Source organism: Quercus lobata, chromosome 4, assembly GCF_001633185.2.
Source record: "Quercus lobata isolate SW786 chromosome 4, ValleyOak3.0 Primary Assembly, whole genome shotgun sequence".
NCBI classification, from domain to species: domain Eukaryota; kingdom Viridiplantae; phylum Streptophyta; class Magnoliopsida; order Fagales; family Fagaceae; genus Quercus; species Quercus lobata.
Window position 1 is genome coordinate 40,355,052 of NC_044907.1, and position 60,948 is coordinate 40,415,999.

Here is a 60,948-nt window from a genome sequence, read left to right on the forward strand (position 1 = left end):
TTTTCTTTTTTTTAAGTTTAGTCTTAATTAGGAAATCTAATATGCAATTTAAAATAACTATATCTAAAACATTGTCTCTCAAAATTATATAAATTATTTCAACCAGATGGATCGGTGAACAAATGGGCTGTGATTTTTTTTTTTTTTAAATAAAAAAATTAGGATTTTTGGTCAACTGGCCAGTTTGAGAAAATTACAACAATCTGATTGAACAAAAATAGAAAAAATATATAATTTTTATGTAACATGGCGACAATTGGTTGTATGTAGCATGAATTAGAATTACACCACCTCCAATTTTATCTAATTCATTTCTCTCTTTGGTCTCTCCGATGAAGTTTCCATCATTGCTCAACCTTATTTGCGTCAAAGCCGACTATGCATTTCAACCACCTTCAATGGCGACAACGAGGGATTTTGTTGGAGTAAGTGAAGAATTAGGAGCAACTAGGGGGAGTGGAAATTGGGGGTTTGGAAGAAGACATTTTGCATTCGAGTTCTTTCTTCTAGGATCACGACTTTTACCACAATTTCGATTTAGTATACTTTGATTGACGACCTGCAGTCAGGCACATCAAAATTGTGGTAAAAATTGTGTCTACAAATTTTCTGTAGGGTTTTGAAAATTGATGTGTGATGTTGCTATTAATGTTAAACCAAAATTTCCTAATTTATTAAAGATATGACACGTAGCACAACAGGAAATTACATATATAAAGACGTCAAAATGTGGAAAATAACTTCAGGAACGGATATGGTAGTTCTTATAACAGTTATTGATCCATGTTCAGGTGCATGCAATTGGGAACAAGTGAAATCGAAGCAATTTTAAGAAGTTATAAACAACTTCTTACACCATAACAAATGTCATTTAAGCCCAAGGGAAAAAAAGACACACGAAATGAATAATTGTTGGTAATCTTCGGAAAGCTCTAAATATAAATAGAGGAGTCAATCTCTAGAAAAAGACATCACTCTCGGCTGACAAACATGCTTATATAGAGATCATTAAGATCTTAGTTCCTTAGGAGATTATCTTCCAGTTCATAGGGCTTTTTTAGAAGGTGTTCAAGCTTGTAAGTGTTTCGATAGTTCTTTGTAATCTTATTACATAGTTTAATATTCTTGTTTATACAATAAGTTTATTTTAATTTGAGTCAAGTTCCTAGTTGTTGGTCATGTTTGATCCATAATGCATAATCTTTATATGATTTGAGTTCAGTTGCTTTCTATAGTTCATTGCTATTTTCATTTCCTCCTTCGAGCACAAAAAGTCTCCTAATTGAGGCAATACCGAACTACATTCCCTTAAACACAAAGTCAAATAGCCCATCTCAAAATTTAATCAATCAATTCAAAGCTTGGTAAAAGGCATCGAACCATCTGTCATTAATTACTTTGAACGAGTAAAAATTAAAGTACTCTCAAATAGTTTCAATGAACATAAACTAATAAATAATATGAATTTTCATAAATAAATAAAAAAAAACTATATTTTAAATAATGAAATTTCATAAAAAGATAATTGTATTTCACCTAAAAATAGGAGGAAAAAAAAGAAGAAGAGATATTGCCTCATTAGTTTCTCGAAAGTCGAATGTTACTAGATGAAATAGTATTTGTTACTTTTAATTCCATAAGATTGAGGTTGATCAAGTTAAGGTGTGACCATGTTGCGCTCTTAAGACGATATGAGCTATCTGCGAGATATTTTATCAATCGATAAAGCAAAAATTTTTAGACACATGCTGGGATACAATGGCCACCATGAGAAAGTGAAACCCCAACTTTGGGTTATGATCCCATTCCCAGGTGAATAGGTTAGGCCGTGTATAATGCTCATCAAAATGATAACTCAATTGACAATATTGTACCTACTAGATCAAATGTTTCATATTTGGAGTTTGCCACTTATTTTTTTAAGGCATAAAAACAATAAATCCTGAAATAATGAAATACCTCTTTATTTTATTGAAATGTTTTAGTTTACATTGTATTATAACATAAAATAGAATTTAAAGGCCTTACTTCCTAGTTTCTATTTAAGAAAAATAAATGGTTTTGATTTTTAGTTACATTTTGAAATATGCAAAATTACATTGAAAATAGACTAATTTAGAACCAATTTAAAATTTTGACGGTTACATTGCGGAAATCAAAAGGTATTAGACATGCATTTGGCATGAGCTAATTGCGTTTTCAATGACTTAATGGTCATGAATTCATGTCATGAAAAACACATGAGCAAAATATAGCATTCCAAATACGTCTTTAACAAAAAAATTGTATAGGTGATAATAGGGAATTAAAGTAAATTTAGCATGTTAGGGTTTACAAAAATCATATCTCATTTTCATAATCCAAATTATCTTTAGAGTATATTTGAAACTCTAATCTAAAGTTTGCGTTCATATTGCATTCATCCTATATCATCAAAGAAAATCATGATTGTAGAAAATTAAAAAGCAATTCCTAAAATTTAAGTGCACAATATGTTAGGTTTTAGACCCTTGTAAACTAGATTGTTTAACCTAATTAATTAACCAAGTGAATACTTAGGTTTATTATTCAAATCTAGGTTAAAACAAAACAAATATATCATGCAAAGCAGTGGAAAAGTAAATAACACAACGATATGATGACCTAAGAAAACCAAATTGGTAAAAAACATGGGGAGAATTTAACCTAGCTATCATTAAGATAAAAAGAAAATCCACTAGAAAGAATCGAAGTTTACAATAAGACTTAGACTACTAATATCCTATTGCTACTACACGTAAAACTTACTACCACGATCCCATGATAGCTCCAAGTCCATGAACTACTTCTTTCTATGGCCTTTGCAACACAAGCACCCACACTTGTGATAAAAAACACAAACTCTTCTGTTTGTGATTCCAAGACCACCCTTGAAAGTTTAGATCATCAACACCTTTGATGACTAGAGAAGGCAGCAATTTCTACAATGCCAGATCTTGAGATTCTTTAAGGAATAACATTGGTGGAAGACATGAGAGAGCTTTTTGGGTACAAACCCTAGATCTATAAAAGAAGCACACTCTTCTTGCTCTGAAAAGTCTTATAAAAATGTGCTTAGAGTTTTCTTTATATACTAGAAGAAGTAGATTTGAAACCTTAATCCTTAATGGGCTTGAACTGCTGTTTAGGCTTAATTAAAATTATGCAAATACGACTCTCGATCGATCGAGCCTGTCTCTCAATCGGTCGAAGTAGGCAAATTTTGAAATCTTCTTTTTGCAGCATACTTGTTCTTGAATCTTGACTTGAATCATCTTGAATATTGTTTAATAATACTTATAAACTCTAAGATCTATGTCTAGACAAATTTGTGTTCACGATTTGTCAGTTATTTTAAACTTTTAGAACCTAACACAATAAATTAAATCGGTTTGGGGTGTTCTCCAGCGGTGGCACAAAACACCTAAAAAGAGATTTGAGATATTCATGCCTCAAGTAAATCATACAACTTTCTAAGAAAAAAAGAGTGTAAATCATACAACAATGACGTCTAATTTTCTATATCTTTCGAATGCTTTAGATGATAAGTGAAATATTCATATTATATGTTGTGAATTTGGTAAATTATTGTGAATTATTGAACTATTTTATTATATATTGTTATCCCGCCTAGCACACACTTTTATATAAAAATTTATGTACCATGAAAATATATAAACTTTTTTTTTTAAAGAGTTTCAACCTATGGTGTCTGCTTTTAATTATAGCTTTTTACCTATCATTAGACCAAGATACCAATTGGTTTTTTGGTGTAAGTGAGGATTAAACCCCGTATCTTATATTTAATAAAAAAAGATTTTACCAGTTGAGCTAACTAAAAACCCGCCTACATTCAAAAGCTCATCTTATTTTTACCTTTATTTTATGTTTGCAGGTCTAACGAAAGCCCTTTTGCTTTATCCTTTAGACACAGATGAAAAAAATATATATTCAACAATCTTATTTGGTAAAGTACTTAGTTGTGCAACCTAAAAAAAACTTATGTCAATATAATTTTATCTTGGGTTTGGCTTATCTCTAGATTTCATTACTTTTTTAAAAGGATTCTCTTTTTGTTTTAACGAGAGATTGCCACATCATCCACTAACTAAATAAAATGTGAAGATTAAAATTCACTACAATTTGCCATTATATATTTAAAACAAAAAGACATATCCGGTTAAAAAAGTACTGAAACTAAGCCAAATCCTTTTATTTTAAAGAAACCATACAAAGATCCATCTCCTCAAGTCATGCAGGATTTGTTGTGGTACAACCTTGGACCTCGGTGACTAGCTTTTATTTTAAAGAAACCATACAAAGATCCATCTCCTCAAGTCATGCTGGATTTGTTGTGGTACAACCTTGGACCTCGGTGACTAGCTTTTATTTTAAAGAAACCATACAAAGATCCATCTCCTCAAGTCATGCTGGATTTGTTGTGGTACAACCTTGGACCTCGGTCACTAGCTAATATGTATTTTTTTTCTTTGTTCTAAATATAAAATGTATTAAAAAAATAAAGATTAGTTTACAACACATGCATTAGACCTTAGTGGCTAATATGATCTGAGATAGGACAAAAGTGATGAAATGGACATAATATTCATGACATGCCTGATATGTCTTGCACTATAGCCAAATCACAGATGTCGAGTTCACCAAAAAAATGTGTGTTTTGTGTGTGTGTGTGTGTGTTTTTTTTACTAGGTCCTCAAATGTTCACCCAAAAATGTTATCATTTCATTAATAAGTTAGAAAAATAAATAATCGCAAAGAAAATTTTTGAATTAAAAAAAGACAGTATTTAGCTACAAAATTGATTGTAAGACTACAACTTTTTTTTTTTTTAAAAAAAAAAAAATTAACATTTACTATATATTTTGAAAATCTAACTGTTGGATGACATGTTTTTTACGCTCTTAATATACATATCAAAGTTTGTGCTAATCGGATATTATTTACTATATGATCTATAAATTTATATTTTATGCGTATTTTTAAACTACAAAGACTTGCAATTTAAACAATTTATTGATGACATAATTATTGATCTTTAATTTTCTAGAAATTTTGCAAGTATAGAGAATATAAGAATAAAATAAAATCCAATGGTGGATTTGTCAAAATTCATTTTAAAATTAAAAAATATTGAGTAAGATTGTTTGGCACTGGTTCATAATTTAGGAACATAAATGGATAGATCTCCTAGTTGAAGCTGGTGATAAAAAATTTATTTTTTCCACTTTCTTCATGCTAGAGTTAAAAGATTTTATTTTAATTTAAATCTGGTACTTTAATAATCTTGGAGACCCACGTCATAACACAATAAGGGGAAAAAAATCATAGCAATACACTAGTAATTAGGAAATAAAAAGAAATTATTGTTAATATATTATTAATATTTTTTTTTTGGGAAGATGTTCAACATATATTGGTAGGGAAAATTTTTAGGAACTCTTGGAGTACAAAGAAATAATACTCCCCTACTCACATTCATAATGGACTCGATCATAAATTTAATGAGTAGACCTTTTTTTTTTTTTTTTGTTGAGAAAATGAATAAACCCTATTATAAATGTGAGAAAAATGAGCACTATTCTTCATATTTTGAGAATACCTAAAAATTATTATTATTATTTTTTTTTTTTGAGAAAGACCTAAAAATTACTTGGTAGGTAGAAGAGAACCTGTAATATACAAGTATACCACACATTTTCTAATTAAGTCGGCCTTCAATTGGTCAAAAAAGTTACTTTTTAACGTTCCTAAAGTCTTTCAAAGAAAGAAAAGTCTTTCACAGGCGCCAGCTTAATTAATGCTCACATTATATTGTGACTAACTAAAAATGGAAAGTGCTTATGTATCAAATAACCTCTTATCCTTAACAACTTACTCTTGTCTTTTCTTATGCATATGAAGAAATTAAAATTTCAAAAACAATGACATGATTTTTTTTTTTTATTGAAAATTGACGTACTTATTTATTTTATTTTATTTTTGTCTGAATATTAAGATCCTGAAGAGCGATCTATTTTTTATTTTTGCATTAAAAAATTTTTGATAAAAAAAAAATGAGAGACAGTTACAGCAGATAATGTTTGGAACCAATGACAGAACAAAAACAAAAAAAAAAGAAAAGAGAACAATAGGAACCTTCCAATAACTTATGCCCAAGAAGCCTGCAATTATTAATTAGTTTATAATAGAGGGATTATCATGTAGGTACCATTTTTATTGGAAAATATTAAATTACTTAAAAAAATATAGGTACAATTTTTTAAGTATTATACTTTTGATTCTCTAATTAAATTCAATATTTTTACATTGGCCAAAGAAGTATTATTTTTATAATAACATGAATATCTGGTTAAATTTAATTGAGAAATATAAGATACATTACTTAGAGAATTATACTTAAGTCTTTTCTTAAAATATTAAAAAAAAGAAGATATCCCGTTATTTTTTTAAATAGCTATTACAACATGTATATCAATGAAGCAAAAAATATATTGTGGGGCCAGAGAATTTGTGGCCCAGGCCCACTCTACATTAGGGCCCAAGGCCTAAGCCGAGGAGAGCTATTGCCGAGGACGCATAATGAAAGTCCAAAAAAGGCACAAGGATATGGCTGAGGACGATCTTATGCTCAGCACCTCACAAAACGCCTGAGGAAAAGGACAAACTCAGTACAGAGGCAGGACAAGGGAGAAAGCTGCCAACATCGTAATACAGAATCCTGCATCTAACAGGCCCATACTCCAAACCATACTATTTAACTTTTCCAACCACCCTCAACCACTCTAGGTATGGATTGACAGGACAGGTCTGCACCCCAGAAAGTAAAACTTACACGTGGACACTAAAAAGGGAAATGAACACTAGTATAAAAGGGAAAGAAAGCGAAGGAGAAGGGGATCCCCCGGAAGGAGGGAAAAATCCTGCAGAAGGGAGAATGGGAAGGACACTGTGCTCCTCGGACGCAATCCGAGGACTTAAATCCTACAACCCATACCAATGGAATGCTTAGCTAGTCAAGCCAAGTCTTCCCATGTAAAAGCTTCCATAAAAACCATGATTAAACTGCTGACCAGTGACCAAGGTCCTGCATTTCAAGTCCACTCTCTACAAATTACATTGTTAGGGCCCTTTACCCACGAGCCCAATGTCATTCTTGGGTCGTTAAATAATCGTGTCCTAATTACATATATATAATAGTTTTTGGTAAAATGTACAAATTAAATAAGTAACAGTTAGTAGTGTGGGTAATTTATCATTTATAGAAAAATATTATATATAGTTTGTTTCATTAAAATGTGTGTGATTTTATAAAGTTTCATTATGTTAGGTGGTGGGACTAGGGAGTATTATGAGACAAGTGTGAAAGAAAATATAATTTGATTTCTAGCTAGGACAATTACGTGTAGATAATAAAATGACAAAGGATACATGCGTTTATCTATTCATTTCGCTATCTTTCTTTTTCTTTTCAATGGAGTTTTGGTATGGACAATTCCTTTCTTCTCTTGAGTGATTGCTTGGGTTAAGCCTTTTTGACTAATTTTGAGTTTATGATTCCTTTATCAATGATTCATGCTGTACACACAAATTAAAAGAAAAAATTATACAATTAATATCTCGATGTTAATGTTCCTTATCTTACATGAACAATGATCTCACCATAAATATAACTAACATGACCTACTTATATTATTTGAGAGGATGGAACATTATTCTCAAAATACTATATAATTTTTGTGGTTATATATATTTTCTTAATATATATATATATATATATATATAAAAGTATAATTCAGCTTTATTGTGGGTTTTAATTAGTTCAACTAAAAAGATTCTTGCTGTCAAATAAAAGATCTACAAAAAAAAAAAAACACTAATTAGTGTATTGGTATGATGGTAGAGAATAATTATCATGGAGCCAATGATAAAGATAGAAAGAGTAATTCTAGGACTATAACTTTTGCCACTGTGAATCTGTGATTGACACTAACTACTTATCACTTTTACTTAGACAGCTTGGCAGAGTGTTTGAACTTTGAATAGAAATTCCAAGTTAATAATCGACCAACTTGTTTTGTTATGGATTTTTTTTTTTTTAAATTAAAGTCATGCTTGTCCAGTCGTCCACTTTCAATTAAAAGTTGCAATACTGGTTCAGATTGGACTCCAAGTAATCATTAAGTCAATGCCATTTTGGAGGAGTGCCCCAACTCAAATTGAAGAATATATCCTTGTTATTTATCTCATAATTTTTTTTTATTTATCCCCATAGTACTCATCGACTTGTCAAACAACAAATCCTTCATGTTGTCTTAGGCCAACAACAACAACAACAACAACAACAACAACAACAACAAAAAAAAAAACCCTTCAATAATTTCAAAAAATAAAATAATAAAAATAATTTGCTGGTGATAGTTTCCTTTTTGAGTTTTGACAAAAAATAATTTCAAAACCTTTTTTTTTTTCCCTAAGTAGACGGATCTTGAATCCATGACCAAACATTTTTTTTTATAAGAAAAAGATGTTCTACTTTCATTTTTTTTACAAGAAATATAGGTGCTATTTGAGTTAAAACTCTATATTTATCCTTTTAATTTTATTTGCTTCTTTGTTAAGAAAAGAAAAATCAACTTCTAGATCCTCTAACCTGCATAAAGTTCTTTACAAATAAAAGCAATTTTTTTTTTTTTTTAATGTTTCGGTTTCAAATTAAAGCTTCTTTTTTTTTTTTTTTTTTTTTCCAGTGGTGAGGTTGGTCTCTTTCCAATACCACCCCCAAAAAGGCCCTTCCCCAAAAATCTAGAGTATACATGTATATGACTTTGTCGAAAGCCGACCCTTTCTATGGATTAATTAATATAAAGGACCATGTCCATTCTATCAAAAACAACGACCTTGGAGTTTAAGATTAAACAAACACTTGTCAATCTTTATTAACACATATTTACATTACAGTATTCATGAAACAAAGACAACCTATCCTATCAAACACCATCTCAATCAAAGCATGTATTGCGATCAAGTTGTGGAAAATATATATAATGGTGGCTCTAAGATTTTTAGGGGTATTTTGGTCATAATTTAGGTTTCAGGGGTTTTTATCGATCATTTTTTAAGGTTTTGGAGTTATTTCGGTCATTTTTTAGGTTTTGGAGTATTTTGATCATTTTTTAGGTTTCAAGGAATTTTTAGTAATTTTTTTAGGTTTCGGGGGCATTTCAATCATTTTTTAGGTTTCAGAGGTATTTCGGTCATTTTTTAGGATTATGGGATATTTTGGTAATTTTTTAAGTTTGGGTGCATTTTGGTAATTTTTAGGTTTCAGGGGTATTTCGGTCATTTTTTAGGTTTTTGGGATATTTTGGTCATTTTATAGGTTTTGGGGGTATTTTGGTCATTTTTTAGGTTTCAGGAGGTATTTTAGTCATTTTTTAGGTTTCAGGGTATTTCGGTCATTTTTTAAGTTTATGGGGTATATTGGTAATTTTTTAGGTTTAGGGTGTATTTTGGTAATTTTTACTTTTTGGGGGTATTTTGGTCATTTTGTAGGTTTATGGGGGTATTTTGGTCTTTTTTTAGGTTTTGATGGGTATTTTAGTCATTTTTTAGGTTTTTGGGTATTTTGGTCATTTTTTAAATTTAGGGGGCATTTTGGTAATTTTTACTTTTCGGAGGTATTTTGGTCATTTTGTAGGTTTTGAGAGTATTTTGGTCATTTTTTAGATTTCGAGGGATATTTTTGTAATGACCTAAAGAAAAACGCTAACCACATTTACGCTATATCTCAAAAGGATTAGTCACAATTGAGACTCCTTGCAGTTATTAATAAAACTCAATTCAACCCAATAAATACCCGATATGGGACTCATTACACACCCACACACATTACACAATCAATCAAATTGGGGCATCACAATCTCCCCCACTTAAATCCCTAACGTTCTCGTTTGGGCCCACTTTGTGGGGTAGTGTCTTTGATCCCACACAGGGTTATTGGGCCTGCTCTGATACCATATATAACAACCCAAGGAAAAGCGCTAGCCATATCTGCGCTATACCTCAAAAGGACTAATCACAATTAAAGCTCCTTGCAGTTGTTAATAAAGCCCAGTTCAACCCAGTAAATACCCGATGTGGGACTCATTACACAATCAATCAAATTGAGACATCACAATTATAGCGCAGATGTGGCTAACGATTTTCCTTAGGTCGTTACATATGGTATTAGAGCTAGCCCCATAACCCCATATGAGCTCGGAGACACTACCCCACAAAGTGGGCCCTAACGAGGATGTTAGAGATTTAAGTGAGGGAGATTGTGATGCCCCAATTTGATTGATTGTGTGATGTATGTGGGTGTGTGATGAGTCCCACATTGAGTATTTATTGGGTTAAACTGGGCTTTATTAACAACTGCAATGAGCTTCAATTGTGACTAGTTCTTTTGAGGTATAGTGCAGATGTAGCTAGCACTTTTCCTTGAGTCATTACAATTTTAGTCATTTTTTAGGTTTTAGGGTACTTTGGTCATTTTCTTTTTAAAGTTTAGGGGGTATTTTGGTAATTTTTTAGGTTTAGGGTGTATTTTGGTAATTTTTAGGTTTCAGAAATATTTCGATCATTTTTTTTAGGTTTTGAGGTTATTTTGGTCATTTTATAGGTTTTGGAGGTATTTTGGTCATTTTTTAGGTTTTAGGGTATTTTAATCATTTTTTAGGTTTTAGGATATTTTGGTAATTTTTTCAAGTTTCGGGGGTATTTTAGTCATTTTCTAAGTTTCGGAGCTATTTTTGTCATCTTTTAGGTGTCGAGGATATTTTTGGTAATTTTAAGGTTTCAGAGGTATTTCGGTCATTTTTTAGGTTTAGAGGGTATTTTGGTCATTTTCAAGGTTTTGGTGATATTTTGGACATTTTAGAGGTTTCATGGGTATTTTGCTCATTTTAGAGATTTTGGTTATTTTAGTGGTTTTTGAGCATATTTGGTAATTTTAGAGATATTGGGGGGTATTTTGGTTATTTGAGAGGTTTCATAGGCTATTTTGCTCATTTTAGAGATTTTGGTGATATTTTGCTCACTTTAGAGATTTTTGGGATAATTTTGAATGTCCAAGGGTATATTGGTAATTTTGGAAGTGAGGGGGTATTTGTGTCATTTTAGGTATTTAAGGGTATTTTGGTAATTTTGGAGGTTAAGAGGTTATTCAAGTAGTTTTAGAGGTATTTGGGTCATATTGGGTTAAATTGGTGGATTATTAATTAAATAGGTTGGGTTGGTAATGAATAATTAGTTTATATATAAACGTGTCATAAATGGATAAATGGATAATTACACACTCAATCTATTTATGACCCAACTCATTTATGACCCAACCCACTTATTTGCCACCTCTAACAAAGATCCATCTCCTAAGTCATGCAGGATTTGTTGTGGTACAACCTTGGACCTCGGTGACTAGCTTATGTATTTCTTTTTCTTTTTTCTAAATATACAATGTATTAAAAAAAATAAAGATTAGTTTACAACACATGCATTAGACCTTAGTGGCTAATATGATCTGAGATAGGACAAAAATGATGAAATGGACATAACATTCATGACATGCCTGATATGTCTTGCATATAGCCAAATCACAGATGTTGATAGTTCACCAAAAAAATGTGTTTTTTTTTTTTTTTTTTTTTCTCTTTCTTTCTGGGTCCTCAAATGTTCACCCAAAAATGTTATCATTTCATTAATAAGTTAGAAAAATAAATAATCGCAAAGAAAATTTTTGGATTAAAAAAAGATAGTTTAGCTACAAAATTGATTGTGGGACTACAACTTCTTTTTTAAAAATTAACATTACTACATATTTTAAAAATCTAATCATTAGATTACATGGCTTTTACGCTCTTAATACACATGTCAAAGTGTGTGCCAATCGGATATTATTTACTACATGATCTATAATTTTATATTTTATGCATAATTTTAAACTACAAAAACTTGCAATTTAAACAATTTATTGATAACATAGTTATTGATCTTTAATTTTCTAGAAATTTTGCAAGCATAGAGGATATAAGAAGAAAATGTAATCTAATAATGGATTTGTCAAAATTCACTTCAAACAAAAAAAATATATTGAGTAAGATTGTTTGGCATTGGTTCATAATTTAGGAACATAAATTGATAGATCTCCTAGTTGAAGCTGGTGATAAAAAAATTTATTTTTTCCCACTTTCTTCATGTTAGAGTTAAAAGATTTTATTTTAATTTAAATCTGGTACTTTAATAATCTTGGAGGCCCACGTCATAACACAATAAGGAAAAAAAAAATCATAACCTAGTTAAAAAGTTTCCTTTAACAAGATGATCCATACTAGGTTAATACCTAGTATGGTATTTTGATACGTTGATATAGCAATAATTTATTAATACCTAGTTTCCTTTAACAAGAAGATCCATACTAGGTTAATACCTAGTATGGTATTTTGTAGGTTGACAATAATTTATTAATATCAATTTAGTATGGATCTGAATTCACCCTAATAAGACACTTGGTTTTGGTAAGTGAACAAGACACAGAAGACAAACCTTGTTGTTTTCTAGATTACTCATTCATTAGTCTATTTCTTAATTATGAATTTTAGAACTCTCCCCAAGCACCACAACAAAGATTCAAATAATATAAAAAGCTGTCCACCAAAAAACAATTGGGTTTGAAAGGGTGAACCTAAAGTGCCACTTGCTTTATTATTATTATTATTATTATTATTATTATTATTATTTTAAATCCCACTAAAGATAAGAAGAGTGGTTAGGATTGCATTGAGACCCAAAAATAATACTCTTTGCAACTGGGACTAATATTTCCATTATTTGAAGCATGAAGAAGATTCTTAATTTGTATTGGTTATCTTAATTGAGGTGGCATTGAATCAAGTCAACATAGACTTTAAAATTTTGGCCTATTTTTTCTCTCTTTCTTTTGTGTGCCAATAAACAGAGTTGGAAGTGCTGGAAAAACCTTCACTAAATGGAACAGTCTAGTCCAATACACCCCTAGAGAAAGCAGTCCCCATTTGAACCCAATTGACACAATTTTCGAATCTTAGATGGGGGTTTCCCAATTTCCTCTCATCACTAAACAACCATTTTGCACTGCCTCCACGATCATAAGAAAAAAAAAATTACATACTACTTATTTTATTGTGTGAGAGGAAGCAAGGCTGGCTCAACAATTTCAGGGTTTTAGGCGAAAATTTTAAGTGGATCTTTTTTTTAACTTTAAAGTCTAAACTTGCACAAATAAAAATTAATTTATTATAGGTTTCAATAAATTAGTATCACTATAATACAAATGAATTGATGTAATCTACATCAAATTATTAATTGGTGTGATAATTTATAATAATTGATAATATAAGAGTTTGCATTAAAAAAAATGTGATAACTTATTAATTAGTGTAGGGCCTTGTGGGGGCCAGCTGTGAAGTTAGTAGTGTAAACTATGGGCTTAGTTCAAGGCCTTGTGGTGTGTTGTGGCTTGTGGATAAGACTGTACAGTGCACATTGCTTTGTGCAGTTTGTCCTATTAGGTTGTGTGCACTGTTATTGTGCGGTGTTCTACATTTTAAAATACAATGTAACTTTTTTAATGCATTTTATTGACCAATAAAAATACTTAATTTTTTTTTGTAATTAAAATATATAGATAAATATATTATATATATAATTTTTTTTTTCAAGTGGAGGCCTTTTTTTATTTGGAGGCCTTAAACAATTGCATCTCTTGTTTAACCGGCTTTGAGAGGAAGTAATCAACCATTTTGAGCAGGAGTAGCTGATAACTTCAATCCAAAGTGTAATCCACATTTGACTTTTAGTTTTTTTTTAATCCAAACAACATGTTTGGAAAGAGGGAAAGAGGTAAAAAGAATTGGATGAAAATCATCTTTTAAGAATATTCTTTTGATTCTGTAACTTGGGAATTTAAGTAAAAAGGAATCGAAATGTTATTACCTTATAGCAAAAGTTTGGATAAGAGGATATGTAAAAAATATTCTTAAAATTGGGAAGAATAAAAAGAAATGGAATGGAATAATGAAATTTTTTTTATCAAAATACTCATGATACCATATTATATTTTACAAGTTTCTTATTATTTATCCTACTTTAGCAGAATCATGTAGATGAATCTTGTTATTTTACATGAAATTAACTATACTTTTAAGTCATTAACATGATCAATTTGCTTTTAGTGTTTTTGTCTTTAATAGTACTAAATTACTAATAATAAAACAATAATTATCCCTTTATAAACTCCCAATAGAAGTAAGTAAAGAGGAGATTCAAACTGACGATCTCCACTTTATGAGACATGGTTTCTAACCGATTATGTTACTCCTTGCAATTTATAACATTTGATTATTATAGAAAGTTAGAAACACAATAAAGTTTTCAAGTTTTATTTTTAAAATTTTTAAATTTGGAGTTCCACTTTTATATATGTTGTTAAATGTTAAGGGAACTAGAATCTAGAACTACACATATCAGGGCTAAATTATCAACATGACCTATTAACTAGAAACCTAGAGAACTACACATATGATGGACAAATTGTTAACATGGCCTATTAAAAAGCTGAGGTACGTTTCAAATAAATTTAACACTGAGAAAGTTTATAGACATTACAAATTTGACGAGTATTAACGTGGAAGATTGTTAGTAGTAGGTAAATAAAACTTGTTTGAGAGAAAATACTCAAATTTTGACCAAATTTCGATGATAAAAAGTGTATTTTTCAAATTTGGACCAAAAACTCATGTGTGTATCTTATATCTATAATATATATAATTAAAATTGTTTGATTTTTGGTTGACTTATAATATTATGTCACATAAGTTTTGCGGTTTTTACAAATTTACGCATAATTATTTTAAAATTAAATTTTATTTTATTTTATATATAAACCATCCATTAAATCTTAGTAAATCATATTTTTTTAAAATAGTACTTATATAAGTTCATATACAAACTCAATTATAATAAATATTTAATAATAGAATATGTAGTTCCACAAGCGTAATAAATGTTCATTCAAGAGGGAAAAAACAATTATACTTTGAATTGAACGTTGTACTTCAAACTTTGAATTACTACGAAAACCCCTCTGGTTGCATACTGCAGCCACTGAATAAAATATGGAGAATTTTCAAAGTTTTTTTTTTAAAAAAAAAAAGGGGATAGAGATAAGTATGAATAATTTGAAGGGATGACTGCTGAGAATTGATAGAAATCTTTCAATACCTGAATAATGAATATTGGATAGCTACGTATGCTGTGGGACAAGAGGTACATGATTGATTCTGTACAAACTATGCCTAAAGTTGCATCTCTCTTTCTTCTTCATTTTTTCTTTTCTTTTCTTTAAAAATCTTTATCATGTTTTGTGATAAGATAATGAATTAGCCGATTCTAAAGCCGTTTTGGCAGCCATATAATTATAAAATCAGAAATGAAAAAAAAAAAAAAAAACTTATTCAAAACAAAACGAAAAAGAGACTTGCATGTATGTATATTTTGTTTGACTGTAATTTTTCATTATTCCGTGTTAATGTTTTGAATTTGGATTTCTTTAACAAAAACAGAGATTTTGTTAAATGATAATCCCTTATAATTTTTAGGGTAAATTACAAATTGCACCCCTAAAGTTTGGAGGTGATTGAATTTTACATTCTGAAATTTTAGAATTTAGATTTTACTTCCTGAAATTTGGAGTGTTTGGATTTTACACCTTGACGTTTCAGAATTTAGATTTTACCCCCTAAAATTTGTAAGTGTCTGGATTTTACACTCCAAAATTATGAAACTTTAGGATGTAAAATCCAAACACTCCCAAACTTTAGGGGGTAAAATCCAAACATCCCCAAAATATAGGATTTAAAATCCAAATTCTGAAACGTTAAGGTTTTAAATCCAAACACCCCCAAACATTAGAGGGTAAAATCCAAATTTTGAAACTTTAGGTTGTAAAATCCAATCACCCTCAAACTTTTGGGGGTGTAATTTGCAATTTACCCTAATTTTTATTGCTATTTCAAAAGAAAAATGTTATTTTCCATCTCAAATAGGGATGCGTCCATGTTGTGCGTTGACATTTTCTTTTGTGTTCTCCTTTTGTTTCAATGAAAAACTTTACATGAAAATAGTTTTTTACATTTTCCTGAGTTTGATAGTATTAGAAAAAATAAATAAATCAAATGAAAATTGATGATGCAAAGAAAATCAGTCCTGGACGACTCTTATGGACGAATTGGAGATAGTTCGATTTTAGTTCACCATCAAAAACTATTTTTAACTTCCCTTATTTAGATTGACATGAGATAAGGTTGTTTTCCGTTAAAATTTTCTAGAAAACAACTCTATCTCACATGAAATTAAATAAAAAAAGTTAAGAGAGTTTTTTAACTTATTTTATAGGAAAATAAAATAGTTTTTTGGAAAACATTTTTGAAGAAATAATTAATTTTTTAGAAAATTTTAATGTCAAAATAAATTTATTGTAACTTTGTCATATTACCAAAAAACAAAAATTTAAAGTTAAAGTTAAAAATAAATTAAAATTAAAAAAAGAACACTACAAAATTCTCCTATTTTTGTAGTACGGATTTCTAATTTTCTATAGCCCTCACCCTCCACTACCAACTTTCTCACCCCTTTCTCTCCTTCCACCACCCTAAGCCATAGAATGATTTTCCCTAGAGTACCCAACACACTCATGGACTTTTCTCATTGTTATTGATCTCCATGGTAAGAATAGTATGTACAGAAGTTTGGAGGGAGAGAAGGTAGAGAGTATGAGAGGAAAGTAGAGGAGGGAGGAGAAGAATAGTTATCTCTTACCCTTTTTTTTCCTCTCTCAAAAAAAAAAAAAAAATGAGGGGTTCCAAACCCCTTCAAACCTTTCCCCCATTCCTTTAAAAAACATCCAAATAAGGTTTAATTAAACCCCCACACATCCTCCCTCCTATCATACCCTCTCCTCCCCCTACACAATCCACCCAAACACACTCTTAATTCCACTTAAACACACTCTTCATAATCGCTTACAACCAAAATCAACGTAATATTTGTCTAGTGTGACTTAACACACTCTCAAGCAACACCCTGAACAATTGAAAAATATGATATTCTCAAAAAAAGAAAAAAGAAAAAAAAAGGACATAATATGGGAAATTATAATTAAACCCAAAATTCTCAATCAACTAGCAATCAATCCAACCACAAACCACCAATCAATATCTTAAAGCCCGTGAGAAAGAGGGAGAGAGATATAGTTACCAAAAATTTTATTCACTTTTATTATAAACTTAATGTGACTTTTTTTTAATACATATAATTCAATAGTTGATGGAAGGAGATTTAACACTAAACGTTTCCGTTAGAAACACCAGAAATATGTCAATTGAGCTACAAAACTATTAGTAATGTGCATATTCATCAAGCACATATGCACCTGTTTTCAAAAACAAGAACTAAATTTATATAAATTTAATGCACTCAAATTCCATTAGGTCCAGTGAGTTACCCTGTAAACTAATATTTTCCATTGCTGCTTAGACAATATGGCTCACCCTTTTTGCCTTTATTTTTAGATAAGAACAAAAATCAACATCCCAAATGGGCTTTCAAATTATAAACCTTGCAAGAGAGTATCTTTATCTAGTTTCTGTTGGTTCTTTGGAAAGGAACCTCGCAATGAGTTAGATGGATACCTCCCCATTCATCATATGTCAAACTTAGTATTGTTCGAAGTGCTCTAGGAAATCTAAGATTAACCATAGAGGTTAGTGCGATGACAAGTGTCTTCTATCGAAAGTAATAGGTCACAAATTCAAGTCCGAAAATCAGTCTCTCCAAAAAAATTGGGGATAGAGATACCTATCATGACCTCTCCTAAACCTTGCAAAAATGAGAGTTTTGTGCATTGGATACGGCCTTTTGAAAGTCTCCTTAGATACATTGAGAGAGAATGGATGTGAGATTCTCTTTAAATTTAGAAGTAGCCACTAGAAATCAATTTGAGTATAGGTAGTTCAATATGATCTCCAAATTGTTGGTCCTAAAAATGGATGGCGGTCCCGTTAGGGTGATCACATACTAAAGTCTTGTGTTTGTAGAGAGAATAAATTGTATTTGTCACAAATGAATGCCTAAGTATTTGTAGGCAAACCTACACCACTTGAGAATAGACACATTTGTATGAACATAAAGATTATCCCCCAAGATTTACAACCGTATCCAAATACTAGGTTTTTTCTACTAAAATAAATACTGCATATGTGAATCAACACCATCCCACTAAGTAGGGTTATTCATGTATGAGGATGTATCATGTTATGGTGTGATCACTCATCAGAACCACATAACACAAATGGCTTGCAGTATAGATATCAGAATATAGTGATAGAATCATACTTCACTTCAATGTTTTCTATGATATCCTCTAATCGCTTTTGTTCCCCTGTTTTTTGTTTACTCTAATCATGCATGGTAGAGAATTGATGAATAGACGGTGGAGGGTGATCCCTTAACACGCAGATCATGAAGCAAACTAGTAAGAGGATTTTTTTGCTTAAAAAAATTAATAATACAACATGTTCCAACCCAAAAATATTTACTATGTCGCTCATTATGTATAATCTTTTAGTTTGGGACCATAATGGCATGTGCTTAAATAGAGTGTTTAGTTTGGAAACTCATGAACTATAACCTTTGGACAGTTTCCTAAATAAATAAATACTTGCCTCCTATTAAAAAAAGATTAAATTGCAAATTATACTCTTTAAGGTTTGGGCCATTTTGATTTTGTCCCCTAAAATTTAAGATTTTGATTTGAATCTCTAATCTATATATCTATATATATAATAATAGGTGAAGTTGAGAGAAACTCAAATTAGAATTTCAAATTAGAGTTCTAATTTTGCGCCATGTGTTCTAAATTATTTATTCTCAAAGAGTTTTATTTCTTAATTTTAGAATCAAATGTGGGACCATATCATAAATATTCATATAAGTGAATTATTAAATACAAAAACCAAAAAGTCTAGAATAAATGAATTGGTAAAAAAAATCACAATAATTAAAAAAAAAGGATAATTTATATTATATATCTAATAATATCCTTACAAAATTTTTTAAAAAGTTAACAAAATATAAAAATGACTATCAATAATATTTCAATTATATATATAGGAATTATATTATGCATTTTATTGTATAATTTTAAGTGTATCCATGCATATGTTTGGAGTTATAAGCTAGCTTTATATAATGTTTTGATTTGGGTCTTTTCATCGATATTCATTATTGAGATATTAATTTTATATAATATTTATATTTGGGTCCTTTCATTGTTTCGTCCATAATAAATTCATACAAACAATTTTTTTCATCTTCTCTTTCTTCCTTCTGGAGTGTGCGTTTAGCTCCAAATTAAAAATTCAGCTTATTTTTGCTACTATTTATGGGTCTCATTGCACTTTTTGGTTCTATTTATGGATCCTACTATACTATTTCAGTTAACTTTTACCTTTATCTACAGTACTTTTTGCAAAAAGTTTTAGTTTCAGTAAAATAAGCAGATCTCAAACAGACCTTAAACCAATCAAACGTGCAAGTTATATGTCTTTTCCATCCTTCTAGGCTTCCACTATACCATCATCCCTACCAAATAAACAAGAAGACAAATAAAAAAAAACCTTTTACTTCATGTTCTTTTTCTATCATTCCTATCTTTTTAAAGGATTATTAAGATATTAAAACTTTCTGTAGCTTTTATAAATCTGATGTACAAGATGGATGAACCACATATATATCTCGCTTTTATATGATGTGTGAGTCAGATTGGAGTTTTTATTATGTGGCTCACTTTTCTGCAACTTTCTTCATTAGTTCATGATTAGATTATCATATAATGTATTTTGCCAAGTGGCTCACTATCAAGCATATTAAAATTATTAACATAGTTTTAGTTTAGTAAACCTTTGTTAACAAAGTTTTAAGAAATTTAAATAATACTCTAATTTAAACTCAATTACCTAAATTTTTTTCAAACTCTATTTACCTTCTTCTAAAAAATGTATCAAAATTTTATAAAGATTTTTTAAAATTTTTTAATCATCTATTATAATTTTTCATTATAAACACTTGATCTTAACATGTGCTTATAGTCAAGTAATTTTAAGTGATTTTTGTGTGTGTATGTACTATTTATTTTATTTTTCATTTCAATTACAGAATATTATAGAAATATTTTCTATAATTTATTTATTATTTTTAATTAGGTCCTAACTAGTTCAAAAAAAGTTTTTTATCTCTAAAAAAATTATCTTAAAATATTAGAATGATCTGATATATTCGATTAATATTCTGACATTTGGTGTAATTAATTTTATAGCATAAAATTATTTTTGATGTATTGAAAATCAACATTCCACCTTTCTATCATTTATCACAAATTTCGAACCCTTTATTACGTTTAAATCCGAACCAAACCCTACCCTTGAGCCATTGACAAACAAAACCCTTGCCGCACTGGTTACGCCCTAATCAACACAAACACAAAATAGGCACTAGTCTCGTGGGCCTAACTCCCAAATAACCCGTTAGAAATTTAGAAGCAAAGACTAAAGTAATTAACCAAGGACCGAACTACCTTGGCGCTAAGGGCGGCCATGGCCCCCTTAGCCTTTGAAAAAAAATTCCCTTCCCTAGTATATATATTAGCATAAAAATTTTACTTTTGACTCTAAAATTAAGGTTGCGTTTGTTTCTCCTGAAATGCATTTTAGGAAATCATTTTATACCCTGATGTGTATTTGGTTGAGCATGGAAAATTTGGTCAAACGGAAAATCATTTCCGTTGACTGTAAAATATACCCACTTCAATCGTAAAACGAATTACACTCTCATTTTACCTTCAAATGAATTCCAAGACTCAGAGAGAGAGAGAGAGCACACCAGTTCGAAACCCATCTCCCCTCAACTCCACCCCACGCACCAACGAGAGAGAGACGCAACTCCACCCCACATGTAGACGTCGGTTCAAGGTCCCCCACACTCCGACGAGTAGCGCCGCCGTACCCAATCCACTCAACCTCACCTTCGCCCACTTTGAGCTCTGCATGTACCCGATCCACCAAGGCAAAACTCTCCCTCATGCTAGCGAAGCCTATCTCACCTCCAACATCTCCGATCCGTCGCTTCCTCCCACCAACGAAACACTTCTCTCAAACCCACCCTCTACAATACCCGATCCACCCAAGACCGATCTCGTTGCCGCCACTAAAGATCGTCACCGCCGCTAAAGACCGATCTCGTTGATTTTGATTTTGTGAATAAAAGATGTTTTGGACGGTGTTGCTTCCTCCTCTCACCGAGTCTGTGAAGATGTTTTTATTTTGATTTTTGGTTTTGTGTGTGTGTGTGTGTATGTGTTTTTTTTTTTGTTTTTTTTTATGGGATTTTTGGTTGTGTTAAGTGTATATTTTGAATGTCTCTATTATAAAATTTGTATGGGAGATGAGAAAATGTGAAAAAATTATAGGAAAATAACATTTTTAGAATGTTACCAAACATTGGAAATTGTTTTCTAGATTATTTTCCATTGCAGAACCAAACACCCGGATTTCATTTTTCTTACAGGAATTCACTTTTCCCTGCATTCATTTTACACTCAGAATTCGATTTACATTGAACCAAACGCAGCCTAATATACTTGGCCCCCCCTCTCCCAAACAATTTACAAATTGACTCATGAAATCAAAAATGAAAAAAAAAAAATTTATCAAATCTTCCTTTGTCTGGTTGTCCCAAGAATATCAAGAAAAACATTTAGCTAAATATTTGGACAATTTACAAATCCGGACAATAAGGAAAATCTACAAAACAATTTACATATTCAAATAATAATAAAAAATCTTTGGACAAGGTCTAAGTAAAAAAAAAAAAATTATAACAAATCAATTATAAATCCTAGCAAAACAAATCACAAAAATCCAATAATCTTTACCCAATTTCTACCTCTCATTTGAGAGCTCTTTGTTCCTTTTAAATGACTTCACCCCATAGTCACAAAGACAACTCCTATGCTACTAATCGCTCCATCCATAGACTAATTAGTGTCACCAGCAACTTTGATCAGTTGATGTCTTTAACTCAACCCATGAAAAAAATTTATTTTCTTAAAGAGCTATTGCTCTTTAACACAACCTGTGGAAAAATTTTATTTTTTTTAAAGGAAAAGATCTCACATCTTTATGCTACCTCAACCTTAACCAAGTAATTATTTAAAAAAAAAAAAAAAATACTTAACCAAGACACCAATAATTGTCTCACCCTTTTTTTCGCTGAATATTAGTGAATGATTTTGATTAACCATTAATTTAGTTGTTTTATTAATGTAATACTAGACATGGATTTGAACTTTTAACTATATTTTTTGTTTTAGAATTTTTATATATAGCATTATGAAGTTATTAGATATAGAATTATGTGAATAGAATAAATAGATTAAAAAAAAAAAATTATAATGTGGATAGAATGAAGAATTGGTTTAACCTCACTCAGACTCTGAAAATATCCAGATATGCCAATTGACTTACAGAACTCTTGATTATAAATATTTATTATTGATTTTTTTTTTAAAAAAAAGAAAAAATACAAAAAATTAATGCTTATAATACATCGTTGTCATCCTCTAGTATTAATATTCTAACTTTTTAACATTCTTGAACAAAGAATTCTTTGGCCCCCCTAAGTTTGAATCCTGATTCCATCCCTGTAATTAACCATCCTAAATAATGAAAAAAAAATGGAGCTTCTCCTTCATTCATTTGAGAGAAGAAAAATTATTATCAGAAAAATTTTGTTCTGATTTTAATTGTCAAACTTTCTTTTGCCTTTTACTAAGTATTTGTTGACAGTCAAATCTATCTTTTCTGTTCTTAAGAAAACTCATAAAAATAAGATCTTAAACCCACCAACAATGGTGAGCCAAAATTTTATTTTATTTTTTTCTAAAATGATATTGTGGGGCCCAATAATTCATGGACCAGACTCATTTGCCCTTAGAGAGTCCAAAGGCCCGGGCCGAGGAGAACTGTGGCCCAAGCTCTACAATACAGAGCACAAAACAATTTTGGGAGGCAGCCGAGGACAGTTCAGTCCTCGGCAGATCCTGAATCCCACCGGAATAAAGGGGTAAAACTGGTATAGGGACGAATTTGTAAGGAGATCCAAAATATCTTGGGGAAGTTATCCTTACTACCCTTCCAGATAAGACCCAACACATGACAGAGCCGTACTCTGCAGCCTTATCAACCATCCCTAACAATTCCGGGATTAGACTGATGGGACAAATATCAGTCTTGTAAAGATTGACCCTACACGTGGACGAAGGACAATTAACGCAGACGAGTATAAAAGAAGAAGGAAAGTAAATCTAAAGGGAGTCCCATCCCACCTCCGAAAAAGAAAGACTACATGGGGGAGAACCTCTCAACAACACCGGACCTCACTGAAGAAAGTCCGTCGTTGGGTAACCGGGATAAGGCCTCAATGGTCCTCGGATCAACTCCGAGGAGTCCCATCCCATAGGGTGCGACGCCTTAGGGCTTAAATGTTCAAGCCCAACTCCTTTTCCTATAGGAATCCCTCCAAAATCAGGATCGGAACATCGCCCCACGACCAAACCCCAGCTTTTCAAGCCCACTCTCTACAAATCATATTGTGAGGGATCTTTCGTGTGTGAGCCCAAAAATGTTAATGGGCCGCAAAGGAATCGTGCCACTCTAACTTAACTTAATTCTACTCTAACTTAATTTAAGTGTATATGTGTGCGAGGCCACTTGTGTTTGATTTTGATTTTTCATATTAGCCATGACATTCATTTCTATTAGTTTATTTGATGGTCTACCTTTCTTTCTTTTCTTTTTCTTTTTTTTTCTTTTTTTTTCTTTTTTTTACAAGATAGAAATTCTACTCTAATCCAATCTAAGTGTATATGTGTGTGAAACTCTTTCCTGAAGACTTGAAACCCAACCCTTGCCCCCCACACCTCATAAGCATTTATACTTGTGAAGTGATTATTGCATCAACGGTGTGCGGTGGTATGATCTATCAGTCTATGATATGTTTTTCTACCTACAATAATGATACACAACATTTTAGAGCTAGTATTTAATGAAATAATTAAACATGAAAGTTAACGTTTAGATTATTAAAAATATGGATGACGATGAAAATGAAATCAAATATGAAAGGTTAATTAAATGAAATTTTGAAGAGCCAAAATGAAAACAATTTCAAACTTTAAGGGCTAATAGTATGCTTTGTAGTCAAACTCAAAAGATAAGAAGTCTAATTAAGGAAAGATATGGAATTACGTATACTTAAAGTAACTCAATTGGACTATTTTACACCTTACTTTTTTCTTTTTCTTTTTTAATTCTAATTTGAATTTTAATGGTTTGCTAGTTGAGTCTGAATTTGGTAATGATGGGGTATTAAACCCATATTTTACGTCTTTTAATAATAAATTGTCACATCAACCTTTTTACTTAAAACTTTATATATCTTACTACACCTAATAACATTTCAATAAACTCATAGCTGGGTTGAATTTTTAGATGGGTATTAGAATTGATTGGTATTTTAGCTATTCTTTAAAATCTGATATGATGATATAGCATATTGAGATTGGAGGGTGTAAAACTTGAGTTTTACACCATATTCTTATAGAATTTAAATTCTTGCCAAAAGGCTATGTTGTTCTTAATATGTATTTTTGGAATGATTATTTTAAATTAATAATAAGTATATTTTGGAAAATATCAATTTGAATTAAATTGTCAGGATTTTTTTTTGGAATCATAAAGATAAAGTCTATGATATATTAAAATCTCACATTTTCACAACAATTTTTTTTTTTTTTAGTTGTTGCGTGCTTGCGCATAAAATATATATTCACTTAGGGCATGTTTGGTTGATTGTAATAGACGTTGTAATGTAATAGTTATTCCTATGGTTTAGTTATTCTTTAGTTTTGTTATATTTTTATTACAAGGAATAATCATTCCTTATGAATAACTATTTTTCAAAATGAGGAATAACTATTCATATTTAAAAGGTTGTATTAGCTATTCCTTAGTAAAAGTAATAATTTCAAAACTTAATATATTTCCAAATAAACAAACTTTCCATATACATCTAACAATTATAAAAATAAAAAATTATAAAAAATAACACATATCTCTTTTAAATTTAAAAATAACAAATTTTAAGGAGATTAATTGTATGAGTAAAAAATTACCTAAAATAAATGTTATGTTTCATTCTAATATTATAACTTAAAACCAAACTAATGAATAAGTTTAGTTATTATATTATAACACATTTTATTCCTAGCAATAAAGATTACAATCCCTATCGTAATCCTCATTTAGTATACCAAACGTACCCTCAAGGTTGGTTGACACCTCAACTTGTTGTGAGATTCTATCATGGCCATAGATGAAGAACCCTTTTGGAATTAAAAAGTAAACATCAAATAATCCTATTCTAATTAGATAGAGAGATAAAAATTGAACTAATTAAGTGTTAGATGCTTCATTTCGTACCAAATTATTAGTCTTGTATTCAAATTTAGAATTTCTTTAAAATGTTTTCTTTAAAAAAAGTTATTATTAGTGGGTTCTAGACACTCTATTAAGTGATATATTCCTTTCTTTTTCTTTTTTCTTTTTAAGGGAAATTGATAGTAGACTTTTTTTCTGGTTGGATAAGGATAATAGACTTTATTTGTTAATAATCACGTTATACAATTGTGAAGAGAAAAAAATAGCAAAAAAAGGGGTTTCTACTTTGAACCCTTTTTTTTTCCTCTAAAAAATAAGTGATTTTCCTTCTTGAACATTAGCATTAGTGGTGTCAAATTGCCATATTGCCAAATTTAACAACTAATATAAGAAAAATAGGGTTGCATTAGAGTATCTATATTGGTGGAGCCATAAATTTAGCAATATAACTCCACAAAAAGCTACTTTGTCTATTTTAACTTCTCACTTTACAAAATGCCCAACATCAATGGTTTTATTTTAACTTTCAACACAATTAAATAATATAAACAATACAATAAAATAATATGTCCACTATAATAAAATAATATATCAATTATAATAAAATAATATATTCATTACAAAGTAGTGTATACACATGAATACAATATTATATTTAATATAAAGTAATGTGAACACGTAATTTAATAATATATATATTTTTTTTTACCAATGAGCTACCATGCACATCCACTTTTGGTTGTGCACGAAGTTGCGATTGGATCTATTCATTAAAAAGAATCGATTCAATACATTTATTATGTACCCACATGTGTTATATTGGATTTGAATTAGATTTCGGATTAATTTATATTGATTGACTGCCTCGATTATGTTGTTCCTAGCAAATGACACTATTTTTGGTTTCCACTATTCCAATAAATATAAGTTTAGATATATAACCACCTAATGCCCTAAGAAAATTATATATTATATAAACTATAAATTATATAGCTATTATTCATTTTCCAATGGACTCTCTGTATCCTGAATTTTTTTGGCTCATGAACAGTAGCTCATCAAGTCTGATGGGCTACTGATCATTCTTCAAATATTTTATTATTATTATAATAATAATGTATTGAATAAAAAAATGTTAGAAGATGTATAGTTGTTAAAAAAAATAATAATGAATGAAGAAATAATATTTAATTGAGATAGAGAATCTGTTAGAAAGTGTATTTAAAAAAGTAGGTAGTTAAAAGGTAAAAGTCACTGTTCATTATCAAAACAGTACAAAAATTTGCATAATATGTTAGAGATGCTCTTAGGTATTTTGTAAAGTGAGATGGTAAATAACTTTTTACAATGCCAAAAACTAAAGGGCCATTTGATAATATTATTTGTATTTTTTTAAAATATGTGTGGATAAAATAGTAGGAAAAAATAACCCCTAAAATTTTTGGCATCACAGATACAAATGTCTTATCAAATAAATAAAGTGATTTTCCTATATAAAGTTAGAATATATGTTTTTTTTAAAAAATTATAAAAAGGATCAATCCTATGCGAGGGGAATAGTAGAAATTTGTGATTGTTCTGTTAAAAAAAAAAAAAAAAAAAAAAAAAAAAAAAAAAAAACTCCATCAAACTTGGGGAGCTCGCCGGAAACGTCATTTCTTACGCTCCAATTGGTCGTCCCATAAGTCAAGGCCCACGTTTTCCACATCAAACCTGGCTGCCAATAATCGCGAGTACTCCACAATTCCCCATTGCTGCGAAATTTCGGATTTCCCAAACGCCCCTATTTAAATCTCCACTTTCCCAACACATCACTTTCCCAATTTTTTTTTCCTACTAGTAGTCCTCGTCACGACATTTAAAACCTAAAACTTACTTTTTATTTTTTTAATCGAAACCAAAACTTACTTAACTATTTTTTTATTTCCTTTTCCCTCCACTTGCTAATTATTTTAATACACAATTTAAACATAAAATTTGTTACAATACATTTAAAGGATGTGCTGTCAATGCAGAGGTTCTAACTTTCATCCACTAAACTATCGGTTCACAAGAAATTTAAAATGTTATATGAATAGGAAGTAAAATAGTTTACCTTTCTTTTTATTTCTACCAACCAAAATAAGATCTTTGTAGTTTCAGAAACTGTTTTCGTTCATTTTATAGTTCAAAATTTTATATTTAGTAATGCTAGAGATATTATAATTTTACTACAAAATCTTATAAATTGAGGTGTTATCAATAATAAAAAAAACAATTCAAACATTTATATTTATTAGTGATTGAAATTCATTAATTACATTATTTTTACATAAGTTTGTAAACTTCATATACGGTAAAACTTACAGTATTTTTAACATTTTCCTTTTATTTTCCAGATCTAATGTGTGCATACTTCCATATAATTTACTCTCTATTTTAAAAACAGTCTATTTTGTCCATTTAATGATTCATAAATTATTTTCTGGATTTATTATACACCTTAAAATTTGAAAAATTTAACGGACGCCTTAAAAATATTAGTTTAAGAACTGTTTTAAAAACTTCTTATGAGAAAAAAAAGTGATTAAAGTTTTTCACAACTTTTTATATTTTCAATAAAAATAATATTAAAATAATTCATAAAAATAATGCCCTAAGCGCTTCCGTTATCCGTCTCTCTTAAAAAAAAAAAAAAAAAAAAAGGAGAGTAAAAAAAAAAAAAAAAAAACCGAGTGCTTAACTGCTACTGGTACTAACAGTTAACACCTAAGCCATAGTTCCCCTATATATACACACAATTACACACACCCACACACCTAAACCCATAGTCCTCTGCAAAACTCGAAGTCGTTTCCGTCACCTTTTTTTCTCTCTGAGAGGAAAAAAAAAAAAAGAAGAAGAAGAAAAGAAAAAGCAAAAAAAAAAAAAAAAAAAAAAAAGCAAAAGCAATAAAGCATAGACATTTTTATAGACTCGGAGATTCCGAAGAGACTGTGTGTTTGTGTTTGTGTTTGGGTTTGTGTTTGTGTTTGTGTTTGTGTCTGTGTGTGTGAGAGAGAAAATGCAGGGGACAGTGGGGCCACGTAGTGCCACATAAGGACCCTGAGTGAGAGATCCCTTTTGATTATTATTATTGTAGCTATATACTAGCGGCGAGATGGGTGGGTTGAGTCCGACGATAGTTGCGGCGGTGGGCGGCGGAGGAGGCGGAAATGGTGGCGGTGGTGGTGGTGGTGGTGGTGCGAATGGTGCGAGCAGTAGCAACAGCTGCTGTGACATGAGCTTGAGGTGTTGGTGTAGGTGGCGTTGTAGAGACCACCAACACCAGCACCTTCGTTTGTTGTTCTCCTCTGCCTTTGTTTTCTTCTTTGGTTGTTTTGTGTTGTACGGATCGGTGGCTACTCTCTATGCCTGGCTTGCTTTCACACCCGGGGTCCATGGCTTGGCTCAGTCTGAGTCTAGTTCGTCTCTTGGCTGCCTTCAAGACAATGAGGGTTCTTGGTCGGTTGGTGTTTTCTATGGTGACTCTCCCTTTTCTCTCAAACCCATCGAAAAGGTACCTTTACTTGCCTATATTTTTCTTTTTCTTTTTTTCATTTTGAAAAAAAAAAAGTTTTCTTTGGTGGATTTTGAGAAATGGGTTTTTGTTGTTTTTGAGAATTATGTTTGATTAGTGATTTTATTTTGTTTTATGGGTTTTTTTGGGGTTTTTGTGTGTTTCATGGCCTTGCCTCTCTGTATTTTTCTTTTTCATTCTTTAAAAAAGAAGATGATTTATTTGCTGGATTTACTTATTTTAGAAATGGGTTTTTATTTAAAAAAAAAAAAAAAAAATTCTTGATGTTATTTTGTTTGATGGGTTTTGGGTTTCATTGCCTATTTTTTTGACTTTTTCAAATTTTTATCTAAATTTTTTTTTTTGGGTGGATTTTCTTGTTTTTGAGAAATGGGTTAAAAATTTGTGTTTGATTGTAGAGTTTGCTTTGTTTGGTGGGTTTTGGTGTTTCCTTGCCTCTCTCTTTTGCTTTTCTTCATTTTAAAAAAAAAAAAAAATCAATTTTTGGTGGTTTTTCTTGTTTTTGAAAGATGGGCTTTAGTTCTTCTTCAAAATTCTGCTTGGTTATTGAGGTTATTTCGTTTGGTGGGTTTTGGGATTTTTGTGATGTGGGTGAGACTATTATGAGAGTGTTGGATTTCAGAATTTGTGTTAAAAAGTGGGGTCTGAAATTGGGTGCAGGCGAATGTGTGGAAGGATGAGGTTGCAGCATGGCCAGTGGCGAACCCTGTGGTGACTTGTGCTTCTGTTTCTGATGCTGGTTATCCTAGCAATTTTGTTGCTGATCCTTTTCTTTATGAACAGGTACAATTTCTTCCTGTTCTGTGATTTTGAAATTTTATATTATTTTTTTCCATTTTGGATCTCCATGTTGTTGGTGTTCTTTTCTTTGTGGTGGTATTGTTCATTTCCTGTGTTTTTTTGTAAATGAATTGGTTGTTGTATAATATAACACGCAAAGTTGATGAATGTTTGTTTAGTATTTAAAGGCTAATGAAGGGTACAGAAACAAATTCTAGAATTTTAAGTTGTTGAATTCTTGTGTGCGTTCTTAACAGAATATGTCACGGTTCTTTCTCTCTTAAGTTGATGTGATTTTTTGAAGTTTTACTATTTGAATTCAAGTAGTAAAGAAGTTTGTCCAACCATATGGCCGGCCTTAACTAATATGTTGAGGATTCATAGCTTTGTTTGTTGTTGTGCTATTTTAATTCATATTAGCTTGTGATATGTGGTCCCTATTAATGGGCAATTTGTTTTTCTTAATTGACGAGAGGAATTTATTATTAGTTTATTCCGTCAGATGTTTTTGTTTTTATCTTACAATTTGAAAGTTTGGTGAAGTTCACGGGGCTTTGTTACAAAAAGCAGTGTAACAGTTGCTCTTCATGGTGAAAGATTTTCAGTATTTGTGTAGTGGTTCACATGATATCTGTGTTTTTGTTGGCTCTTAAAATTTTTGAAGGCCAAAAGGTTGCAGCTCAGTTGGTGGATTCTGAGACTTTCTTCAACTGAAGGTCGACTAGGACTTAGTTTTGCAAAATTTTTGGAGTTGTGATGTTTTGTTTTTTTGATAAGGGATTTGTGATGTTTTGTTATTCTTGGGTCTACCGAAACAAGATAAAATGATGAGAAAATAATTCAAAAAAATTTCCAGAGGGAGAAGGGGAATAACATGATGTGTGATTTACCCAGCGGAGGCCTCTTTAATTTGAAATCAATAATTCTGAGTATAAGAGTCTTCTTGTAAATATTTGTTTTTTTCTTAGAAAAAAATTACAGTGCCTCTCTTTTGTATGAACTTTTCTAGTGTTGTGTATGTTTAATGTTTTATCTATTTTTCTGAGTAGAAAAAGTTGATGGATTTGTTATTTTCTGCCATTCTTATGCTTATCATCCTTGTTTGGTGGATTTTGCATTAAAATCACTAAGCATCTTCAAATGGTTTGAAATAGATGGATGTTGTGTTGTCAATTTCCATATAAAATGGATGCCCCAACTGAAATTTTTCCTGATTATGGAAAATGAAATGTTCAACTTGTCACAGAAGGAATAAAACATATGCAGAAATGGGTAGTGGGCAATGGAAAGGGGAATTGGTAGCATGTGCAAAAAAGCAGTTCATTGAGGAATATTGTTTGTAAATGTTTAAAGGAGATATTTTGATTCACTCAAGATGGTTAAATAAATTACTAGGAGGTGGGGGGGGGGGGGGGGGGGGGGAGAACGTACTCTACCAAAGATGGTATGTAGGTCATGCCAACATCATGTAGGCAATTTAAATTCCATAATAGAGGCACCATAATAACGTGTGTAATTTATTAGATTAAGAACCTAAAATCAACCTTCTGGAAGAAGAGTGAACTGTATGACTAAAATTAGAGTATTGGTGAAGAAAATTCATATTTCTAAGTCCTGCTTTATTAGGCATTCCTGGACAATCTAGATGGTTCATACAGATAATGTTGAAGCCAAATAAATTCTGTGGCCTTACAGTTCAAGAGGTGTTTTTTTTTACTCTGCATTCAAAATTAAGCAATCTGATAATAAAAGTCTATTTTGCTAGTCCATCTAAGTAATTCTGTGGTCCATGCTGCTGACATAAAGCATGACCAAAACGTTTCTTTTTCTTTTCGTTTTTTTTTTTTTCTTTTTTCAAAAAAATCAACCTTTCTTTCTTTACTGCTTAATATTGACCAAGTTAAATAATTATGTTGATTTAGGATTCTCTTTTATGGTCAATAATTAAATACATGGAGAATACAATGTTGTCCCTTTCCCTCTGGCAGGCTTCCATGCAAGACAGTTGTGCTTGGAATGGATTCTTTACAAATAATTAGGCTTTAGATAACAAAATATAAGTCAAGTTCTAGTATGGTTGTACTTTGGAGAACCTTTATTCTTTTGAAAGAATAGCCAAATATATATATATATATATAGACGATTAGGTTCAAGTTACAACTGGTGTAACTCTAAGTAATGTTACATCACCCAATAACTTGTTATAGAATTTATATTTTAAAAATCCCACCATTGAATTACATGTTCTATATGTTCTTAACATTCATGCTAATTTTCATGTCAATTGGATGTTCTTTACCGTTCGATCCATAAGCTCATCTTTTATGCATTATTTTAAACTACAAAAACTTGAATTTAATCAAGTGATTGATGACATGGCTATTAATCTTTGATCACATTGAAATTTTGCAAACATAGAGAATATATAAAGATAATGTAATCAAACGGTGGATTTGTCAAAATTCGCATCTAATTAAAAATATTGAGTGGTAACATTGTTTAGAGTTACACTAGGTGTAACTTGAACTCAACCCATATAATACACACACACACACATATATATATATATATATTAATTTAGCAAAATCTTCCCTCCCAACCCCCCGCTTCTGTTTTCTGTAAGTAGCTATGGAGAGGGGTTCAAGGGATACCGCGGTGGTTCCAGCACCTCTTGTGGTGCTTGGGCACTGGGGTTTGAACCCCAACAGCCCCTTTCCCCTAATTAACTATCCAAAAGGAAAAAGCCAAAAGCTCTCTTGAGTAAATGGCTTTTGATGGAGAGTGGATAAAAGAACAACTGATTATATTTTTGGGACACTACATCCTTTTGAAAGACCCAATAAAATATAATTTTTCGGTATTTAATGGGATCTTTTTGCTTGTCTTAATAACAGATTGAGGGCGGATGAAAGGACAATTGATTATTTTTTTTTTTGTACAACTTGCTTTTTTTTTTTTTAATAGTAAAAGTACAGCTCACTTAAAGAATTGACAATGAATAAATTCTTTTCTTACATGTTAGAAACTTGCAATTTTAAAAGCTCCAAAAACTTTCTAGTAGCCTTTAAAAGATGAATATGAACTTTAAATAAGTGGCGAGTTTTTGTATATTTCATCAGTCATACGCTGAATGAAGAAACTACTAAACAGTTTTGGAAATTGAAATGGTGTAATTGTTACATTAAAATAATGATACCCAAAGGTATAAACCTATTTTTCATTAAGCTATTTCTCTTTCTTATGAATATTCTAATTGGCGTTCATAATTTTTTAAATAGATTGTTAGTTTTAGAAGGTTATATTGACACCAGCTCTAAGTTTAGATCATACTTTGTTCCCTTTAGACTTAACAATGGGGGAGGAAGAAAGCCCAAGTAAGTTGAGATTAGTGTTTGAAAATAAAATGCTTGTTTTGTTATACATACATGTATAAGAAAAACATGCATTTTTTGGGGGCTGTGTATGGACTTATTTGATATAACATTTTTTGTTTTAGATGTTCAAATAGTGATTCCCCCCCCCCCCCCTTGCTTAAGAACATCATTGTTGTTAGGCTTTTTTGGCCATAATAGTTGCTTGGAATATTTGCAGTTATTAGGCCTTTAGCACCATAATAAAAACGTATTTGATACTTATCCAAAAAAATGTATTTGAAAAACCAGTATGTGATGTGTCTCTTGTGTCACACTAAACTCGAATAGAGCAGATGCATTAATTTTTGGGAAGAAGTTACAGGAGTGTTCTCCCAGTTGATTCGGAGACTGCTACTAGAGTTATCATACTTCTCTTTTCTCTCTCTCTGCATATCTTTATGATTATATATATTTTAATGCACATCTTTGTGCTTGATTTTGAATATTTTGCTCTTGAGTTATTCTAGGATGTGAATTTCTTTGTTGTTTTTAGGGAAATTAACTTAAACGTTGTGTTCAATTGTTCTGGCATCACGTTTCAGGGAGATACGCTCTACCTCTTCTATGAAACTAAGAATCCAATGACTATGCAAGGAGACATTGGAGTCTCAAAAAGTACTGATAAGGGAGCAACATGGCAACAATTGGGCATTGCCCTGAATGAGGACTGGCATCTGTCTTATCCATATGTCTTCAATTACCTTGGCCAAGTAAGATTTCACTGTCTTCTTTGCACACTCACATATACACATCAAACAATTACTTAAACAACCTTATAACATTGTTGCGCACCACCTGCGGGCTAAAATATGGACTAATTAAATAAGCTTCACACTAACATGTCAAATTCCTTTAAAATCTGATTATCCAAAAACACTAGATGGGTGCTTTGGAAGTCCTTTAGATAGTTTAAAAGTCACATGCTCAAGGTCCGGTAATTATCATTTGGGGCCAGAAAATTCTTCAGAATTGGCTATCAAATGGTAGGCATCAATGCCTCACATGTGAAGTCTAATGCTTACAGTTACAGCCTCTTGTATGGGGGTATAAATGCAGATCTAATAGTTCCCTGACCCAAAGATTTCAGTTAAGGATTTTTACATTGATTTCATTGCTTCATTCTTTATTTTTTCCCACAGATTTATATGATGCCTGAGAGCAGTAAAAGAGGGGAACTTCGTCTTTACCGTGCACTCAATTTTCCTTTGCAATGGACACTGGAGAAGGTCATCATGAAGAAGCCACTTGTTGATGCCTTAATCATCAAATTTGATGGGAAGTATTGGCTTTTTGGTTCAGATCACAGTGGTTTTGGTGCCAGCAAGAATGGACAGCTGGAGATCTGGTATAGCAGCTCACCTCTTGGTCCTTGGAAACCACACAGGAAGAACCCTATCTATAATGTTGACAAGAGCTTGGGGGCTCGAAATGGAGGGAGACCATTTTTCTACGAAGGAAACCTTTATCGAATTGGTCAAGACTGTGGTGAAACATATGGGAGAGCAGTGCGCATCTTCAAGGTAGAAGTTCTTACAGAAAATGAATATAAAGAAGTTGAAGTGCCCTTGCCCTTAGGCTTAATAGAGCCTAATAAAGGCCGTAATTCTTGGAATGGTGGTCGCTATCATCATCTTGATGTGCAGCAGCTAAGTTCTGGGGAGTGGATTGCAGTTATGGATGGGGACCGTGTACCTTCAGGAGATCCGGTCCAGCGATTTATTTTTGGTTGTGCTTCAGTTGCAGTTGTTGCTGTACTTGTTCTACTGCTTGGTGTGCTACTTGGTGCTGTGAAGTGCATTATCCCCCTGAACTGGTGCATTCACAACTCGGGAAAGAGAAGCGATGCTTTCTTGGCTTGGGAAAGATCAAATCAGTTTTCTTCCAAAGTGAGACGGTTTTGCAGTCGCTTAAATAGAGTACCTTCATTTCTCCGAGGATGGATAAAACCTAATACCTATACTGGAAAACTGGTTATCGTAATAATATTTGTAGTTGGAGTTGCACTAATGTGCACAGGGGTTAAATATATTTTTGGGGGCAATGGTGCTGAAGAAGCTTACTTGTGGAAAGGTCACTACTCGCAGTTCACGTTATTAACAATGACATATGACGCCAGACTTTGGAATCTGAAGATGTATGTGAAGCATTACTCAAGGTGTTCTTCAGTGCGAGAAATTGTTGTGGTGTGGAACAAGGGGATACCTCCCCAATTGAGTGATCTAGACTCAGCAGTGCCAGTTAGGATCAGAGTAGAGACAGAAAACTCGTTGAATAATCGGTTCAAAATAGATCCCGAGATAAAAACCCGTGCTGTTCTTGAGCTTGATGATGACATTATGATGACTTGTGATGATATTGAGCGGGGTTTTAGGGTATGGCGTCAGCACCCAGATCGTATTGTTGGGTTCTACCCCCGGCTTATTGATGGAAGCCCATTGAAGTATAGGGGTGAGAAATATGCCCGAAGACAAAAAGGTTATAACATGATTCTTACTGGGGCAGCTTTCATTGATAGTCAAGTAGCTTTCAGGAGATACTGGAGTGAGGAAGCAGAGCAAGCCAGGGAACTGGTGGATAGGTATTTCAATTGTGAGGATGTGCTACTAAATTACTTGTATGCCAATGCAAGCTCATCTAAGACTGTAGAATATGTAAAACCAGCATGGGCAATAGATACATCAAAGTTGTCTGGTGCAGCAATCAGCCGAAACACAAAAGTGCATTACAAGGTAAGAAGCAACTGTCTTTTGAAATTTTCGGAGATGTATGGTAGTTTGGCTGGCCATAAGTGGGAATTTGATGGGAGGAAGGACGGTTGGGATTTATAGCAACAAGAGAATTTTAACAGCAACTCACTGACTTCCATTTTGTTCTTCCTTTATTCTCATTTGGTATCATTTTTGTTGTTCCTGTCCATACTTCCCCCTGTTGTGAATTAGTTCGGGGAACTTTAGGTATCGATAACTTATGTCTGCAAAATGTATATTGGTTTTGCTTTGGCTTTTTAAATTTAGCCGTCTTAGTTTTTAGTTTTGAGAAAATGGTCAAATATGAGTTCATTGGAAAATATGTTTATCTTCAATCTTTCAATTGGGACATGGGAATCATGGCAAGTTTTGTAATAGTGTAATATTCATGTCTGAGAAGATAAAATTGTTGTAGGATTGGTTTGCAAGTACATGAAATGAAAGATTTTAATTAGGGGTGTTAATGACTCGAGTTGGTTTGGGTTTTTATCAATCAATCCTCCACTTGAACCGACTCCGTGAGTTGGGAACTTTCTCGCAGGACAGTGACAGATTGATCGGTTGATTTTGTTCTAAAATCACTTTTGATTTCATAGTCGGAGTTCAGGTTGCCTTGCTCAATGAGTTGGTAGTGATGGATCTGTTAGTGGGGGAGAGAGAGAGATAATAAGGGTCAGGGTTTGGGAGGTGAAAATAAATTTCTTACACCCAGTTGAAAACCCTTTTTTTTTAGGATTTAAATATGTGCTTATTGAATGGCAGTTGAAATTATCTGGATGGGTTGAGTTGGTCCAATCTTCTTGAGTTGGTTTTTTGTGGATTGATGGGATGGTATAGGTTTTAATATTTTTGAAGTTTGGATTGGGTTAACAAAATTTTAAAACCGAGTTACTCGACCCTACACACATTATTAATAGTTTGAAAAATATATCTTTTCTTGAATTTATTAGTAGTTTGATTTATTTTGGATTTTGGAATAAAATGTAAAATTTTTAGTAGAATTATTTTAAAATTTAGTTGGATGAAATTGGAATATTAAAGTCAAATTATGTAAGTTTTAATCATCTATTGAATGAAAACATTTGAGAAAAGTAAAATAAATTCGACAAAATAGCCTAAACTTGACAATCCAATCCGTATCCATCTTTATGGATTTGGTAGGTTTTTAAAGCTATTATGGGATTTGGTTGGATTAGAGATTTTTCAATGCAAGTGTTTAATTGGGTTGAAAGATCTCTCAAAATTCACCTAATTCGATTTGTGCTAACCCAACTTTTTGGGTGCAATCAAGCCTAGTCAAATCAAACGGGAAGAACCTTTTCATTTGAATTCCATTTACAGACTGTTATATTATTCAAAATTTTAGATGATATGATAGTATATACTTTTAAATTCGTAAAATCTAATTTAAACTATAATATAGGTGAAATGAAAAAGATTTAAAATGGAAATAACACTGTATATTTTTAGACTATAAAATAGGCGAAATGGACAAAATTTGAAAGGAAGAGTGACCTCTTTGGTGGGGGTGGGGCGATTCTTTGAGCAACCCTCTTTTGATGTAGCTTATGTTCTCACATAGCAATTAGGACAAGCTGTTTCCTAACTTGGCCCTTTACAGAGGTCATGTTTGGTCCATTTGGAAACTTGTTTTTCACATTATGGTCCTCATCCACGTGCATGTTTTTAAGAGAGAGAGAGAGAGAGAGAGAGAGAGAGAGATCATCCATATGCATGGGTTAAATCCTAAACTATTAGTAGTTTATCCATATTCTTGCTATGGACCCATTTGACAGGCAATTGTGCCTATGTGTGTGATAGATATATAATATACCGAAAGTGTCACTGTGGGTATATTGGACCACTCCTAAAGGATGGTCCAGTCGGTGCACTTGACTTAAAGTCCTCCACAAGGCAAAGGACCCAAATACGTCCACCACTCATTTTTGGTCCCACAACTTCAAATCGATTATAATTATACTTTTCTTTTTTTCCCTCTCACTCCTAAGGGCAAAGCTTGGGTATAGTGCTTTCTAGATATGACACGATGTATTGGTTCAACTCAGACCACTTCATGTAGAATATGATTATTTGTCCATGAATAAATTGGAAAATGTTGGTGTTTTTCTTTCTTTGGCTACAAAATGAAATTGTTGAATACTTGTTGGTATGTATTCTTTAGGCTAAAATTCAATTTAGTCAATTAACTTTTATCTCAATTTTCAAATTAATCTTTAAAATTTAATTATTGTTGATTTAGTCCTTCCCTTAGTCAAAATGAGTCAATTTGTTCCTTATATCCAGCTCCGTTAGCCAACGAAACTGTTTAAATAATGCTTTTAAACAACAAGATCTATTAAATTGGCAAATCAATTTAGATGAAAAGATTGATTCATTTTGACAAAGTGAGAGCTTAAATTGACAGAAATTAAATTTAATTGCCTACTTTGACAATTGAAGTAAACGCCAAGGGACTAAATTGAATTTTAGCCAAAAAGGGGCTTGGATTTTGATTGATGTTCATCCCTTATCGAAAATTTAATATGATAGCCAAAGAGCTTGTTCGACTTGCAATTATATGAATAGACATAAAAAGTTAAAAAGATATGTCCAATTAGAACTTATCCCCCCTCGTCAATTTCTATGTTGCAAGCTTGACTTGCCTTCCTCTCTCCTTCAAAAAAAAAAGAAAAAGAAAAAAAAGATTGAATATATGTGGAAGTAAAAATGACGAAATGATGACAGAAAGTTTAAAATATCTATTTGGTAGTGATAAGGGTATTTTCGTCCAATAGAAAAATTCGTTGCTCATCTGTCCTAAGAAATCTTGACGGACCAAATACTCTCTCTAGCCAAAGTGATATTAGGAGCTGACAGTTCCATCCACATCGTCGAGGCGGATATGGCTACGAATCCTCCTAACCATGTGGCAATCGCCAAGCGGTGTCCTTTGGATCCCTCACGGTAGTGACGGGAAGAGGCTTGACGGGTGGAAACTAATGAACCGCTAGGTCCTCGTCTCCTTACTTGCATATAGATGGACGAATGGCTGGGCCGACGGACAAAGGTAATGGGTTCCACTATTCTTTACGTAATCTCCACGCATAATCCCCCACATGGAAATATCTTGTCCATTACGTCTAAAGACTCTACTACACGCCCATATTTTCTCCATATCGAAAAACACTCTAAAATCTTGAAAACCCTAATTTTAGATCTTCTCTACAAGGAAAGATCTTGCACCCAAGGGATCTTGATTCGCTGTTCACCACTATATAAGTACTCAGACCTCCTTTTTTCCCAAGTACGCAGAAAATCCCTAGCTCTCTCACTATAGAGTTCTTGGAGATTTCTCATTCACTGACTTAACTTTCGGAGGGTTTTTGGCCGGTACCACACTGGTGCATTCTGTTTGGTTCTTGTTTCTCATTCTTTAGGTATTCATCGGTGCGATCAAGGGCAATCAACTCATTGACGATTTTGTGCATTATCAGGTAGTGAGGAACATGTGTTGATAGTCAAGTGGTGGTGGTGAATTTAAGAGATTATAAATTATTTATTTGAATACTAGATAAATTTAAATTGCTCAATTTATATATATGTCCTCATTTTTTTTTCCTTTAGAAATAGTTTTAAACTTTGTAGTATCCATTTTTGAAATCTCACTTATTTTAAACCTCAACTTTTTCTAAGAACACTTATTCATTTATTTTTATTTTTAACAATCCTTTAAAAAAAGAATGAAAAAAATAAGTTGTACCAAATTATTGGTATAAATTTATAATGGGGTTATTATTGAAAACTTCAAAAAGACCCCAAAATTTGGGACCCCTTTTCACAATAGAGAAGTTACAGAAGAAATCTTTTCTTTCTATTAAAGGAAAAATTGAAGAGGAAACTTTGAACGAAACAAGAAAATATTATACTTGCTATTAATTATTGACACAAATTTGATATTCTTTTTTATAAGGATATATGATAATTATTAAGTATTTTTCAATATAATACTGTGGGGCCCAATAAATTGTGGCCTTGGCCCATTTATTCATTGGGGCCCAAGGCCTGAGCCGAGAAAGGTTATAACCCAGGCTCGGTAATACAAGTACAAAATAGTCTTAGGACACAGCCGAGGACGATTCAATCCTCGGCATGTCCGAGGTCTCACTGAAAGGAAGGGCAAAAATAGTATAGAAGCAACTTGGAAAAAATCTAAAATATCTAGGTCAATAGAGAAGGATACGCTGGAAAGTATAAACGACCAGGGAAAGCTGCCCTTACTGCCATTCAATACTCTGCATCTGACAGAGCCATACTCTTCAGCTTTTACAACCACCCCCAACCACTCTGGGTATGGACTGATGGGACAAGTATCAGTCCTATAAAGTCGAACCCCACACGTGGACGTTGGATAAAGGATGCAAGCTAATATAAAAGGAAAAATAGGCAATCCGGAAAAAGGGGCTGGGAAAAATGGCCAAAAACCAGAGCCTCCCAGCTCGCCTCCAGGAGAAAGATTCCTAAGGCGAACACGATTTAATTATGTATGACCACCACGGAAAACCACCGTCTTGTGACTGAGGCCTAGCCTTTCAAACCCACGCTCTACAAATGATATTGTTTGGGCCTTTTTACGTGCGAACCCAACACTGTTACAGGTCGTTACAAATCGTGTCCTTACAAATACTAAAGGCATATAAAGTCCAAACTAACCATCAGTTTGTTTCGAAAAAAAAAAATTTCATATTCTTTGATGCTTGGTACGTAGAAAAATAAGTCAATGGAAAACGAGCCCAATGGAAATCCCTTTCATATCGGTGCTTAGGGCTGTCCAACCCACCTGGCCACCCACCCAATCTGCCCGTACCCAACCAGCGTTCACCCGATCCGACTGCTCTGGCGGTCGGCTGCAGGTCCCGAGCTCCAAAACCCGACGCCGACGGGTCGGTTTTGAGTCCCCTCGTCCAAAACCCGTGAAACCCGACCTGCTCAAAGACATCAAATTTTGGCGAATTCTCCAACGATTCGGACAAGTTTTCAGCTTGATTTGGCAGATTTTGGCGACCAAAACAATTAGATCCTGCATAGATACACCAGATTTGGCAATTCTCGGCATGATTTGGGGGAAAATCATCGTATTAGAAGAAATCCTCACTGGATCGGACGAGATCTAGCCGATTTTGGCCATTTTTCTGTGTTTTACGTCGGGTTTCGGCCTCACCTGAAACCGATGCCACCCGCTGGCAAACCGACCCGCGAAACTCGACCCTCTTAACGGGCCAGTTGCGGGTTGAGAATCTGCCCACCCGATCTCTTATGTGTTCGTTGCAGGTTGGGCACAAACCTGATCTGCCCGACTCGTGGACACCCCTATCGGTGCTAAACATTTCATTGAAAATATTTTCCTCATTCTTAGATTTTGGGAGCAGCAAAAAAAATTAATTAAATCAAAATTATTTTCCATTGACTAGGATAAACACCCTAATTAGGGTTGAAAAATGTTTTATACTCAAAAGAACATACCTCTAAAAAATAACTAAAATATCCTTGAAATATCCTCAAAGTCTCCAAATATCCCTAAAATGTTCAAAATGACTAGAATACCCTTAAACCCTCTCGAATTACAAAAATACTTAGGAGCTTTAAAATAATCAAAATATCTTAAAAACCTCTAAAATAATAAAAATATCTTAAAATATTCAAAATTATCAAAATACACTCAAATCCTCCAAAATGACTGAAATACCACTAAATGTATAAAAGGACTAAAATAACATTGTGTGGACATCCGATTTTGCCCATAAAATTTCAGTTTTAGAAAATTGGTAATTTCACTTGGGTATAAAACTTTGTAATTGGCCTAGCATCAAAATTCACATCACATGAGTTCATTATTGAATTAAGGGAAAAATGCTCTTCACTAAGTCTAAAATAGTGTTTTGACCAATGAATATGAAAGTGCAATTTTCATTGGTTAAGAGATGATCTTACCATAGACATGCATGTATAGGAATGTCTTAATTTTTATTTATTTTTTAATTTTTTTTATACAAGATAGAATTTTTACTCTAACTTAATTTAAGTGTATATGTGTGTGAAACTCTCTCTTGAAGACTTGAATCCCGGCTCTTACCCCCTACAAGCACTTATATTTGTGGAGTGACCACTGCACCAAGGGTGCGCAGTGGTTATAGGAACGTCTTAATTAATTTCAATTGATCATGTATATAGCTACAATATTAATCCCTATTTATTAGTCCAAGTTATGAATAACTACAAATATGCAAACACAATAAAATCCCAAAAAAAGAAAAAATTAAGTGTAATTTTTGAACTATTTATAATAATTATTTTATCTTGTTCGGTAATGTAATTATCTTGAAAATTTAAAGAATACTTTCAATTCCGAGTAACCTAATCAAAAAGAGAATTACTACGTTCACAATATTTTCAAAACAAATTAAGCTTAAAACCCTTGTTTATCTTTTAAAAATAGTAGGATTCATAATCAAATCGGAAATATAAAAACCTGAAAAGTGAGACCCACAAGGTTGGTTCGCACTCTTGTTGCAATTAGAGTGCTGATTGGGCAATCTGAGTGTTGATTAGCACTTTAGATTCATGTTCCAAAATTTTTTAACTTTCAATTCGATTTTGTTTATAATTTTTTTTTTTTTAAATTTTCATATATAAGGGATAAAGGAAAGGTTTTATTTGTGAATGCATGACTCCCTAAGTCTTAAAAATACTAGAAAAACACTTTTCTATAACTATGGGAGGCCTTAGAAGTGAATAAGGTTCAAGATTTTCTATCCACCACTCAACTTTAAAGTTCTATTGTTAAGACTTAAAAAAAATATATATATATTTATATATATATATATATATATTTATATATATATATATATATATATATCTATTGTTAAGAAAACCCTACCTATCACTAAGAAATACGAAATTTCACCATCTTATTTGTGTCTATACCAATAAAAGGTACAATAAGCACCATACAAATCTTTCTTGATTCCTCAATCCCATCATTATAACATACAAATTCAAGCCCTTTCTAGGTAGATTGATCAATCATCATCATCAATAGATTGAAGCACCTAACCAAACCGCACAATTAGTCCATCATAGTCTTAAGAAGAGTTAGAGTCCATAAAGAGAAGGAAGGAGCACTGTTATTGAAGAAGTTCAAGGAAGGAAGGAAGAGAATATGATGATCAAGTCCATGCTTGTGAGATCTTGGAGTTCATATATCACATTTATGTGAATGAGAGTGCATGCAACTAACAATTTTTACCTTTAGTTGATTAGGATCTTTTTTAATTTGAATTGATTTGCTATGTGTGGATTCAACATGCTTTTAGTTTCATGAAATCTGAAAAATGCAAAAAAATATGCTTATTTCATGAAATAAAATGATGATTAAACATGTTATTTCATTTATCATGCTTTTCTCTTTAGAATGTTGGTAGATTTACTATTCTATTCTATTTATATTACCATCATACATTCACATGTTCATACATCACATCGAAATATGATTACATGCATTAGAATGATAGACCATGCCATGTAAAATGTTTTTTTTTTTTTTTTTGAAAACCATGTAAAATGTGTTAACATGTTAGATCTATAGATCTATGTTTATAAGGTAATGATAAGATGTAGATCTATCATAATCATGAGGTTTCTCACATGAAATAACTCTATCCAAGCATCATTTAATTAATTACAAAATGTTTTTTTTTTAATCTTGTATCACATGAAATAATAAAAAATCAAAAAAAATAAATCCTTTGATTTCGTATCATTAGCATGACATGTAAAATAGGCCCATGTATTTTAAATACATGAAAAATGATAAAATTCACGTAAAATAATGGAATGTAGGTTATATTATTAAATTTTCAGGTTTGATATTAAATCTTTATTTTTGGTAATATTTGTGCAATATTCATGTACATCATGTAGATGTTTCATCTAGGACGTGCATTTAAATTTTTTATTTAAAAAAAAAAAAAAAAATTCACACACTTTCATTCATTTTATCAGTTGTCCCTGCATTTAGGAGGGAATATTTTATTGCATGTTTATCTTGCTTTCATTCATTTGTATAATGTGTTATATTATTGTGACTAACCTTTTATTTCCTTTTCTTTATTAGTCATAACCTTTGATTATGTGAACAATGAATATAATGGGTGCTTATTTTTCTATTTTGTTATTGCTTTGAATCAATTGTACAATGGATAGGTGAATTTGTTAATAATGGTGATTGTATCAAAGGAAATAAATTTTAGTTCGGATGAAGTGAATGTCTAACACTTTTCCATTTTATAGCGTAGTCCCCAAATTTAGTCTAATGGACCTAGTTTAGGTTTTATTTTGTATTTTATTTTGAATTATTTTAGAATAATATAATTAAGAAACAAAATATTGTAATTAAGATTGAACCCATATAATTTGGTTAATTAAATTAAGTGGTGACTTCAATATTGTAAGTTCCTTAGGATAGGGGGATGATATCAAAAGTTGAATTTCCACATTGAGATTTGCTATTGAGTGATTTTATAATTTACCCATTAAAATTAGAATCTATTTGCGACTCTCACATGTTGAAATCTCCAAGACTATTAATGTGATTGAAATACCCATTTAAACCACCAAAATGATAATGATAATAAAACACCCCAAACCATCAAAATGAGAAAAATACCTCCCAATATCCAGTTAATGACCATGATATGCATCAATATATTCGGAATCGCCCTTGAACTTTTAAAAGTTGAACAAAAACAACTTTTCAAGTGTCTTTTTAGATGTTTAAGTATTTTAATTATGAATGTCAATTTTATTACCATCTTTAAATTTCAAATGCTGTCATATACAAAAAAGAAAAGAAAAAAGAGAGTTAAATTATTATAAAACTAAAACATAAAAATAATTTTTAGCCTTTTTTTATTTATGTGTCGATTTGGTTGCAAATTGTTTTAATTAGTGATCGATTTCATAATATGGCTTCGTCTCTATTCTCTCTTGTTTGTTATAGGTATTTGCTTCTTAAAAACAAAAAACAAAAAACAAAAAACAAAAAACAAAAAACAAAAAAATTATTATAGGTCCATTCTTACCTCAACAAAAAGGAGTTTATTGTTTATCTTTATCCAAAAGAACCGATGTTTTGTTTACGTTAACTACACTGCGGAGAATGCTTTTTTTTTTTTTTTTGAGAAACCACTGCGTAGAATGCGATGCTAAAATGATGCAATATCAATCAATATCAAGTTACCAACTTGTTAGGGAATAACGTTAGAACAATACATACGGCGCTAAAGAATAACATATCAAGAGAGATTAGATTTTGTAGTCTCTACTCTCTACTCTCTACTCTCTACCATTGATAGAATAAAGTAACTATAGTACATAAAGTTACTTGCATCAATGCCTTAACAAAATTACACAATACCCTATACTAGACATTACTAAGCAATATAACGAGAGTAATGAACATGAGAATGTGTCATTTTGCTTATAATATGAGCCTCTATTTGTATATGAGGCCTCAATAGTTATTGATAGAAATTTGTGCCACATGAAGTATTATCAGTGATCCTCTAGAACCCTTGTCTATTGTGTTATTATTAGGCGTTAACTTCTCTTTTAAAATATCATAAATACAATAACCGACTAACCCTAGTATTTCTAAAAAGGGATTGCCATGATATCCATTTTGTGTTAGCCATGCTATGTTGTTTTTTTGGCAATCCTCCATGATTTGTTGCACATGTCTCATCCCTTTGGTTCCATTTGCATTTTGGTCATAATAGTAACACATCAAAATAGGAAATACTATACATATGATCAACATGTGAGAAGCATTTGTTTTTTTTTTCCCCCAAATAAAATCACTCCTAGACTTAGGTGAATTAATATCCCAGAGAGTTTATAGGGTAACTCTACCATGGATTTTTTAAAAATCTTGTTCATCCAATGTTGCTGTTGTTGCCTTTTTAAAAAAAAAAAAAAAAAAAAAATTAAATTGATAAAAATCTTGCTCGTCATTGTGATTAACAGATTATCAACACTTAAACAAAAAATTGATTAACACTATTTATATTTATTTATTTAAATTATTGATAATGTGACGAAAATGATTAACTCGTTTCATAATTAATGGATAAAATTTTAAAAATTCCATAGTAGAATTACTCTAAAACCCCTATAACATACCAATTAGGAATGATCATGAGTTGGGTTTGGGACGAAAATTGCTTTTTCCAAATCCAAACCATTCCCACTCATATTGGAAAGACTTAACCTGTTTATCTAATCACGAGTCGGGTCAAATAAGTTGGATTGAGTTGGGATGACCTAAAATTGAACACCTTAAAAACTATTAACAAAAATTAAACATTAGTAAGCACTTTTACACTAAATTAAAAGCAATGTTTTAGGAGAGAAAATAGAGGCACACTTACTTTTATTATAGAAACCCTAAGTCTCTTTGTATAAACAAAATTAATAATGGGATTACTTTAGTAATCTAAACACATAATCGAGTCTGGGTTGAATTTGAATATTTAAGATATAAGAAAAACTAAACCCTTCTCTAAGTCTTCATGATGTTCATGAGATTCATGGTTTGAAGCCTTTAACAAGCATTTTGAGATCACCTCTAAGAGATTTCTTCCTAGTTCTGAATGTTTGTGGGATGATGAATTACAAACATTTCAACAAATAGTCAAATGCTTAAAGAGAGCCTTGGATATCTTGTTAAAAACCATTCTCTAAATTAATAATCATAACAGATCAATTTTTATAAGCTGTCAAGCCTTGAGAGTTTTGTAACTTAATTGTCAGTTTCAAACTGAAGATATTCATGAATGGGGCATAATATATATATTTTTTGCTAGATATGGTTTCCCAATCATAAGGAGCGTCAGCATCACCCCCCCTACTCTCATTTCCCTTTTTAGGTGTAGTGAGAGAAACAGAAAGAGGAGATGTCCATCATTCAATCCCATGTGCCATTCTCTCCTCTTCAATCCCCATACCTTCCTCTCCTCCATCAAATATAATACCAAACCCAAATACACAAAGCTCTGTCTCTCTGTCTCTCTCTCTCTCTCTCTCTCATCATCCAATATTGGAGTTTGAGAGTACTTTCTAGGGGTTTTGAAAATTGAAAAACAAAAACAAAGCCAAAGCCCAAAGCTTTAAAGCTGATCACACACACCTTCACCTCTAAACACCACACTCACACACATACCCATATACCCCCAATAAGGGAACCCCAACTCTCTTACCTTTTCTTTTTCAGAGAATATTATCAATTATCAAAGACACAGTCTCTCTGATCCAATTGGTCAAGCTCTCCTCCCAAAGTTTTCATTTTTATCTTCATTTTTTATTCTCAGGAGAGAGAGAGAGAGAAAAAAAAATGTGGGTTCAGAGAATATGTAGAGAATATTGAAGGGAGTGAAGAGAAAAAAAAGAGATGTTGGCAATGGAGAAGGATTTTGATTCAAAGTTGAAACTTCAGGCCACTTCTTCCAATGGTGGGAATGTCCAGAAATCCAAGAGCTTTGCTTTTAGGGCACCCCAGGAAAATTTTACTGTTCAGGATTTTGAATTGGGCAAGATCTATGGCGTTGGTTCCTATTCCAAGGTTTTTATTTTGGAAACTATTGTTCCTCTTTATTTTTTAGATTTTTGTTCATTTTTGGCTTTCTGGGTTGTTTTAGTTTGTTTTGTTTTTGCTATAGATTGCTGGCTTTTGATTGAATGTTCGTGTGTGAATGGTATATTTGTATCAGTTTTTTTAATATGTGATAAAAGTTCAAAATTTATTTTCTTCTTGGTATGTTTATTAATGGGCAGTAATGGTGAATGGGTATTTGAGCAATAAAGCTATTGGGGGAGTTATGGGCAATATTATGGTGGATTATATTCATATATGGAGCAAGTGTAATTATGAATTAATGCAAACCCAGGTGGGTCTTGCTCAATAGGGGAGTTTCATTTACAAGGAAGGTAGTTTTGATAAATTGGGCCCTGAAATGAAGATGGATGTGATGGATGGAACATGGGGTTTGATTTCAGTGCCCTTTTGATTGGTTGCTGGGAAATCTGAACCAAAGATCCTTTTCTTGTTTTTAACCCTCAGAAAATGCGGCTCTTCCAAGCTGTATGGTTGAAGTTAGTTTTATAGCATGCTGGTTTTTCGTCTTTTCAGTTCCAAAACACAATACACACACACACACACACAAAAAGAAGACTCAAATAAAATTTTTACCCCCCTCTCTCTCTCTCTCTCTCCAAAAAAGGAGAAGGGTTACGTCCACAACATTTTCACAACAAATCATAGATGTTAATTTGTTATTGGTTCACCATTGCACACCCTTGGTGCGATGGTTACTCTACAAGTATAAGAGCTTGTTAAGTTGTTACTGGTTTACTATCACATACCCTTGGTGCGATGGTTACTCCACAAGTATAAGTACTTGTGGGGCGTGGGGGGCAATGGTCAGGGTTCAAGTTTCCAGGAGTGAGCTTCATGCACATATACACTTATATGTTAAAAAAAGAAGTTATTAGTTATAATTTGAACCCACCACTACCCACTAATAACAACTAGTAATAACCTGCCACTTAAGATATTTGTTGTGAAAGTGTTGTGGACGTTACATTTTTTTTTTTTAAAAGTGAGAATTTTAGAGAAAAAATATATGAGCTGAGTACATCGTGTGGGTTGTTAAGACAGCATGGCCTGTTGGAATTTATGGAGCTTCTCACCTGCACTTTTATAGGTTTAAGCTTAGGTCCAAAAGGACCAAAACACAAAAAAGAGTAAGGATGTGATAAGGGGTAGACTATTAATTATGATGATTAGCTAGTCTGTGATGCTATCTAAGACCAATTTGGATGCTATGTCAAATTATTTTCTTATGCAACTTTCCTCTTGTCATGTGAATGATTGATTACAACTGATGTGATATGCCATGGTAATTTTCTCAATTGGTTGGCCGTATGGATGGATTGACTATCACCTGTATTTTTTTACCTCAAGGTTTCTGTTGAGTGCTTTAAGAGGATGATTTATTATTTTTCACAGACAGAAAAGTTTAGTCACCTTGCTTTGGATTTCGTTTGTTTGACATGCCAAGGTTGACCAAATTTGAGGCTTTCCATTTTAGTATTTAGAGCTAATATCATACACATGACTCTACGTGCAAGAAAATAATAGTTATAATCATCTGTTCTATTCTTCAACCTCTTATTCTCTTCTTTAAACTGTTGGCGACTCTTATAGGTGTGTGGCTCATATCATCTCTTCTTGTCTGTGTTAAATGGGTAATTATTGATATATTTCTATCGATCTTCTTTGAATATTGAATGAATGATACTAACAGGTTGTTAGGGCAAAGAAAAGGGACACGGGAATTGTGTATGCATTGAAGATCATGGACAAAAAATTCATTACCAAAGAAAATAAAACAGCTTATGTGAAGTTGGAGCGCATTGTACTTGATCAATTGGATCATCCTGCCATTGTGCGGCTATATTTTACATTTCAAGATACTTTTTCACTGTGTAGGTATTCTTATTGTAATTTTGTAGTAGTATTTTACTTTTTGAATACTGCTTTGGCTTCCCAACTTTTTTACTGGTGTTCTTTATGTACTCTTTGTTCTTTGTTATGCCTTTCTGGTTTTTCCTTATTTGGATTATCATTTGATGTTGATTTCTTTTATTATATCGTGAAGACATGGCACTTGAATCCTGTGAAGGTGGAGAACTGTTTGATCAAATAACCAGGGTAAGAAATTTTATAGCATGCATCCATTGTGGAATCATCTCTGATTTGTCCAAAGAAAACTTCTTTGGCCACTTTTTCCATGTTTGATATAAGCAAAAAGAAAAATAGAAGATGGTGTTTTTCTGTTTAATATGTAGCTTTGACACAACTCATCCCACTTTTGGAAGTTTTATGGTTATTTGCATCTTGTTTGTGAAAAAAAAAGAAGCTTTTTTCAAAAGGCGCCAACAATGGTAGTGCTGCTGAAGTACATGGGCAGAGGGTGACCAAAGAGAGGGGAAAGAGGGGGGGTGGTGGTGAGGGAGCAAGGCCAGTCGTCTTTTATAATAATAACTGTCCATAAAATTTAAAGAGGAGGAAATCTTAATAAATGGAGTAATGCATATTTTTACTTATATATATAAAAAAGAAAGTAGTAATGCACATCCAAGAAATTGAAGTCCTTGTAAACTTATGCTCAGGAACTTTTCCATTTGTCAAAATTTCCCTACCATGCCATCAAAAGCCTTTTATTTCTTTGCAACGAAATACCCTTCACCAGTGACAATGGAAAGCATCCTACTTTTCCCCTCTCATAACTTCCCTCTGTTATTGGACACCAAATTCATCACTGTATGGGAATAGACCGGTTAAGCCCAAAATCTCTCTCTCTCTCTCTCTCTCTCTTCTGAATATTTGCTTTGTCAAAATATCAGGAATTCCAATCTGTTGTTATGTTTCCAGTCTCTGTTGCTGCCTTTTAGCTTGTCATTCTACAGTATCCACTATCGGTTAGTTGTATTTGCAGAAAGGTCGTTTGTCAGAGGATGAAGCTCGCTTCTATGCAGCAGAAGTTGTAGATGGACTTGAATACATACATAGTCTGGGCTTGATACATCGTGATATTAAGGTAGTTTCCAAGTTGGCTTGTACTATTTCATTTTTATATGAATGATTCTAAAAGTTTTTCACATGGCAGCCTGAGAACTTGCTGATTACTTCGGATGGACATATTAAAATTGCCGATTTTGGAAGTGTGAAGCCTATGCAGGATAGCCAAATTACAGTCCTTCCAAATGCTGCATCAGGTTGGAGTAAATCTTGTCATGTGGATGCTGTTAATTCCACTTTTGAGTGATATGTTAAAATTTTTCAGTTAATGCCTTGTCCAGATGATAAAGCCTGCACATTTGTGGGGACAGCTGCATATGTCCCTCCAGAAGTTCTCAATTCTTCTCCTGCAACATTTGGGTGAGTGACTTTCTTTCCTTGATTAAGCAAGGCATGTATAAGTTAGCGTGCATTGTTATTGCAATCAAAACAAATTCTTAAGTTTAATGTTTCTACCTTAAATTTATATTTATTGAATTATTCACTTCAATCAATACTTGGTTCTTATACTTCACCTTGTTCATTCTTTTAGTTGTTAATGTTGTACTGCCTTCGTAGGATAACTTCCTTTGCTTTTTCTGAACATATTAAAACAGAAATGACCTCTGGGCACTTGGCTGCACCTTGTACCAAATGCTTTCAGGAACTTCTCCTTTCAAAGATGCAAGTGAATGGCTTATTTTCCAAAGAATCATAGCCAGAGATATTAGATTTCCAGATCACTTTTCAGAGGAGGCAAAAGATCTCATTGACCGGTTATTGGTAAGCTACAACCGCAGTTGTTATTAGCTTGAGGGTTCTTGTAAGCATGCTCTGATTGTATATGTTAGGGTCCTACTGTTTCTTTTAAACATCTTTATCAGGGAAAAAGAATAAAGTAGAATTACTCCCAAGTGATTATGGTGTGCTTTTCAGCTATAATCTTTAGGAAATGACTGTGCTATAGGGCAAGCTCATGTTGGCACTGGTTTGAAGGCATGTGGTTTTATTTTTCTGTTTTAGGGAGTGAAAACCCTTATATCCCCATGATTTACAAATAGTGCTTCTTGTTGGAAGAGAACTTTGAAGAAGGCAACTACTGTATTCAGTTGAAGACAGGGAGGGTGGATCTTGGGAATAGTGTAGCTGCTGTCAGTTTTGCTTCCACTTCTTCTCCTCTTCCCCCTCGTTGTACTACTGCTACTTCTAGTTCTATTACAAAGATAATGACAACCACCACCACCTTTGAGAGTATCGTTTATCTACATTTTGATTATTGGCCTTTAAATCGTTAACTGTTATGTTCTGTTGCTATCCTGAGCCATTTCTTATTCCTTCTCTACTAAAAGCCTATATATAACATCATAAAATGGTTAGTTGACTACCATGACTAGCAGCAGGATCACCGCCCTTGAGAGTCCAGTTCAACAACAACCAATCCTTAGTCCCAAATTTTTTGGGGTCGGCTATGGTATGGTTCCTTAAGGACCTCAACAGATTAATCACGGTGGACGCTCCAATGAATATCTGTGGTGAATTCCTTCATAATAGAGTGAATAAGTTTTACGTTGGCAGTCAACCTACAGCAACCCTCATCCTTTTCTCAAGCTTGGGACTGGCTGCGGACAAAATATATGACACTAAGCATAGATGTAGGCCTAGTTTCTTGAGAGTCCTATTGATTTGCTTTATTCATTAGTGTATTTTAAATTGTTTACTTTCACAGCTTGTCATATTTGTGAACTATCATATATCTTGCACTACCTACAGTTCTGACTTAAAATTAATAACACGGATTGATAAATTTCTGACATTGAAATTAACTGCAAAGAAAACAGATGTAATCCTAGACTACACGTAATCTTTTGGTCCACTTTTGGTCCTAGCATACAATGCATCGATAATGGCCTACAATATAACTTTTTGTCCGTATGTGTTCAAGTAGGAAGGTATTCAGATAGGATAAACAAAAAAATCCACGTATAAGATGTGCATAAATTGACAAAGATTCCAAAGAGAGCAAGTAGGAGCCATTTTGATCTTTAAGGAAGACTATAGAGAACCATCCCACTTATCTTTGATTTTGTTTTTCCTGGAAAGTGGAAGGTCCTTTCCTATGCTTGGTAACATGTTCTAATGATTGAATTTCATCCTTCAGTAAATAATCAAGAAATTTCCAATTATTATCAGAGTTGGTAATTGTCAATATAGTTAGGTGCTTTTGTTAGTTTTCCAAAAAATGTTTCTTTAGGGGAAAATATCTTTATTTATCAACAAAAATAAATCTTTCAAGTCTTTAAATTCATTTTTCTCTCATGAGGGAACAACGCAGGCATTTACAGAATATCTATTTTTGAATATATGTTGATTTATTTTATCTTACTTAATCTCTGTTGCATGTGATAGAATGTTTAATTGATATTGCTTGATGAAGTGAATAATTGCCCTAAATTAGCTACAACCATGATGCAGGATTTAGATCCCAGCAGGAGACCTGGCGCTGGACCTGATGGTTATGTGGTACTCAAGATGCATCCCTTTTTCAAGGGCATTGACTGGAAGAACTTAAGAGGGCACACCCCTCCAAAACTTGCTTTGGAACGAGGGGTATGGCTTTGGCTATGTGTCAAACTGCAATCTACAAAGAAATCTCACTCCCTCTAAGAATCCTTGCCTTCACTGATTGAATAATTCTAAAAAAATGTTTTTTTTTTTTTTACATCAATTTTGATAATTGTTCTCTAATTTTTTAGGTTCCCTCAAGTGAGGGCGAGGATGTTCAAGATTCATCATGGAACCCTTCACACACTGGGGATGGTTCAGACAGACAAGCAGATGGGAATTGTGGTGCTGCTTCATCATCTGAAGGGTCTGGCCATATAACTAGGCTTGCTTCAATTGACTCATTTGATTCAAAATGGTATTGGTTCAACATCTTTATCTTTATTCTTGGCATCAATTGTGCTTTACTGTTAAGAAAATCTGGTGTTTCTTCGACTAGCAATTCTATCTGTTGCGAGCTCTACATTTTTAAGAGTATAGATATTACTCCCTCTGTCCCATTGTGTTTGTCCAGTATTCCATTTTTTGCTGTTCGCAAATGGTTGTCTAGTTTTTGAAGTTGATGGTCATTAATTTACTGACTTACTAATATTCCCCTGCTCTTTATTGTATTCATGTTTAAAATTCTTGAAGTTTATAAGGGTAATTTGAAATCTTCCACACTTTTCTTTGAGATATGATGCATTAAATGAAGTTCGCTTAAAAGTTTAGATTTTCTGAACTGGACAATTAAAATGGGACGGAGGGAATTGTTGTTGTGCTTGTTACTGTGAAGGTGTCTCAAATGTTCACATGCCCAAGATCATGATTGGACTTGATCTTAATTACACCATCCATTCCATTGTTAGTGGTTCTCATGAAGGATGCCCTGTAAATTTTGATGCAATTTGTAGATGAAATATAAATCTGCATAGGTTTTGTAATAAAGCCTAAGCTTTTCTAGAAGGCAAGTATAAGGAAGATTCACATGATTTTATTAGGGACTTGGACTCCAAACTTTTACTCTCTAAGCTCTAGTGTTTAAACTGTTGAGCTCAGTCAAGAAGCATGCATGGAAAGAAGTTGTAAAGATCAAGTTGCTGTGTTGCAAGAACGGTCCTCATTGGGGCTATCCAACAAATTCACCTTCAAAAAGGACATTAGGCTGAAATAATTTTTCTTTGTTGATGTTTTAGATTTTTGAGAAGTATGAGGGGAAAGGAGCTCTATAATTATCCTTTCATTTCTGTCATACTTTCTGAAATTCAAATTGATTTTGAATCTGTAACGTTTGTAGGTTTTGCTTGGCCATCAACATGTGTTCTTTTGTTTGTGTATGCATGGTGACCCATATCTAATCTGTATACTAATCATGTTAACAGGCAACAGTTTCTAGATCCAGGGGAATCTGTTCTTATGATCTCAATGGTGAAGAAAATACAGAAATTAACTAGCAAGAAGGTGCAGCTTATCCTCACTAACAAGCCAAAATTGATTTATGTGGACCCTTCAAAGCTGATTGTGAAGGGAAACATAATTTGGTCAGACAATCCTAATGACCTCAACATCCAAGTCTCAAGTCCTTCAAATTTCAAGATTTGCACGGTAAGTCCCCCTGCGCCCTGCTCTATTATCATCAAGGGCATATTTCCAGTTAACTCTGTCCCCCCTCTACCCTACCTAAGCTTCAAAATAAATAAGTAAATAACAAGTAAAAAAAATATTTAGCAGTAGCCAATCATAGTGGGCCTCGTCATTGTATTTGGAATTCGGCAATAATCTTTCTCCAATAATGTGTCATATAATACATAAATCTTGAGTGTTATGATGTGCAGTTTTAGTAATTTTTATCTTCATATAGCCAGCATGAGAATTTAGAAAGCATTACTTTCATTGATTATTGCAGAAAAATTATTTTGATAAGTGATAGAAATTTTATCAATAAAATAAAACGGTCTAGTAGACCAGATCTGTACAAGAATGTTTCATAAAGTTTTAAAATCTGAATTTCATAAACTCAAGAAAGAAACAAAAGAAGCTGAAGAGTAGCACTATGAAAAGCACACATTGAAACATACAACACACAAGAATTTTTAAGTGAATAAACTGAGAGCTCCACCCCCTCATAATTCCAGTTATTGCAGCAAAAATTGAATTAAGAACTAAATTTATAGGGTTTTGGTCCTACTTCTGTTCTTCTTTTTTAGATCTTTGTTTCCTGATTCTAATTTATGTAATTGTTCAGCCAAAAAAGGTGATGTCATTTGAGGATACAAAACAAAGAGCATGGCAGTGGAAAAAGGCAATCGAAGGGCTTCAAAACCGGTAAAATTTGTTTCGTGGTTTTGACAACACATTCTTTGGATGTTATAATAGTGTAGAGGAACGTGGAGATTCTCAAACATTTGACACCCCTGAGAATTATTTATTCAATGAAAGAGATTTGAGTTGCACATTCGGCTCTTCCAAGGTGCAAAGCTGTTCCCCCTCCTCTCACTGCTTTCATCTGAGTTTTTGATGAGGGTTTTTTTCCATCCTTTTTTCACGCATTGTGTGGTAATCTGTACAATGTGAAGTTGTAACTTTAGGGTTTGTAGGGGGGGTGGGTTAATCACTTGATACTGTATGAAAAGGACATTACCTTAATGAAATTTTCTTTTTGTAAAATGATTACTGTATAACAGCAATTTTGAGATTGTTCCATTTGGTTTCTTAGCATTTCATATGCATGCAATTTGCCGTGAGTGGTGTTCATGTCCTTCATAAAATGGCATCATACTATTGAGCTCTAACTTGACTGACACGTCTTCCTATTATAAGTTCTAGATGAAGGGCGATGTCATGGATTCAAGATCCATTGGGTGCGTGTGTAACTTTACCGATTTAAAAAACAGAAAGTGCTCCATCTGTAAGTGTAAGAGTGCATAGCCTTACCTTTTGAGTTTCACATCAGTTTACTTGAGACTTTGATGGACTGAGCTAAACCATTCAGTTCCATCTCCTATTGTTCTGTCATCCTCCATTGCTTAAAAAGGTGACAGCACCGGTGGTGCATTTCATATTATGATGAGATATATTCTTGTGATGGTTTCAGACTTCAGAGCACCTATAGGTCCTATACTGTTGAGTCAGTAATCATATGCAAACAGCTCTTGTATAGATTATGGATAATACGCCATCTAAAAGTAGACGAAAATCCTCATACTTTTAATTGATTGTATTTACATTATGATTCTTTTAAGTGCAGGTGCCATCTCAAAATGCCATGTTTTTAGATATTCCGTGTTAGATTACAAATCACATGAACTCGGTTATGTCTTCTTAAAAAAGAAAAGAAAAAAAAGAACTTAGTTTATAATGTGGGAGGCTGAGAGAATTAAACTGGCGGTTTGTATCTGATGTACGAATTAATTGAAAAGTATATGCAAATTAGGGAAACGATTCATTAATATCATTGAAATTGAACAATAAATTCGATAGTCTTAATTTATATTATTAGGCAAAGCTGAGAGAAAATCGAATTAGATTTCAAATTGGACTTCAATTAAAGTTTAATTTTGCACCATGTGTTTCATCTAATCTAACTTTTAAATTTTTGTGCCAAGTGAGTTAATATAGTGTAAAAATTAGATTTCAATTAGGGTTAAATTTTGCACTACGTGTCTTATCTAATCTAAATTTTTAAAATTTTTGTACTAAGTGAGTTAATTCAGTGTTAAACGAAGAGTCCAATATAAATAAACTTAGGTAATATATATATATATAAACCAAAGCTTAGAGAAAATTTGATTAGAATTAAAATTAGATTTTGCCTTTGTTAGCTTTTCATACAAATTAAATTGTTTAGATTTTTGAGTTTTATTTTATTTTATTTTTATTATATATTTTTTTTGAACAAACGAGTGTATTCTTATTTTATTTTTTTATACCGTTTCTAATTACATATTTTGTATGTGAAGATCTTGAATATAACAAACTGTAATTGACCTAAATGATCCTATGCACCCATCTCCATTCAATTTAGGAGATACTATTGAACTAATTTATTTTTTTTATTTTGTGTTGTATTTATTAGAATTTCATGGATAGTGATAATGAATTGATATTGTATATGTAGTGTCTAATAGTGATTTTCAAAATTATATATATAATAGTAGTGTAATGAGAAACTTGGTGTAACCAATGTCATTAAAATTGCAAGGAAAAATCATTCTAGTACCTCCAAATATCTTGGTTGAAGTAATGTCTTATATATTTAATAATCTAAACTAACATCAATAGCACCATTATAATTTATCATTCTTGTGCGTAAGCACAGGTTACATACTAGTAAAAATAAAAGGAAAAAAAATTACCTCAAAGTTTTGCAAATTGCATAATGAAGAGCCTTATATAAGATTTTCTTTCAAAAGTACGAAAAAAAATTATAGTAAATGACTTAAATACTTTGAAATAAGTAACAAAAAGTTATTTCAAATTTCTTTAAAATTTTGGTAATATAATTTTAATTAAATATTCTTAACTTTTTAGAATTTTACTAGATTAAATTATTTTGATAATATATATATATATATATATATATAAAGCCAAAACTTGGAGAAAATTCAATTAGATTTTAAATTAAATTTCAATTGTTGGCTAATTTTGTGCCTTGTGTCCACTTAAATTTTTTAATCTTTGTGTCAACTGAGTGCAAATTACTAAAAATTTAATATTAATGAACTATAAAATAAAAATTAAAAACCAATTGTGTATCTATCAATAAAAATCATCACACAACAAAGATTATCATGCGTTCTATATTAGTTAAAATTAAAAAAATTATCATAATTAGTATTAAATTTATGCAAGAATTTTAACATGTAACTAATTACATTTACTTTTTCTAATAATTTTAATAGTTATTTATATTTTTATGATAAAAAAGTGTTTATTTTTAAATGCATTTATGCATATGCATGAGTCACACACTAGTTTCAATGTTAGCAAGCAACATTATGTAAGCATGTCATATGACGTATAATTTATAGTGTTTATAATGAGTCATATAATAATGTATACAAGATGCTATGCTTATTATATATTATTAACAATATGTCTGTGCCATGTACAAATTAACAAAAAAGTAAACTGATATTATTGAATTTCAACAATGAAATAAATAGTAATAATATATTAAATTATTTGATAAAAGCATATTGTGTAGCAAGACATAATTTTCATTAAAAAGAAATTATGGAGGATGATTAAACCAATTTAAAATGAATAACAAAAGCTCTTGTAAACTTCTTGAAACTTATAGTAATAGAATTTAATAGAAAAATATTTAAATTTCTTGAAACTTGGTAATAGTGTTTTATTTAGAGTAAATTGTGTTACTTATTGTATGAAGAATAAAAATTATATCAATTTTTTTTTACAAAAAGTTTACAAACTAAACAAGACAATAGATGTGATTGGTGACATATCAACAACATAATAAATAAATTTATTAATTATTAAATATTATTATTATTTTTTTAAATTAAAAATATTAGTTTGGTAAGAATTATGTAGTAAAATTGATAGTATTCCTAACATCATTATAATATTAATAATACTTATAGTGAGAAATATAACAAAAGCATGTTATATGACCTATAACATTTATGTTGAATTTACGGATGGCATATGAGAGCCAACTTTTCATGTAATAGATAATGCTTAAATGAGTTACATCGTCTATAATTTATAATCTATATAAAACAATATCATTTTTTACTTTTAGTTGAGCTCAATGTATTGTGTCACATAAGTTGTTGAGAGTTCACATTTTTTCACGTTATTATTTTAGTATATATATATTTTTAATTGAATTTAAATTCTATTCTATATTTAAACTACCATAATGATCAAATTTTATATTTTGAAAAAAATAAAAGAAAAAAATTATTATTATTATTATTATTATTTTTTGGGTATATTGTTCAAGTTACCAACTAGTGTAAATATAACATGAAGATATCATTTTCATTATACTAGATTATAGGGCCAACTTGAATACTTGATATAGTTTGAAGCTTGAGTGGATAATTTTTTTTTTGTGGGGGGGGGGGGGGGGGGGGGATTAAACCAAGGTTAATTTGATGAATTAATTCTAACCAAAACAATGGTAATTTTATATAGAGAATTAAATATCATAGTTCAAGCATATAATTTAACAAAAAGAAATGAAAAATCATTATATTTTAAAAGGGTGTTTACTTTATCCTGGATAAAAGGTAATGCATGAATAAGTAAAGTTGTAATTTATTTATTTATTTTTATTTTGGTATTAAGAGAGAGATAGAGATTATTTTAGGTGTGGTTTTATGAAAACATTTGACTTTAGGTTGACCTCATGATATTTTTGTTACATAAACTTTTAATGACTCACAATTTTACATGTCAATCTTCTAATATAAATATATATATATATATATATATTTAAAAAAATTAAATTCTATTCTATATTTAAATGCTCAATTAGAATCTTAACCTATCATAGTTTGTGGCTTTAGTATTTTATTTTCTATTAAATAATAGAATAATTAGTTATATATATAAACATAATCATAATAAATACCTATTAGGAAAATGTTTGGCTTCAACTGTCAATAGGAAGATGACATGTGTCCCGTTATGTGTAATTCACATAACTCACTTGGTTTATTGGGTTAAGTGAGTCATACACAATGCATATGATAATGATAAATTTCATCTTCCTATTGGTGGTTAGAAGTTAGAACCCAAAAATCCAAACATGTATGAAACCAAACTTTGTCCTACCTATTAATAATTATCATAATTATATATTTAATTGATTCATATAATACAAAATTATAATAACTACTCATTAATATCTATCATAATTAGGCTTGTCCATGGGTCGGTCTGGGTCGGGTTTGTGCCCAACCCGGAACCGACCTGACCAAATTGGGTCTCCTAACCCTGGACCCGTCGACGGCAGTAGTTTAGGTGGTCGGATGTCAACGGTTCGCCAGTCGGGTATTGGTTGGTTTCAGACTATGTAAATCGTGCCAGATTTTGCAGAAATCGTCGTCAGATTTTGCCGAAATCTCTGGTTTTTGCTAGATCTGACTGGATCTCAAAGAGATCTTGGCGGATCTAAAAAAAAAAAACCTGTTTTCCTGATTCTTATGTCATATCTTGGGGATATGCTAGAATGATGATCTTGATGACTTTACTCTTTATTCGTGTGTTTTAATTATACAACATAAAACACCATCAAATATACCACTTAATTAGGATCAGTAGATTGTCCTTTAGAGGCTTATAAGCCTGTTATTGTATAAACTCTTTAATATCTAAATAATACTCCCCTTTTATCCAAAAAAATGAAAAAGAAATTACCACTTTATTGGGTTAAAACTTAAAACTAGTTTTTTTGTGAATTAAGAAATTCAACAAATTATTTCAAACAATCTCAACAGATATTGTAACCAAAATTCTTAAGTCTAGAACATAATTCAATCACACAGTACATAAACTATACAAAAATACTAACGTAAAAAAAAAAAAAAAAAAA

General features: G+C 31.9%; 2 protein-coding genes across 2 annotated transcripts; both read left to right on the forward strand.

Moving 5' to 3' along the window:
- Window positions 1–28,483: 28,483 nt before the first annotated feature.
- LOC115986337 (glucosamine inositolphosphorylceramide transferase 1) lies at window positions 28,484–36,630 on the forward strand. The gene is made up of 4 exons (XM_031109201.1): window positions 28,484–29,205; window positions 29,887–30,009; window positions 33,962–34,129; window positions 34,559–36,630. The coding sequence occupies exons 1-4, from the start codon at window positions 28,807–28,809 to the stop codon at window positions 36,245–36,247; spliced, it is 2,379 nt and encodes a 792-aa protein (XP_030965061.1). The 5' UTR covers window positions 28,484–28,806; the 3' UTR covers window positions 36,248–36,630.
- A 10,467-nt stretch (window positions 36,631–47,097) lies between these two features.
- LOC115986603 (3-phosphoinositide-dependent protein kinase 1) lies at window positions 47,098–56,084 on the forward strand. Its single transcript, XM_031109793.1, has 11 exons — window positions 47,098–47,840; window positions 49,585–49,765; window positions 49,939–49,991; window positions 50,779–50,880; window positions 50,950–51,058; window positions 51,143–51,221; window positions 51,458–51,623; window positions 53,313–53,447; window positions 53,594–53,760; window positions 54,764–54,986; window positions 55,627–56,084. Exons 1-11 carry the CDS (start codon window positions 47,670–47,672, stop codon window positions 55,708–55,710), a joined length of 1,470 nt encoding a protein of 489 aa, XP_030965653.1. The 5' UTR covers window positions 47,098–47,669; the 3' UTR covers window positions 55,711–56,084.
- The last annotated feature ends 4,864 nt before the right edge of the window (window positions 56,085–60,948 follow it).

Bases quoted from the DNA above. Each gene is read 5' to 3' on its own strand.
- LOC115986337 (XM_031109201.1), top strand. From the start codon at position 28,807: ATGGGTGGGTTGAGTCCGACGATAGTTGCGGCGGTGGGCGGCGGAGGA. The intron at 29,206-29,886 runs GTACCTTTACTT...AATTGGGTGCAG, and splicing joins CTCTCAAACCCATCGAAAAG to GCGAATGTGTGGAAGGATGA. The intron at 34,130-34,558 runs GTAAGATTTCAC...TTTTTCCCACAG, and splicing joins TCTTCAATTACCTTGGCCAA to ATTTATATGATGCCTGAGAG.
- LOC115986603 (XM_031109793.1), top strand. From the start codon at position 47,670: ATGTTGGCAATGGAGAAGGATTTTGATTCAAAGTTGAAACTTCAGGCC. The intron at 51,059-51,142 runs GTTGGAGTAAAT...TGCCTTGTCCAG, and splicing joins CCTTCCAAATGCTGCATCAG to ATGATAAAGCCTGCACATTT. The intron at 53,761-54,763 runs GTATTGGTTCAA...TCATGTTAACAG, and splicing joins GACTCATTTGATTCAAAATG to GCAACAGTTTCTAGATCCAG.